The sequence below is a fragment of the Lactuca serriola genome, chromosome 4, assembly GCF_051521515.1.
Source record: "Lactuca serriola cultivar US96UC23 chromosome 4, Lser_US96UC23_V15, whole genome shotgun sequence".
NCBI classification, from domain to species: domain Eukaryota; kingdom Viridiplantae; phylum Streptophyta; class Magnoliopsida; order Asterales; family Asteraceae; genus Lactuca; species Lactuca serriola.
Window position 1 is genome coordinate 168,404,855 of NC_136411.1, and position 72,089 is coordinate 168,476,943.

A 72,089-nucleotide genomic window follows, 5' to 3' on the forward strand; every position below is an offset into this window, starting at 1 on the left:
TTCTGACAAAATAAGGATTAATGGATTTCTAGTGAGATGAAGGAGGGAAGGGCGACGGTCTTGACATAGAAGACAAAGGGAGTGGTGGTAGTTCAAGGTTGAAGATGGTTCAAAGGTTGAAAGAGGTGATTTGATACGGTGGGTCCCATCTTATGAATTAACAAGATTTTTAATAAAAAAACAACAAATAAACAATAAAAAATATTAAAAGGAAATAAAAGAGGGTAATTTAGTCATTTTATGTTTGTGACGAACCCAACACGCAACAAAAATACATATCAGGGAGTGTCTGAGTTACACAAAGAATCAGGGACTAAGCACGAAGATTACCCTAAATCACATGGACCATTCACATAATTTACTCTAATTCCTATATGTGCAATTAAGAAATTCGTTGCAAAATATTGCCAAAAAATGATTTTGTTTTTCATATGCATAAAACGTATGTCTATATGAACATACATTATGCTATATGCATATGATTTTTTCTAAATGAATCTTTTAGACACAACCTATATGTATGTTCGATGTTATTTTTTTTATTGTAAATGATCTATATGTGTGCATATATGAATATGAATATGCATATTCATTTATATATGCATACGTAGACATGTTTATATGATGTTACATGCATTTGACAAAAAATGTTTTTTTTTTTCAAATATTTTTCACCACTTCTCTTAGGCATTAGAATATGATCTTAATTGTATGTTTTTTAAACAAATATTGTGTAGAAAATATTATCATTTTAAAAAAAATTTAGTATTTTTATGGTTCTCATTATAACTCAACCATATATATATATATATATATATATATATATATATATATATATATATATAGAGAGAGAGAGAGAGAGAGAGAGAGCTAGGTTCAAATGTTTCTAACAACTATTGTGTGCATGAATGCACCAATAAGAATTTAGGAAAAAAATAAATAATTAAATAAATCATCTAAGGGTATTATAGTAACCTTTGCATAGTTGATTATGGTAGATAATCAATATTCCTGATATCACGCAAGAAGCAAATATAAATTTAGAACATTTAGCCCTAAATCCTACTCACCATTGTTTCTGATCCACCGCTTCTTCTTCTTCTTCTTCTACAGACCCAAAAACACCACCACCGATTCCCCCTGAGACCGACTGTTTAATTGAAGATGGCCGAAAACTGTTTGCTGCCGACGGAAACCACCAGTAGCGGTCACCCAGTTCTTCAGCCTGGCGAGGTCGAGTCCTCCTTACAACCCAACGTCGACTTAGTTAATGAAGAAAACCCTAATTTGCCGCTTTTTAAGTCCGGTATTCTCATTTTGACCACCACTGATTCCCCCTAACCTTGATGGAAGAGTATAGGAGAGGGGTTCTAAATCCACTGTAATGTCTCTATCTGGCCTTTGTTCTCTTGTTATGATGCGTAACTGGAGTTTTTTGTTGTTGTAATTGTTGATGACTTAATGTAGTGTTGAAAAATCCTTTAAAAGCAACCATTTTTCTTTTAGTGTAAGTTGAATCCATTTGCTAGCGGAAAACTTTGAATTCAAAGTAGGGAAAAGTCCCCCTGAATTTCCAAAGTTAGAAAAAGCAACGATAATTTTTGTTCTTACTACATGAGCATATTGTGTACGCTCATACACCGTTCGATGAAATGCCTCAATGAACTCTTCTTTTTTATTTTTTAAATAAAGAAACATATTATATCTATAAGAGTACATAACATATTGTTCACCATTCTTTAATAATTTGGTTATATTGTTCAAAAAAGAATGTGTCAATTGCATTGTTTAAGAATTATTCTAACTGTAGTGGTACATGTCATTAGTCTTTGATAAAAAGGGTTAAGCTGACATTCGGTTAGAATTTGCATGAAAAGGGTTAAGCTGGGGATTTTTTTTCATATTAGAATGCAAGCACATGAACTACTTTTTTGTTGCAATAATTTACGAAAGTTGTTGGTGCAAACAAAGGTGGGTTTTTACAACTGGTGGGATAGATACTATCTACTTGGACCTTTTTCCCCTTGGAGGGGCTTCTTCCTACTTATTGTCCCATTACTGTGTTCCATGTGGTTTGGATATTTGGTTTCTTTTTTTTTTCTTGTAACAAGATTTTTTTATATGTAAAGAGAAACTGAATAGGAATATAATGCATTTGGAATACATACAGGGAGTCTTCATCCTGGTGCTTTCATAGATCATCATTTTTCAACACAAAAAACTTGTGAGCCGAAGATGGTTTATATATTCTAATTGTTTTTTTCTTAGTCATCTTTTGTATTAACATGATCTTTTCATGCATTTATATTTCAAATGTTTTGTTCGTTGGGTATATTCTTGATAATACAAATTATTTAAGAATATCCAAAACCATTCTGCAAGAATAGTTTATTCTGTAAGAATATTATTGTTGTATTATGATAGACTAGTAGTTAATTATAAACATGTTTAATGTGCAGTTGTTACAAGTGTATCACTACAAAATATTTGGCAATGAATTTGCGATAGAAATGACTTGAAGACTTGATGGGAAAGGCTTGAATAATGAATCAAACAATGATCACACTTTCTGTTTAAGAATGTTGTTATTTTTAAGAATTACATTTGTTATTCTTTCAGAATGTTGTTATTATTCAATGAATCACAATCATACAATTTAATTATTTGGTATATTATTAGTTAAAGAATCGATTTTGTGTATTCTTTCAAAATGTATTTAGTAGTTTATGCTTGACATTCTGTCATTCTGACAAAATAAAATCAAAATTATATTTACTAGTTTATGGTTTTATTTTGTCATTTTGACAGAATAAAAGCTGAAACCGATACTAGTTTATGATTTACATTCTGTCATTCTGAAAGAATAAAATCGGATTTTTAAATTTGAATTAATTTAAAATATTCAGATTTTTAAAAATAAAGGAATTAATTATCCCTAAGCCTATATATATATATATATATATATATATATATATATATATATATATATATATATATATATATATATATATATATATATATATATATATATATATATATATGGAGATGATCAATTGAGAACGTCTAAATGGTTTAAATAAATGATTCCTAAAATCAAGGTACGATATCATCCGCTTTCCAGTAATATAGAGATCACATTTAAAAAAATTGCAATATAAATTTTATGTTTGAAATAACAAAAATACAATTACATTTTATTACACTGGGTAGAAATCAAATTGCATATTCTTGGTATTAGATTTGGATTAGCAAGTTTTTTGAGAGTGATTTCACGTTTAGGGTTTAACGATTGCAAAGAAGGAAATACAAGGATTTTGAATTGTGATTGCAACGAAAGATTAACAAGGGTTAAGGAAGGATCGTCTTATTGTGTTATGAGGGTCATAAAGGCCACAAAGGCGTCTTATTGCGTTATGAGGGTCATAAAGGCCACAAAGGCGTAGACAGCGGAAACAATTAAAACTTAAATCTTAACTCATAATTCAAAAGTCGAATCCATGTTCATACCAATTGATGCAACTCTAATAACTATAGAGAAAGAATGGAAACTTACTTTTGTAGGCTTTGATTTCTTCTTCATCGATTTGATGGCTGAGAACCCAATGTAGGATTCCTATTCAATGATCGCACCCATGAAGTAATAGAATGATCGAAGCACCTCCAGAATCACATCGAAACAAATTTCGAATATATTTGTCAATCGAGTCAGTGCAAGCATATGCTCATGGTGTGACTTTCAATAAAAACCGAGGTTTAAAGAAAGAAAATTGGAACTCGAATTTCTTAGGTTTTGCAGCTAGACTTTATCATTAGGGTCTCTCAAATTTGAAATCCTTTATTTATTGGAAAGATATAAGAGTTATTATATAGATAATGACTTATCCACCAAGTAATTATATATAAAGCAAGTGTCTATATATTGAAGATATGAAATTTCAAATATTTACAATTTGTCCGCTATAAATCTAGAGGTTTCTATTATTTACTTATTTACATAATTAATTGATAAATTAGATCCTTATATTTCTCTTTGGTCAACAATGATATTGCATACAACCTAAAATGACAATATCATTAATAGTAATATTACTAATTCGTTGTGAGTGTGGACACAATATTCCAACACATTTAATTACTGATTTGTTGTTGATACAAATACACTTTGATTTCCGGCGAAGTGTTGTGATAGATATTTTCAAAGATAATGGAATTTAATGGTGGAAGTAGCATTGATAGTGATGAATTAAACAATCAGTCAAGCGGTAGCACTGATAATTCTGACCTATTATAGTGAAGGTACTTGTTTTGTATATTTTTAAAACTTTTTCCTGTGTTTTTTTCCTGATGGGTACTAAGTAAAGAATATCAATATTTTGTTAAGCATTACATGTTATAAAACACACTTTATTAAGTGGGTTGAATGAGTTCAAAAAGATAGAGTTTCCGTATGTTGTGGGTTGGGAAAAATGAACAAAAATAATAGGAAAAAAATAATGTGGCAGTAGGTTCAGTGGGTTGGAAAGAAATGACTCCCTCCTCTCTTATGTGTTTAGTTCTCATTAAGGTATAAACTAATCGGTATTGAATAACACTACTAGTAACTTATACTTGTGTGTTTGCGTAGAGGTAATGTTTTATATTGGAATAAACAAGATGCATAAAACGATTACAACAACAAAATAAGGTTTATAGTAAATTATATTGTTAATCACATATGATTATATTTAGTTGTGTTTACATTAACGGGTAATAATTTGCTTTATCCATTAAGGAAACCAATTTGGACAAAAAAAAATCAAAAATGATTGTACTATGTAGATATTAGATTCGGAATGTGCATTCGCAATGTGCATGATATTCATAAAAGAATGTTTTTAACATTGTGAATTTGTGTTTACCTTTAAATTAGTCTGACTCATTATGTACATGCTCATCATAAATGAATGTTATATAACTAGTGCTAAACATAAGTAGTAAATGAATGTTATATAACTAGTGCTTAACAGAAGTATAAAATTCACCAAAAAGTTATCAAAAATAAACATAATCTAATAGAAACTATAATTAAATATAGCAAAATTCATTTTAACGAAGATGACCAAAGTAGTTCTTAGCAAAGTATCTAATGTATTAAAAAGGTAACCGAAAATAACAGGATAAGGAAAGTGTCCATTTCAACTTAATATATCACTAGTTGTGAAACCCGTATATTATACGGGTTGATTAAAACAAAATGTTAAATAGAAACGATTAAATGAGAAGTTTATTTGAATTCGAAATTTGAAATAAATAAAAATTATGAGAAAAAAAAACATGCAAAAAATAAGTAAATTAAAATTATTGTTTAGTTATCAGACCCATATACTAAACAAGTTAATTATAACAATATGTTAAACACAAAGGTTTAAACTGTAAATTTATTTGAAATTTAAAATTTAAAATTTGAAATTAATATCATATGGTAGGTTTAATTTATGGAAACTAATTAATAATATATTAGAAATGGAAAATGAAATAAATGACAAGTGGAAAATAAATATATCTCTAAATTATGACAAAATGACATGTGGCAAATTGAATGAGAGAAAGACATGTGGCAAAATCATTCTTATTTATTAGGGTAGATTTGGTAAATTTATAATACTCCCATTTCACAGAATTACAACAAGATGGAAGCCAAATGAGTAATAAGTGGTGACGCCGTTCCTTTTTAGATTGCAAAACTAACTCTTTTAACAACTACATCCACACATTGTAGGGTATATTTGTGTGTGTTGTTTTTATGGAAGCTTTTTGTATCCAAATTTGATACTCTTGATTGATTTTATGGTAAAAAAAATATTCATAGGTGAAACACCTGCTTTCTAGAATGGTTCGATCTAGGGCATTAAGGAGTCAAAAGCTTGGTTTTTTGGGAAAACCGAGAGTCATGACTGTTGGGTTTTGATACGAAATATAAGATTGTTTTTCACAAAACCCAGCAACGGAAGACTTTAAAAATAACAAGTTTATTTTTAGTTCCTAACAAAACCGAACCATCATGGATCCATTTATAGATGTTAGAATGAAATAAAAACAACCATATGATGTTTTAGAGATAACCTTTAAAGCCTTTGAATCCACTTGGTTTTGGGGTGTTGATGAAGATAGCAAAAGATCAAAGTGTATGATCTTCTCTACAAGTATCCACCATCAAGAGTAAGACACTTGGAATGCTAGTTCCTTATTGTATTCTTGAGTGTCTTAAGCCTTTAAGTGCTTAACTCAATTAAGAACTAAAAGGAACAACTTAACAGGTCTTCTAAACACTAAACTAACACCCCGTTCCCGAGTTATAGCAAAGAAAAGAAGAGAAGAGAACAAAAAGCTAGGAGAGAAAATAAGAGAAAAGAAAAGAAAAGAAATTTGTCTTGTGTGTTCCCAAGTTGGAGAGAAGTGGAAGAAAAGTTAAACATTTTGTTCTTTCTCTTAAAATCCTTCCAAATCGGAAGGAAAGTTAGGAGGGAAAGTGATCTTTCCATTTCCTTCCACTTCCTTCCTTTAATGAAACTCGAGAACACCAATTTCTTTTACTTTCCTTTTCACTTCCACCCATGTCCTTTCTTTTCTCTCCTTAAATTGAACTCGGGAACGGGGTGTAACTTTAAAAGAGAGAGAGAGAGAGAGAGAGAGAGAGAGAGAAGAAGAACCCAGGGTTCTAGAGAGAAAAGAGAGGAAGAAGAAGTGCTTCGCTCACGGTTCTAGAGAGAAAAGGGAGGAAGAAGAAGTGCTTCGCTCACGGTTCTAGAGAGAAAAGAGAGTGCTTCACTCTTGCAAAAATGCAAGCCTCATGCATCTCTTATATAACCTATTAAAAGTAAGGCCTAACCATTAAAATACTCTAAAGTAATGGCTAGCCTTTAGAAGCATGGGAGACAAAGCATGGAGGTTGAAAAACAACCCCCATATTTTAATATTTTAGGCCATACCTCTTGAAAAGAGGAGTCTTTATTTTTTATAAACTCCAAGTTTATAAAATATAAACTTTGTCTTTAGGTAAAAGACAAAAGAATTCAACTAGTGCAAAATATTGCGCATGACTTATTAATTCATACCATATGAAATAATAACTAGTTATACTCTCTTATAATTATTATTTGCAAAAAACAATCATTATGCCCTAATTAAAATATAAGAATTGATATTATTTATTGATAATCATATTAATAATAAATATACAAAATGTGTCAACTTGATAAAGATGTGATCCTATAAGATCATATATTATTAGCAATATCACTCCATAATGATTCTTGGGCATATAGATCCAACAACGACGTCACCATAGGGTGGTCACGACGTGAGGGAGGCTGCATCCTAAACCCATGGTCTTTTAGTGTTTTCTTCATATTTAAACCAGATTAGCTCGATTTTACTGTTCATTATCAGCCTTCAGCACCTTCAAACGTCAGCAAACCCTAACCGTAGTCTCTCTTGGTGGTTCTTGGCTCATTTTGGTGCTTTTCGTAGCTTCAAGAAGAAGATGAAGAAGAGTTCTAGAGTGTTGATCCAACAAAGAGACATCATCATCATGATCATCCTCTTGTGCAATTTCTGGACCTTTATAAGTTTCCAAGATTCAAAATTTATGCTTCTAGGTTGCTAGATCTAAGTCCCTGTCCCTTTATCTTTAAGTTTGAGCAAGTTGAAGTGATGGGATTCCATAAAGTTGGCAACTTTATGGATCCTTTAAGCCTTTTGAGTGTTATTTGTTTATATATGGGATTTGGCTGTGAATTAGGAACCTTGTATGAGTTTTGAGTCATTTTCATGGCCTTTTACGTATATTAGATAGAGGACATGCATGGAGCATACATGTCCATAAAGTTATCATTTTTATGAACCTTTGGAGCCCCTTAAGGTTTTCTGGAAAGTGGGAGTTTAAGAAATAATCAATTAAGGACTCAAACCATTAGGTTGTTGCTTCAGAATGCGGCCACGACGTGACATAGATGATGTCACAACGTGACTAAGAAGGAATCCATGAGTACATTGTTCTGTTATGCTCATGATGTGGCCGAGGAAGGTTCACGTCGTGATGCTTGCTATGTAGGTTGTCTGTGGCCGAGTTGGTTTAGTTGGAATGTGACGAGTTGGAATCAGGGCTAAGTGTGTTCTCACGACATGACCAAGGGCTGGTCACGACGTGAGGATCAATGGTTCATATTGTTGGTTGTTGACTTTGACTTTAACCGTTGACTTGTTGACCTGGGTTGACTTTTGGTCAAGATTGTTGGATTCAGGGTGTAAGCTAAGGTTGGACCTTGTATGTTTTAATAGGAGTGTAGTAGCATCTGATGTTGGGTATTGAGTTGTGGTTTAGTTAATTTCGTGAGTTAGGTGAGTCTTCTCACTATATTGTGTAGGGTGCTAGTTGTCTTTATGATACTTGCATGAAAGACTACAGGGGCAACCTGTGGCATTTGTATGAAAGTCCATAGGGGTAGCCAATGAAATTTTCATGAAAGACCATGTAGGCATCGTATGAAACTTGGATGTTAGACCAAGGGGGCAACTTATGACACTTTGGAGTATGACCATGAGGGCAACCATGACATTATAGGGGAAGACCATGGGGTAGCCTATGGCAACATATGTATGTTATGTGCTTATAGTTTGTGGTTTAACCATTTTTCAGCTACTTCCAGTTCCAAAGGGATGGGTCTGACTTCACTGCACTACATCCCCTTATGATTTCCACGCCGATGATTACTATTATTCTACTCTGATGATTGTGATATGTTATACCAGAATTGGTTTTAAAACAGTTGATGTTTTGATTTGATGGTTATAAATGAAATTTTTTTCTACTATTTTTGGGAGGCTACAAGTTGGTATCAGAACCATGGTTTGAGGGATTCGGGCACTCTCTTGGGTGTGTTTGAACTCAAACTGAGGAATTGATAATATTTTTGAAATAGAATAAAATTTCCTAAAAAGACTTTTACAAAGAAAGGAATGTGATGCATGCAATCAGCCGAGCTTAAGTAAGTGATTCTCATAATACCCATACATGTTAATATGTTATATGTTATGGGATGTTTGAATGCTAGGATAAGTCTAATGATACCTTCAGAAATTGCGTGATATAATGACATGATTTGTGATGTCTTGTATCCTAGGAGGAATTGGACATTATACAATATTTCGAATCTACATCGGTGTAATTATTTGCTAAGTGTATGTTTAAAAATTGTATACGTTTAGGATCTTATAGCCCTAGAATGACTAAATTAGCCTTATTTCCTATTCATCGTTTGGTTGTGGGCTTAGAGTAGAATCATTTATTCGACAATTTATTTGATCCCATCTTGTGTATAATTTGCATGCATAAGGCAACCACCAATGTTAGTTGAAGTTGCTAGCATCACGAAAGCAAGTGAGTTGGAGGATTTCTTTTATGTTTTCTGGCCTATAGAGTGTTACTGCCTGAATGCTACTTATTTTGAGCTTTTTGGGACCAATATTGATGTGAGCTAACCATTAAATGAATATGTTAAGTTACATGTTGAAAAGGTTAAATAATTCTATAATGATTGATTTGGCCCTATTGCGTAACTCTCGTTTGAGTCTAACTGTTGTAAGGTTGGGTCTTTTATTCAAAATATTCTTTAAGTTTTGTTGCATGTAATAGTAGTCATGAAGTAATTAGCTAAGATTAGTAGGAGTTCTTTAGTAGCTGATGACATGGTGAGGTGGGGATCCTAGGAGAGCCTAGGAAGTGCTTTAGTGGGAAAGAGGAGGTGAACTCGTGACACAACTTTGCTAGCAACATCTAAGAAGCTTGATGATGTCGTGCCAAGTATTGGAGACTATAGGGACAATGACACTTATGTTAAGGGTGAAGGAACCCACAAGCCTATGTGTTACAACTTAAAATTGATGGGTTTTGAGCATAACATCATTCCTATGGTGCACATGCAAACCCTAAAGCTTTGGATCTAGGTTTCTTTAATTGTACATGCAAATCATCCAAAGCTTGTAAACCCTAATACTAGCATATAAAATCGAAAATCATAACTAAACTAGGGTTAAGAAATTACCTTTCAATTGTAGCTTGAAGATCTTGAGCTTTGAAAACCTAGCACCTCAAATGTGATATCTCTAATGAATCACAAACACGAAAGCAAAGATGATCTTGGAGAGAAGGAAAGGGGCTCAAAGTCGGCTCTTTATCTATAGGGTTCAAGGTGTAGCCGAAAATGCAAAGCCTGGGGTCCTTTATATGGGTTAGCTCCTAGGGTTTCAGTCAAAACCCTAATTGGATTGCTTAGGCCTTAAGCAATCCACATGAACCTTCCAGAACAAGGCCTTAGACGAATCCAAAGTGGACTTCCCCCTTGATTTTGTCCATCCTATTTCTAAGGGATCCTCAGCCCAAAATCCAGTTATCTTATAATTGCATTTCCAGTCCCCTAGGTTCAATTAATATCTTTTCACCACCAAAATAATTCTTGACCATTATTAATTAACCAATATGATTTATCTTTTAATATATTATTCATATAACATATTAATAACCATAATAACGTCTTTCTCCATTAATCATCCAGCCAAGTTGCTCTGGTGAAGGCAACCCAAAAGAACCATGCTGCAACTGTGTAGTACCTGGTTCTTGGTACGTATTCTTTATAATTAACCCTTTTAAACATTTGCATTTTGGCTTTGGACTCGGAGAGTTGAAGGACCAACTCGCCGAGTAGAAGCGGGATTAGGCGCGGGACTTAAGTGATGGAATCGGTGAGTCAGGGACCGGACTCGACGAGTCCGTGCTGTTTGGACAAAAACCCTAATATGAGCGTTTGTACCATATATAAAATCATTAACTCAGCCTCCCTTGTCCCTAACACTCTCCCAGAGCTGCATAACGAAACCCTAGCCGTTTGTGTGTGTGTGTGTTAAGGCCATTTTTGTGCTTTTGTGAACTTGTGACGCTTGGAGGGAAGAAGAGAAGTGGAGTATTCGACTTGGGGCTTGTAGATCCAGAAATCTCATTCCATCTTCAGCTTAATCAAGGTAAAATGCCCCTACTTTTGTCTTTCATTGGATTGTTCATCTTTAGAATATGGATCTTGGGTGCATTTGGGGCTTTTTAAGCCATTTTCGGACTAAGGGGTGTTATGAGGACTTTGACTTCGGATCTGGACCGTAAGAGGGGTCTCATGGCATAAAGGTGCCAACTTTAGGGCCATGAGAGCCCCATGCTCATTATAGGACACTTTATATGGATTTTTGAGCTAAAAACCCCATGCATGTGCATCAAGTTTGGAACTTTACGCAAAAAGTGGACACTAGGAGGCCAGATCTATAGTTTTGGTGTGTTAAATCTCATTTAAATCGACTGCATGGATTGGTCAAGATTGGACTCGGCGAGTCCGTTCTGGGACTCGGCGAGTCTGAGGCATAAAGTCCCATATCTGTTAAGGGTCTAAAGAACTTAGCTGGGTGTTAGAAGGGCTATAGAAGGTCAGAAAGGGTGACCCATTGTTCTGGACTAAGCAATTGTTCTGGATGTTCATGGGACTCGGCGAGTGCATGAGCAGGCTCGACGAGTCCAACGCAATCTTCTTATGGATGAAGATGAACTCGGCGAGTTGTTCCTACAACTCGGCGAGTCATGGACAGGACCTTTTTATCAGTTGAAGATGGACTCGACGAGTTGTTCATACAACTCGGCGAGTCGGATGAAGATTCAGTCGATGTTCATTTAGAAGGAAAACTCGTCGAATCATCGCCTAACTCGATGAGTAGGGACATGTATAAGGACAGACGGAAGGATAGGGACTCAGCGAGTTGGCGAGCCAACTCGACGATTCAGGTCAATTAGTAGTTGACTTTGACTTGGTCAGGGGTAAAATGGTCGTTTTACCCTAAGAGTAGATACCAGTTCTAACTAAGTGTTTTGTGGGAATTATAGCCGGAGGATTTCCGGAGCAGCAGCAGCAACAGATAGAGGATCCCCGCACAGATCAGCAGCTGCTGCAAGGTGAGTTACCTTCCAGTAGCGGTGGCCCTATGGCCACAATGCTGGCCCACCAGTAGGATTTGTATGTTAGATGATGGTCCTTGTAATATCATCTAGGTTTGCTACTACCTGATAGGTTGTATACTGGCATGATGTACGATAGTCGTAGAGTTCGGTTGTTAGGACCGAAGGGTAGGTCAGGCACCCCAGATATGTCTGACAGTACGTGATTATATGTTTATATGTTGGGTAGATATGTTATATGAGATAGCGGTAGTAGGAGGGGAATAGTCCCCAAGTTCGACTGTTAGGACCGACGGGTAGGTCAGCACCCCAGAATGGCTTCACACGGGTAGGACGACACCCCAGAATGGCCGCATGGGTAGGTCGGCACCCCAGAATGGTTGTACCGGGTAGGTCGGGCACCCCAGAATTGCCTGGCAGAATGTATGTTATGTGATTGTATGGTATGTGGTACGATGGGGGAACTCACTAAGCTTCGTGCTTATAGTTTATAGTTTTGGTTGCGGGTACCTCTTCAGCGAAGGGGAAGGAGCTGGTGCGGTAGCGGGTAGCGGCACATCATACACACCTTTTGTTTTCCGCACTATGCGATTATTCTGGGATTTGTACTCTGACACTATGGTTGATTTCATGTTTTGGTTTTCAGACACGAAATATGTTTTAAGAAATGATATGATCGGATGTTGTTTATTTACTAATGTTTTTCAAAGTGTTTAATTAAAAAAAAAAAAGAAATTTTTGGACTTGATAATTGGGTCATTACAAGTTGGTATCAGAGCCCTGGTTTGAGGGATTCGGACACTCCTTCGGGGATGTCTGAACTCAAATCGAGGGATTAAAAGATTTCGAAAAAGAAAAAGTTTTCTAAAAGATTAAGTAAGGAGTTTTAATAAAGAACGAAGTGTGTGATGTGCGCGACCGGCCGAGTTCAAGTAAGTATTCCCCAAAGTACCCATACAAGTTTATGTTATGTTTAACTGTTTCAGTAGAACATCATGCTTGAATAGGACTAAGGATCTAAGAGTGATGCCTTACGTGCCTGCTTTAGATGCTTCAGCTTATGAGAATTGCATGCTAGTATTGAGTAAACAGCAGTAGGATATCCTGTTTTGGTTATGCCTGATAGTATGAGTTTAGCATTGTACGCTAGTACAGTTCTCTCTATGAGGACATATTTGTTTGAGTAATTTTTCCTGTGCTCGAATGCTGCTTTCTTTGTGCTTTGTGGGACTCTGAGCGATGGGAGCTAGCCATTAGGTGAATACATCACGTTACGTGTGATCAGGGTTGAATAATCTGAGAGTGCTGGACTTGACCCTGTTGCGCAACTCTCGTTTGAGTCTAACCATTGTACGGAAGAGTCTTTTTACTCGAAGGATTATCTGTGCCTCATCACATGTGATGGTAGTCAGGTAATGGCTAATTGGCATTGCAAGGAGGCCTTCAGCAGCTAAGGACCGGATAGGGTGGAGTTAGAGGTTTTCCCTAGGGTAAGACTAGGATGAAAGTACCAGAGATCAGCAGTGGTAAAAGGGATCTGGTGGAGTCAAGGCAGTCCTTGAAGAAGGTACGGATAGATGTGGAAGGTAGTATGGGCCCGTACTACTGAAAGCAGAGGATCCGTACCCGAACTGAGGAAGGCCGAGATAAGACCAGGGAACTTGTAGTAGATGTGGTCCCTCAAGAGGTATCAGTATCGCTAACAGATGTTAATTATGTATTGCAGAATGGTGGTACTACGCTCGAGGCCAGCAGTTGGCAGTTCAGGAGAGGGATCGGGTTCGAGATCAGGTTCCGAGCCAGTAGATGAGGGGCTACGCGAGTTCATCACGTCAGAAATCACCAGGGGAATCCTTGAATCGACTCCCATTATCTTCGGGTCGATCAAGGAAGGGATAGTTGAGTTGATGGAGAACCGTTTCAGGGCATTCAGGAGCGACATGGCATCTGGCCAGTCGGGATCTCGCACATTGTCCTTTAAGGACTTCAGGGGCAGTGGTGTGCCGGATTTTCACGGGGCGAAGGACCCCATAGCTTCCAGGCGATGGATTGCAGACATCGAGTCTGCACAGTTGACTAGCTTCTGCCCCGAGGGGTTGAAGGTGGGGTTTGCAGCAGGGTGTTTGAGAGACAGAGCTAGAGACTGGTGGGAGTCGGTTGGTGACTCATTGGGCGTCTCGACAGTTGAGGCTATGACATTGTCAGACTTCGTGACCAGGTTCCAAGCAGAGTTCGCGCCAGCTGTAGAGCTTCAGCAGCTGGCCAGGGAGTTTTTGGATATAAGGCAGACCACGGAGACTGTGGTGGAGATCACCGCCAAGTTCTGGGACTGGGCGTTGTTGGTGCCTTAATACGCAGGTGATGAGGATATGAGGAGGACCCGCTACCATGACATGCTACGAGCGGATATTCGGGAGCATGTCAGTTTTTCCTCTTGCCCTACTCTGGAGTCCATGATTTCCAGGGCAAGGGAAAGGGAGATCGACCTGGAGCACATCCGGAAGAGGAAGACAGAGGAGGGGTAGGTTACGGGAGGGGCTTCGGGGAAGAAGCCCAAGGGATCAGATGGTAGGCCGAAAGGCCAGTCGGGACCGGGGCGCTGCAGGAAATGTGGCAGGCTGCATGAGGGGGCATGCAGATTGGGATCATCGGGCTGCTACAAGTGCGACAAGATGGGGCACTTCAGCAGGGATTGTACTGCCCCTGCCCCGGTTATTCATACGTCTGAGTTGCTATGTTTCCACTGCAACCAGAGGGGCCACAAGAAGGCCAACTGCCCCCAGTTGACAGCAACATCAGCGCCAGTGAAGGCGCCAGCTCCAGCAACCCTACGGATCACTGATGGCTGGCAGGATAAGGTAGAGGCTCCGGTGGTGAGGAGCCGGGCATTTAAGCTGACTACCTAAGAGGCACGCGCCGCACCCGATGTGGTGACGCGTATGATTCTTTCCCTCTATTTTATTTATTTGTTGTTATGATATTGATATGAGCTCTGTGTATATGCGTTTAGGATCGTTCCATGTGAACAGTATCCCAGTTCAGATGTTTTTTGATTCGGGTGCCACCCGGTCGTTTGTTTCTCTTGCGCTTAGCAAGAAGTTTATTGAGTCTTCGGGCATGTTGGATTCCCTTTTAGAGGTGGAGATTGTCGATGATCGATCGGTGCGAGCATCAATAGTGTTCAAGGATTGCATTCTGAGGTTATTTGAGGAGTGTTACTTGGTAGACTTGGTTCCCATTCCGTTGCATGGGAACAAGGTGATCATAGTTGGGGCGGTGATAGATTGCGCACATTAGCTGGTATGGATCAGGACCCCAAGTGGGGGAGAGTTGGTGATCCACGGTGAGAGTCCACAGAGTGGACCCACAGTATGTTCAGCAGCGAGAGCTAGGTGCTACCTTTAGCAGGGTTGCGTGGGATATGTCGCGTATGTTATGGATTCCCGGGAGGCGGGTAAGGCGACGGTGAGTGAGGTTCCGGTGGTGCGAGACTACGTTGATGTGTTCCCAGATGAGCTTCCTGGGATACCTCCGGAGTGACAGGTGGAGTTCAAGATCGACCTAGTACCTAGTGCGGCTCCAATAGCCAAGGCACCGTATCGGTTGGCTCCTCCTGAGATGCAGGAGTTGTTTACACAGCTGCAGGAGCTGTTAGACAAGGGATTCATTAGACTGAGCAGTTCACCCTGGGGAGCCCCGATTCTGTTTGTGAAGAAGAAGGACGGGTCGCATCGGATGTCTATAGATTATCGGGAGCTGAACAAGGTAACGGTAAAGAACCGTTTTTGACCAGTTACAGGGAGCATCTTGGTTCTCCAAGATCGATTCGCGTTCGGGTTATCACCAGATGAGGGACAGAGAGAAGGATGTGTAGAAGACCGCGTTTCGGACGCGCTATGGCCACTACGAGTTTGTGGTGATGCCCTTCGGGCTCACCAATGCTCTTACCGCGTTCATGAACCTCATGAACCGCGTGTGTAGACCGATGTTAGACCGGTCGGTGATAGTGTTTATTGATGATATCATGGTCTACTCCAAGACGCAGGAGGAGCACGAGGAACATCTGAGAGAAGTTTTGGAGACTTTGAGGAGGGAGAACTTGTATGCTAAGTTCTCCAAGTGTGAGTTCTGGTTGTGAGAGGTGCAGTTCCTCGGACATCTCGTCAACCAGAACGGCATCTCAATGGACCCGACAAAGGTAGAGGCCTTGATGAGATGGGAAGTTCCAAAGTCTCCATCTGAGATTCGGAGTTTCTTGGGATTAGCGGGCTATTATCGGAGATTCATTCAAGATTTCTCCAAGGTAGTCGCACCCCTGACGCGGTTGACGAAGAAAGTCGTGGTCTTTCGGTGGGGACCTGAGCAGCAGGCAACATTTGAAATTCTGAGACAGAGACTGTGGGAGGCGCCAATCTTAGCCCTACCAGAGGGTGTAGAGGATTTTGTGGTATACTGTGACGCGTCTATTTCAGGGTTGGGCGTGGTACGGACGCAGAGAGGGCATGTCATTGCCTACGCTTTGAGGCAGCTAAAGCCTCACGAGGCGAACTACCCGATGCACGATTTAGAGTTGGGGGCGGTGGTCTTCGCTCTCAAGATTTGTCGACATTACCTCTATGGAGTTCGGTGTACCATTTACACGGACCACAGGAGTTTGAGGTACCTCATGGATCAGCCGAATCTGAACATGAGACAACGTCGGTGGTTGGACGTGGTCAAGGATTATGATTGTGAGATCCTTTATCACCCAAGGAAGGCCAATGTGGTAGCCGATGCGCTTAGTCTCAAGGTAGCACCGATCAGAGGAGTGTGCATGAGGATTATGGTGGTGACTCCCCTATTAGAGCAAATTCGGGAGGCTCAGCAGGAGGCTATGAAGGAGGAACATTGGAAGAGCGAGCGGGTAGTGGGTCAAGTTTCCTCCTTCGATTATGATAGCCGAGGATTATTGACATTACACCATAGGGTGTGGGTACCGTATCACGGAGGCGTGCGCCAAGTTCTGATGGAGGAGGCGCACAAATCCCGATTCTCCATTCATCCCGGGGCGACGAAGATGTATAGGGATCTTCGTCTAGACTATTGGTGGCCCTGCATGAAGCGAGATGTAGCTTGGTACGTTGAGCGGTGCTTGACCTGCAGGAAGGTCAAGGCCGAGCATCAAAGATCACATGGAAAGATGCAGCCATTAGATATTCCGCTGTGGAAATGGGAAGACATCATGATGGATTTTATCACCAAGCTTCCCAGGACCGCACGGGGAGTAGATTCTATATGGGTCATCGTGGATCAATTGACCAAGAGTGCCCACATCATACCGATCCAGGAGAGTATCTCGGTTGAGAAGTTGGCCGATATCTACATCCGAGAGGTGGTGGCGCGGCACGGAGTGCCCGTTTTCGTGATTTCAGACAGAGATGTACGGTTTACTTCCAGGTTTTGGAAGAAGTTCCATGACGAGTTGGGCACTTGTCTGCATTTTAGCATCGCCTTTCACCCGCAGACAGATGGTCAGAGTGAGCGGACCATCTAGACTCTTGAGGATATGTTGCGGGCGTGCGTGCTAGACTTCTGTGGTAGCTGGGATACCTATCTTCCTCTAGCTTAGTTCTCATACAATAACAGCTACCACGCGAGTATTGATCATCTTCCCTTCGAGATGTTGTACGGAAGGAGGTGCCGGACCCCGATATGTTGGGGTGAGGTTGGCCAGAGGGTCATGGGGAACACCGAAGTGGTGCTCAAAACGACCGAGAGGATTCAGCAGGTTCGGAGCAGGCTTCAGACTGCATAGAGTCGGCAGAAAACTTATGTCGACAAGCGCCGTTCAGACCTGGAGTTCCAGGTCGGGGATATGGTTCTTCTGAAGGTGTCGCCATGGAAAGGCGTCATCCGATTCAAGAAGCGGCGCAAGTTGGGCCAAGGTTCATCGGACCATTCAGGGTTGTAGCTCGGGTGGGCAAGGTAGCGTACAGGCTGGATCTGCCAACCGAACTCAGTCAGATCCACAACACTTTCCATGTCTCCCAGCTGCGGAAGTGCCTGGTGGACGACTCAGCGGTGGTACCCCTAGAGAATATTCAGGTGGATGACAGCTTGAACTACATTGGGAGGCCAGTGGCAATCCTCGACTGGAAGTCAAAGGATTTGAGGAACAAGTGGGTGGAACTCGTGAAGGTGCAGTGGCAGCACCGGAAGGGGTCGGAGTGGACTTGGGAGTCGGTGGAAAAGATGATGGAACGCTACCCCGAGCTGTTTCAGGATCGAGCAGCAGACTTCGAGGACAAAGTCTAAAATGAGTGGGGGAGATTTGTAGCACCTGGTTCTTGGTACATATTCTTTGTAATTAACCCTTCTAAACAATTGCATTTTGGATTTGGACTCGGCGAGTTGAATGTAACGCCCGTGTTTCTGGGCTTGCCATTTTTAGCAATGTAATAGTCTAGGTTAACCTTTGTAACCCAATTTGAAATAATAATAATGTATTATTTGTGAATTATGTGAATTATGTGATTTATGTGTTTATTTTCTTAATTATTATAATTTAATGAATTAAGAATAAAATAAGCGTCAAATTTAAAGTATTAGATATGCCTGATATCTTTGCATAAAGTTTTAGTGGCCGAAACGAGGTTTCCGAATATATATATAGAACGCCCAAATCTGACTTCATATGAGGAAATTATGATTTTCTGAAGTTTCGACTGGGCAGTATGCAGCCCGAATACTCGATTTGACATCGAGCGGTTTTTAGCCGAAACAATCTAAACGAGAATCGAAGATCTCGTTGTTAGTAGCGAAACGATGAAAAGATACACGAGAACGAACGTCAGACGAAGAAGTTATGATTTTATAACGAAGTTTTTCTATCCCGGCCTCCTATAAATAATTAATAAAAATAAATTCAAAATTAGCCGACGAAGTCTAAACGAAAGTTGTAGAGCGTAGTCTCACCCTCGTGTGGATATAAAGAATGTCGAAAACGGAGTTCGTATGAAGGAGATATGATTTTTTGAAGTTTATTAAATATTTAATATTTATTTTTAATTAAACCTCCGATATTATCCGAAGACGAGTCATCGGACTCATCCAAAGTACGCCCCGTGTATTAGTGTACGCCCCGCGTACACCAAGGCATGACGACATTCGCACTTGAGTACTTCCGATACGTAAGCCATGACGATCCGAGGTGTATGCCCCGCGTAACCCCGAGGTCCAGCCTCTATAAATAGGATCCGAGGCAGCCTTAGTTCTTTTGCAAATTTCTTCCTTCTCTCTCTAGCCTTTGCCTCGTTTTGCGTGACATTTGTACCCCGAAGCCCCGGTAATATTCTCGAGCCCCGAAGCAAGTCCCGAGATCCCGAAGATCCCGAGAAGTGCGATTCCCGAGTCGAAGCTCTGCCCGTGAGAAGTTCGATTTTTGTAGAGATCTTCCAGATCTGCTGAGGATTACTACTTCTGCAAGCCGTAGTGCTGCCCGATCGTCTTCCGATCAAGTGAGTGTATAGTCCCTTTTCAATACGCGATATTAAACAAGTAATCGTTAAACGTATTTAAGAATACGGGATGTGAGTGTGTAGTCATTTTCATTCCATCGCAATATTATGAAGTATCCTATATAAAATACGTGCTATGTGTAATATTTTGCTGTTATATGTGTGAATGTATGTTCACTCTCTTCTATCTCATAGATCTGATATATTCTCTATGAAATATGTGTTATGTGTGTATGCCTCATCTGTTATGTGGAATATGTATTGATTAAAGCATACTATACAGGTTTTTAAACAATGTATAAAAATGTATATTTTTATCTACTAATATGTTGGGTAGAACATGGGTAGATAATTGGTGTGAAATAAACAGATGACAGGCCTCAGTGTTATTGGTGTTATTCTAGTCATTCAGCAGAGTATGGATGACGACCACGGACTATTCTAGACTGTCCTGTGGAACACTAGCAGGCTCATTACCTGTAGGTTTTGTGAACGACGTGTTCACCGTTGTACTCTATCCCCCACATGGTTGCCTTTAGGGCACTTATTGTTGAGGAAGCCCCTCTGCAGTAATGTCCGTCCCGATGAAAATCCTGAATTAGGTTCCTTATAATAGATGTTATTTTAGGGACGTAAAGTGAGGATAACGAGAATGGGTAATCGGGTTTATTGTGAATTGTTGAAATTAAATATAATTATTGTGGGTTGAAAACCTATATGCTCACCAGGCTCCCGAGCCTGACCCACTCAGTTTATTTGTATTACAGGAAGTGGCGCAAGAGCTTAAGATGGGCGAATCATCAAGCTGTTTTGTTTACAAGTCTGTATATGTATATATTTGTTGAATGACTTGTAATGTTATCGTTTATGCTTTATGATCTGTACCGGAACATGACATCCCGACTTTTGATTATGAAATGAAATCATATTTCTATATGAAATGTTTTGATAAATATCTATTTTATCATGTTTTGTTTTTGGGAACAAATTCCGTATCTCTTTTAAAATTAAAAGGATTTACTCTGAAAATGTTTTAAGAAACATATATGATATCGGTCTTTTCTAGCCGAGATTTTGGGGATGTCACAATTGGTATCAAAGCATTAGTTTAAGCGAACTAGGAATTTGTAGGATTTCTAGACTTAAACTTAGTATGCTAAGTGGAGATTGTGAGATGTGTGTCTGATAAATTTTAGACACGAGCACTAGTTTATTTTAGGAAAGTTGCCTAAAATGCTTTTATGTGCTAAATGTTATATGTTGCCATATATGATATTATTTGTTCGGATCTACGATTTGTTGCCAACCGGATCTGAAGGTTTATGTGTTTAGGATTCTAAGCGTATGTAAACGGTATTAGAACTAGCATGTAATCATTTGGAGTAATAAGGATAATTTGAAAATCTTATCGTGAAAGAAGATCTAATTTCACCTTATTCGGTGTATAGATCAAAAATGGTGAGAACAAGAAGCAGAGTTGGAAATGCTGATGAAAACAGGAATCAACCTCCTGTAACTCAACAAATACCTGTTGTAGCTGCTGCAACTGAGCCGATAACAATGGCTGGTGTACAAATGATGATTCAAACGATGTTGGATCGTCAGATGGAAGAAACAAGACGTCTGCTTAGGCAGAATCGTGAGGAACCGTCAATTCAAGTGGAAGAGCCTGAGGAGAATGGAGGGCAGTCTGAAGGAGAAAACTTTAGTGGGATCATTGGTCAAGACAACCCACCCGTGTTTAGGCGCAATAACCAGGATGGAGGAAATGATTGGCGTGGGTGTAAGTATAAGGATTTCATGGCGTCCAAACCACCATGTCTATCTGGAAGCCCGACGCTGGTGCAAGTTATGGACTGGGTCTCCGAAATGGAGACTATGTTTGAAAGTTACGAATACAGCAACAGGCAGAAGACTGCTCTTGCGATCCCTCTGCTAAAATCTGGCATGTTGAGTTGGTGGAAGCTGTTAGCTGACTCTATGCCCAAGGTAGAAGCAAGCAAAATGTCTTGGGAAGACTTTGTGGAACAACTAAAACTTCAATACTGCTCCGAGCAGGACCTTCTGGAAATCAGTAATGAGTTTCAAAATTTGAAGAAAGGGAAATTGAGTGTTACTGAATACGCTGCAAGTTTCACAGAAAAGATGAAGTTTATCCCATATTTGGTGCCTACAGAACTCTCTAAGGTCAATAAGTTTACCCTTGGACTACCAGCGGACTATGGTCCAATGGTTAAGCAAGCAACCACATTGAAAGCCGCCATCTGGGCTGCTAGAAATGTTGAGACCCAGATCAAGGAAAAAGGTCTGGAAAGGTCAGAGGTTGGCGAGAAAAGGAAAATCGATGGATTTTCAGGGTCCAGCAAGAAAAGTAAATTCTTGAAGTCTAGTTCGAAGGGAAGTGGAGGAAAGGTAGAGGCGAAATGGTGCGACATGTGCAAGAAGAAGCATCATGGGAAGTGTGGTGGGGAAACCACATGCTTCAAATATGGAAAGCCAGGGCATTATGCCAATGACTGCACCTTTACCAAGAATGTTTGTTATGGTTGTGGTGAGGAGGGGCACATCTCAAGGGATTGTCCGAAAAAGAAGGAAGCAGCAAGACCCAACATTCCGCCAAAGCCAAAGGCGAGAGCATTCCAGATGACAATGGAAGCTGCTAAAGATGAAGCTGATGTCGCTTCAGGTACCTTTCTCGTTAACAAATTGCCTGCCCAAATTTTATTTGATTTTGGAGCCAACTACTCCTTTATATCGCATGAATTTGGTAGAAAACTAGCTTTGTCTGTTGATAGACTAGATAATGCCTTATTAGTCGAAGTTGCTAGTGGCAAGTTTGTACCTGTTAGCCATCGTATGAAAAACATCTTAATTGATCTGAATGGGAATAAGTTCCACGAGGAATTATTGCCTATCGAACTTAACGGTTTCAACATTGTTTTGGGAATGGATTGGCTTAGCGCCAATGATGCCGAAATTTTATGCAAGAAGAAAATAGTGAAAGTGAATCCGCCTGGGAAGGAATTGTTTATGGTGTACGGAGATAAACGCAGAGTAAATTCTGGAATCATTTCTCTAATGAAAGCCAGAAAATGTTTGACCAAGGGGTGTACATCATACTTAGCATTCGTGATCGATGCTAAGAAGGAAAAGAAGGTGATGTAGAATATTCTTGTTGTGTGTGATTATCCGGAAGTATTTCCAGAAGATCTTCCTGGATTACCACCCGATCGGCAAGTAGAATTTCGTATCGACTTGTTTCCCCGAACAACGCCAATTGCAAAAGCACCTTATCGATTAGCACCGACGGAGATGAAGGAACTAATGATGCAACTTCAGGAGTTATTGGACAAAGGTTTCATAAGACATAGTTCATCACCCTGGGGAGCTCCGGTGTTATTCGTAAAGAAGAAAGATGGAAGCATGAGGATGTGCATTGATTACTGAGAGCTGAATAAGGAAACAATAAAGAATAGATATCCGTTTCCAAGGATTGATGACCTATTCGATCAACTACAAGGTTCGAGTTATTTTTCAAAGATCGACTTGAGGTCAGGATATCATCAGCTGAAAGTAAGAGAGCAGGATATAGAGAAGACTGCATTCAGAACGCGATATGGACACTACGTGTTTTTGGTTATGTCGTTTGGACTAACCAATGCTCCAGCAACATTCATGGATTTAATGAACAGAGTTTGTAATCCGTTCCTTGATAAATTTGTGATAGTGTTCATAGATGACATTCTGATTTATTCAAAAAGCCAAGAAGAGCATGGCAGACACTTGCAAGAAGTGTTGGAAGTCTTGAAGAAGGAGAAGATGTATGCGAAGTTCTCCAAATGTGATTTTTGGATTCGTGAAGTCCAATTCTTGGGTCACGTGGTCAACCAAGAAGGTATAATGGTTGATCCAGCAAAGATCGAAGCGGTGATGAAGTGCGAACAACCGAAGAATCCCACGGAGATCCGAAGCTTTTTGGGATTAGACGGATATTACCGAAGGTTTATCCAAGGCTTTTCTTCAATCGCTAGTCCATTAACAACTTTGACCCACAAAGGAGCTACTTATGCCTGGAGTGATAAGCATAAAGAAGCATTCGAGAGACTAAAGAAGAAACTATGCGAGGCACCGATACTTTCTCTACCCGATAGGGTTGAAGACTTCGCTATTTATAGCGATGCGTTTGGGGTTGGATTGGGTTGTGTTTTGACCCAAAGGGATAAGGTGATCGCATATGCGTCTCGACAGCTGAAAGAGCACGAAAAGAACTACCCGACTCATGATTTGGAGTTGGCAGCGGTAGTTTTCGCACTGAAAATATGGAGGCATTACCTCTATGGAACGAAGTGAAAACTTTTTACTGATCATAAGAGTCTCCAATATCTCTTTGGTCAGAAAGAATTGAATATGAGACAACGACGCTGGCTGGAATTACTTAAAGACTATGACTGTGAGATACTTTACCACCCCGGTAAAGCCAATATTGTTGCTGATGCTCTCAGTCGGAAAGTCAATCTTGAAAGGAGAAGGCCAAGAGAGTTGAGAATTGAAGTTGTCTCAACTATTTTGGAAAGTATAAAGAAAGCTCAAAGCAAATCTTCTGAGAAGAATGACCGAAAGGAGGAACGTTTGGGAAAAACGTTGGTGTTCGGTGTAAACAGTCACGGACTGAAGGTGTTCCAAGATCGGATTTGGATACCTAAGACAGGAGGAGTCAGAGATCTTCTGATGGAAGAAGCTCACAAAACCATGTACTCGATTCATCCCGGTAGCACAAAAATGTATAGGGACCTGAAACTCTATTATTGGTGGCCGACGATGAAGCTCGACATTGCGAAGTATGTGGCCGAGTGTGTGACTTGTGCAAGAGTCAAGGCACAACATCAGAAACCATACGGGAGTTTAGAACCATTACCTATGCCTATGGGTAAGTGGGAAGACATTGCTATGGATTTTATCACTAAACTACCCCGAACAAAGAGTGGTCACGAGATGATTTGGGTGGTCGTTGATCGATTCACTAAGAGTGCGCATTTCATAGCAGCCAACGAGAAATGGTCTATGGAAAAGCTTGTGAATTCTTACGTGAAGGAAATTGTGAGGCTTCACGGTGTTCCGTTAACAATTGTGTCGGATCGTGATAGCCGTTTCACCTCACGATTTTGGAAAAGTCTACAAGAGGAATTGGGTACTAAGTTGTGTTTAAGTACAGCTTACCATCCGCAGACTGATGGTCAGAGCGAGCGGACGATACAAACACTTGAAGATATGCTGAGAGCGTGTACCTTGGAATTCCTAGGTAATTGGGATGAACATTTACCTTTGGTAGAATTTTCCTATAATAAGAGTTTTCACTCGAGCATTAAGATGGCACCTTATCAAGCTTTGTATGGACAGAAGTGTCGTATGTCGTCTTGTTGGCTTGAGGCTGGGGAAAAGCAGTTTATGGGACCGGAGATAGTCCATCAAACTGCTGAAAAGTTGAAAATAATTAGGGAAAGAATGTTAGCAGCTCAGGACCGTTAAAAGAGCTATGCTGACAAAAAGCGAAGACCGATGACTTTCGAAGTTGGAGATTCGGTTTTGCTTAAAGTCTCGTCGTGGAAGGGACTTATAAGATTTGGTAAAAGGGGAAAATTGAGTCCAAGGTTTATTGGACCGTTTAAAGTTCTTCAAAGAATTGGGAACCAAGCTTACAAGCTCGAACTACCTTAAGAACTGAATGGAATTCATAACACTTTTCATGTGTGTTACTTGAGGAAGTTCACAGGAGAAGTTCCCGACATAATTCCACTTTCGGAGTTGACGATCGATGAGAACAAAAGGTTGAGTGAAGAACCAGAGGCAATCGTTGACCGAAAGACTAAGAAATTGCGACGTAAGATGGTTGAGTTAGTGCTTGTCCGTTGGAAACACATGAATGGGCCGAATCTCACCTAGGAAACGGAGAGTGACATGATGAGTCGCTACCCGTAGTTGTTTGTTGATGTGTGATTCCGGGGACGGAATCATTCTAAGGTGGAGAGAATTGTAACGCCCGTGTTTCTGGGCTTGCCATTTTTAGCAATGTAATAGTCTAGGTTAACCTTTGTAACCCAATTTGAAATAATAAAAATGTATTATTTGTGAATTATGTGATTTATGTGTTTATTTTCTTAATTATTATAATTTAATGAATTAAGAATAAAATAAGCGTCAAAATTAAAGTATTAGATATGCACGATATCTTTGAATAAAGTTGTAGTGGTCGAAACGAGGTTTCCGAATATATATAGAACGCCCAAATCTGACTTCGTATGAGAAAGTTATAATTTTATGAAGTTTCGACTGGGCAGTATGCAGCCCGAATACTCGATTTGAGATCGAGCGGTTTTTAGCCGAAACAATATAAACGAGAATCGAAGATCTCATTGTTAGTAGCGAAACGATGAAAAGATAGGCGATAACGGATATCAGACGAAGAAGTTATGATTTTATAACGAAGTTTTTCTGTCCCGGCCTCCTATAAATAATTAATAAAAATAAATTTAAAATTAGCCGACGAAGTCTAAACGAAAGTTGTAGAGCGTAGTCTCACCTTCGCGTGGATATAAAGAACGTCGAAAACGGATTTCTTTTGAAGGAGATATGAATTTTTGAAGTTTATTAAATATTTAATATTTATTTTTAATTAAACCTCTGATATTATCCGAAGACGAGTCATCGGACTCATCTGAAGTACGCCCCGCGTACTAGTGTACGCCCCGCGTACACCGAGGCATGACGACATTCACACTCGAGTACTTCCGATACGTAAGCCATGACAATCCGAGGCGTATGCCCCGCGTACCCTCGTACGCCCCGCGTAACCCCGAGGTCCAACCTCTATAAATAGGATCCGAGGCAGCCTTAGTTCTTTTGCAAATTTCTTCCTTCTCTCTCTAGCCTTTGCCTCGTTTTGCGTGACGTTTGTACCCCGAAGCCCCGGTAATATTCTCGAGCCCCGAAGCAAGTCCCGAGATCCCAAAGATCCCGAGAAGTGTGATTCCCGAGTCGAAGCTCTGCCCGCGAGAAGTTCGATTTTTGTAGAGATCTTCCAGATCTGCTGAGGATTACTACTTCTGCAAGCTGTAGTGCTGCCCGATCGTCTTCCGATCAAGTGAGTGTATAGTCCCTTTTCCATATGCGATATTAAACAAGTAATCGTTAAACATATTTAAGAATATGGGATGTGAGTGTGTAGTCATTTTCATTCCAACACAATATTATGAAGTATCCTATATAAAATATGTGCTATGTGTATATATTTTGCTGTTATATGTGTGAATGTATGTTCACTCTCTTCTATCTCATAGATCTGATATATTCTCTATGAAATATGTGTTATGTGTGTATGCCTCATCTGTTATGTGGAATATGTATTGATTAAAGCATACTATACAGGTTTTTAAACAATGTATAAAAATGTATATTTTTATCTACTAATATGTTGGGTAGAACATGGGTAGATAATTGGTGTGAAATAAACAGATGACAGGCCTCAGTGTTATTGGTGTTATTCTAGTCATTTAGCAGAGTATGGATGACGACCACGGACTATTCTAGACTGTCCTGTGGAACACTAGTAGGCTCATTACCTGTAGGTTTTGTGAACGACGTGTTCACCGTTGTACTCTATCCCCCACATGGTTGCCTTTAGGGCACTTATTGTTGAGGAAGCCCCTCTGCAGTAATGTCCGTCCCGATGAAAATCCTGAATTAGGTTCCTTATAATAGATGTTATTTTAGGGACGTAAAGTGAGGATAACGGGAATGGGTAATCGGGTTTATTGTGAATTGTTGAAATTAAATATAATTATTGTGGTTTGAAAACCTATATGCTCACCAGGCTCCCAAGCTTGACCCACTCAGTTTATTTGTATTACAGGAAGTGGCGCAAGAGCTTAAGATGGGCGAATCATCACGTTGTTTTGTTTACAAGTCTGTATATGTATATATTTGTTGAATGACTTGTAATGTTATCGTTTATGCTTTATGATATGTATCGGAACATGACATCCCGACTTTTGATTATGAAATGAAATCATATTTCTATATGAAATGTTTTGATAAGTATCTATTTTATCATGTTTTGTTTTTGGGAACAAATTCCCCATCTCTTTTAAAATAAAAAGGATTTACTCTGAAAATGTTTTAAAAAGCATAAATGAAATCGGTCTTTTCTGGCCGAGATTTTGGGGATGTCACATTGAAGGACCAACTCGCCAAGTAGAAGTGGGATTAGGCGTGGGACTAAAGTGATGGACTCGGCGAGTCAGGGACCGGACTCGACGAGTTCGTGTTGTCTGGACAAAAACCCTAATATGAGGGATTGCACCCTATATAAACTCATTAACTTGGCCTCCCTTGTCCTTAACACTCTCCCAGAGCTGCATAACAAAACCCTAGCCATTTGTGTGTGTGTGTTAAGGCCATTTTGGTGCTTTTGTGAACTTGTGAAGCTTAGAGGGAAGAAGAGAAGTGGAGTATTCGACTTGGGGCTTGTAGATCCAGAAATCTCATTCCATCTTCAGCTTAATCAAGGTAAAAATGCCCCTGCTTTGGTCTTTCATTGGATTGTTCATCTTTAGAATATGGATCTTGGGTGCATTTGGGGCTTTTCAAGCCATTTTCGGACTAAGGGGTGTTATGAGGACTTTGACTTCGGATCAGGACCAGAAGAGGGGTCTCATGGCATAAAGGTGCCAACTTTAGGGCCATGAGAGCCCCATGCTCATTGTAGGACACTTTATATGGATTTTTGAGCTAAAAACCCCATGCATGTGCATCAAGTTTGGAACTTTATGCATAAAGTGGACACTAGGAGGCCAAATCTATAGTTTTTGTGTGGTAAATCTCATTTAAATTGACTGCATGGATTGGTCAAGATTGGACTTGGCGAGTCCGAGGCATAAAGTCCCATTTTTGTTAAGGGTCTAAAGAACTTAGTTGGGTGTTAGAAGGGCTATAGAAGGTCAGAAAGGGTGACCCAATGTTCTGGACTAAGCCATTGTTTGGGATGTTCATGGGACTCGGCGAGTGCATGAGCAGACTCGGCGTGTCCAAGGCAATCTTCTTATGGATGAAGATGAACTCGGCGAGTTGTTAATACAACTCGGCGAGTCATGGAAAGGACCTGTTTATCAGTTGAAGATGGACTCAACGAGTTGTTCATACAACTCGACGAGTCAGATGAAGATTCAGTCGATGTTCATTTAGAAGGAAAACTCGTCGAGTCATCGCCTAACTCGACGAGTAGGGACGAGTATAAGGATAGATGGAAGGATAGGGACTTGGCGAGTTGGCGAGCCAACTCGGCGAGTCAGGTCAACTAGTAGTTGACTTTGACTTTGACTTTGACTTGGTCTGGGGTAAAATGGTCTTTTTACCCTAAGAGTAGATACCAGTTCTAATTAAGTGTTTTGTGGGAATTATAGTCGGAGGATTTCCGGAGCAGCAGCGGCAACAGATAGAGGATCCCCGCACATATCTGCAGCTGTTACGAGGTGAGTTACCTTCCAGTAGCGGTGGGCCTACGACCACAATGCCGGCCCACCAGTAGGAGTTGTATGTTAGATGATGGTCTTTGTGATATCATCTAGGTTTGATACTACCTGATAGGTTGTATAGTGGTATGATATACGATAGTGGTAGAGTTCGGTTGTTAGGTCCGAAGGGTAGGCCAGGCACCCCAGATATGTCTGACAGTACGTGATTATATGTTTATATACTGGCTTGATATGTTATATGAGATAGCGGTAGTAGGAGGGGAATAGTCCCCAAGTTCGGTTGTTAGGACCGACAGGTAGGTCAGCACCCAGAATGGCTTGACACGGGTAGGACGACACCCCAGAATGGCTGCATGGGTAGGTCGGCACCCCGTAATGGCCGTACCGGGTAGGTCGGGCACCCCAGAATTGCCTGACAGAATGTATGTTATGTGATTGTATGGTATGTGGTACGATGGGGGAACTCACTAAGCTTCGTGCTTATAGTTTATATTTTTGGTTTCAGGTACCTCTTCAGCAAATGGGAAGGAGCTGGCGCGGTAGCGGCACATCATACATACCTTTTGTTTTCCGCACTATGAGATTATTCTGGGATTTGTACTCTGACACTATGGTTGATTTCATGTTTTGGTTTTCAGACACGAAATATGTTTTAAGAAATGATATGATCGGATGTCGTTTATTTACTAATGTTTTGCAAAGTGTTTAATTAAAAAAATGAAATTTTTGGACTTGAAAATTGGGTCCTTACAAACCGGGTCAAGTACATACCAAATATAGTTATGGGCTTAGACACCTAATCCAACAGTCTCCTACTTGGATAAGTTTAATAACTATAGATGCAAGTACAACTTCAAAATCCAATTAGCAGTCGTAGATCTCAAAATCCGCTATCGAAATCCGACATATCCTTTAGATAAGGGATTGTATAATCCTCTGTTCTCAAGATATCGTGTGGAAAATCACATGGAACATAGTCATACTTATTGTCTAGTGGTTTGTTTCTTGATCTCTGATTCGTCTGACATAGAACTTAATTGAACACAAAAATTCAGTCCTGACCGGGCCCGATACATAAGTCAAACCAAATCATTGACGGGCCCAAGATATCGCTTTTACCCTCGTAGGATAAAAGGAATAGACAAACTTCGACTTATATGCTTTTACTATTTACTCGTCAAATCATACACAACAATGCATTTTATAACATCAAGTTACTGATGCGTTTACACATTATCAATGCACAACAAACTTGAAAACAATAAACCATATATCTAGGTTTAAAGACTATATGATATTATTGTCTCAAAATCACTCGTGATTAATTCCATGATGTGATTCAAGTGAGCGCGGGTTTAAACCAATACTCAAATCTTACTTCAAGAGCACTGATGAACATTGCAGCAAACCTTTGCTATGTATAAAAACTTAGACAATGTACAATCCAATTCATGATAGTCTTCTTTCATACCTACTTGCAAAGTATGATCGACTGTGGATAATTTAAATAATCTTATTATTTAGGAAATCAAAACATGCAAAGTGAAACAATAGTAAATAATTGACATAAGACAGTAACATTACTTATAAATAATACTCCTTTATTTAATCATCAAAATGTCAATTACAATTTATCTATTACAAGTTTCTATGGCTATCTAATCACTAAAACTAATATCGTCCTTCAGCCCAATGCTCCTGGCGTGCTGCAAGTGCTTAACCCTACTCAGTCCCTTCGTAAGGGGATCTGTTGGGTTATCCTATGACGATAACCTCTTCACTACGAGGAGTCCTTCTTCTACCCGATGTCTAATGAAATGATATTTCCTATCGATATTCCTTGATCTTCCATGATCCCTCCGTTCCTTGGTTATCGCAACCGCACCTTCGTTATCTCAGAAAATCTCCATAGGCTCCTTTATGGCTGGCACAACTCCAAGGTCTTCGATGAAGTTCTTCAACCATATTGCCTCCTTTGACGCTTCTCTCGCTGCTATGTACTCTAATTCGCACGTTGAATCATCTAGGTCTCCTGCTTGGAACTTTTCCAAGTCACTGCTCCTCCATTCAGGGTAAAGACCCAGCCCGACTGAGAGCGGAAATTATCCCAGTCAGTCTGAAAACTAGCTTCACTATACCCTCACACTCTCAAGTCATCACTCCGACTGAGGATAAGAAACCATTCCTTAGTCCTCTAAAGGTACTTTGGAATATTCTTTACTGCGGTCCAATGTGCTCTATCGGGGTTCCCTTGATATCTGCTGACCATGCTCAAAATTTAGGCCACATCAGGGCGAGTACAAGTCATAACATACATGATTGATCCAACTACGGAAGCGTAAGGTGCTCGACTCATCTCTGCTATCTCGGCTTCGGTACTCGGGCTTAGAGTCTTACTCAACTTGGTATTGCTTTGGATTGGTAACTTCCCTTTCTTGGAATTTTCGATACTAAAATGCTTCAGTACCTTATCCAAGTAAGTACTTTGACTAAGTCCTATTAGTCTTTTACCCCTGTTTCTTACTATCCTTATCCTAAGAATATAAGCAGCTTCTCTGAGGTCCTTCATAGCAAAGCATTTCCCAAGCCAGGACTTAACTTCCTGCAGGGTTGGGACGTCGTTTCCTATGAGCATAATGTCATCGACATACAAAACGAGAAAGCTAACTATACTCCCACTGGCTTTGACATATATACAGGACTCATCCTCGCTTCGCAAGAAGCTAAGCTATTTGACTTTCTCATCGAAACAAAGATTCTATCCGCGAGACGCTTGTTTCAATCCATATATGGATTTCTCAAGCTTACACACTCTATTAGGGTGTTTTGCATTGACAAAACTCTTTGGTTGACTCATGTAAACGTCTTTAGCCAACTTCCATTAAGGAAAGCGGTTTTGACATCCATCTGCCGTATTTCTGTTGGATTAGGTGTCTAAGCCCATAACTACAATTGATATGTACTTGACCTGAGAGTAGCATGGTCCATTTGGGTTGCATATCACCAGGACAATTTGATAGGATGGACTTTTGAGAAGAGGTTATTTATGATTTGTTAATATATTATAAGTTCTAATATATTAATATGAAATCATATTATTTAATTAGTATTGATCAAGAATTAATTTGGAATTAATTATGTGATCAAAAGAGACTAATTAAATATATGGGGATTGATTGTGTAAATCATTCACACTTATAAAGTGGGTTGATGATCCATAGTTCTTTATGTAGGGCTAAACCCATGTGATAACCCATGGATGATCCATGGAGGTTTAAACTCATGCAGCCTAAGTAATATGGAAGGTCATGCACATTAGGGTTTACATGGTGTAACCCTAATCTTGCCACACTATATAAGAGGCCCCTTAGCATCCAAAATAGGCTACTAGATATACTAGAGACATAAGTGTTCTTGGAGAACATTGAGCCAATTTTGGTGGAAAAAACACTCTCTCAAAGGTCTCCTTTGTTCTAGGTGCATTTTGATTCCATTTGAGGTGCAAAACATGGGGCACTAAGTTCTTAAAGGCGAAACTCAAGAAGGTATACAAGCTACAATAAAGAGGTAACTCCATAACTCAATCTTATATTGATTATGTAATTACCATGCTAGTTGTAGGCTTAATGCTTTGGAAACAATATTGCATGTATAATTAGAGAAAACATAGATCCAAAGCATTTAGGGTTGTACGTGCACCATCGAAAGGGAATTGGAGAAGTAATGTATACGAAAATTTGCAGATCTCGGGTTTTAAGTTGAGTATCAGATTGGATATGAGTGGTTCTAATTCTGCTGTTGAACCAGACTGTCGAGTTCAAGTTTGGCTCTTTTTGAGCATTGGGTAGGCAAGATGAGATTCCAGATTTTCATATGGATCTCATTATGGATGGTAATGGTTTCCGTATGATGTTTTTAGACCCAAGTGGGTCGGTTTGTTGGTTGGGAAGGACCACGAGACATGTGGAACTAGTAAGTGGTAGACAACAGAGGCCGGAGGTGAGGCGAAATCTGATGGGTTGAAGTATTCTCTTGAGGTAAAGCGAACTTCGTGACTTTGTGTGTCATATGATGGGCTGAGATAACTATTGTGAAAAGGAGGGTTGTAAATTCATTCATTTGGGTGTGCAAGGGGTAGCCCTTGGAGGTTCAACCATTGGGTCGGGAGCTGACCTACTACTCAGAGTTGGAAGTGTTTTACCCGAGTCTGTTATTCGATGAGCGATTATCAGGGTGATATTCTGCATGGGCGGTCTGTCGGGGAGACAGACCACTATAGTTTCCAGTTCTGGAGATTTAGAGCAGGTACTTCCACGGAAAAGGGGTCTGTCCTTCTACGGCTTGGGAATTTCAATTTGATTTTGGATGTCTTGAGAGAGGGATCGTTGAATGTCAAGAATTTTCCGATTGTGCTTCTCGGTTATTGTTTCGATCTATGCAAAGATAAAGAATGATTTCGAGGGAAAAATCTAATTTAAGTGGGGGAGAATTGTAACATCCTGTTCTAGATTGTTTTGTGATTTAAGGCCCGTGGGCCTTAATCCGAGTATGAGAAGGTTTTGAGGCTTTGAAGGATAAAGGTTTAGGCCTTTTTGGGACGTGGTTAAGGTAGGTTGTGTGATAAAAGAGTTCGGTTTGTGCTTTAGAGCCCACGGGCTTCAAGAGGAATAAAGTTGATAGAAGTGTGGGGCTTCTCTCTAGCTTTTCGTGGATATAAGGATCGTCGGAAACAAATTTATAACGAAGAAGTTATGGCCTTCGGAAGTTTCGTGGTTTCAGGGTTAGCCAAGTACGCTGGGCGTACATAAAGCGTACGCGGGGCATACTAGTGAAGAAGACAGTACGCTCGACATACTGAATAGGATGGTCTCGAATGTTCTTCGGAGTACGATGGGCATACTGTATGTACGCAAGGCATACGCCAATTAGACCTGAACCCTATTTTAGGGTCTTGGACCCTATTTACGCTCCTTATCTCATAACCTTACCATAATATTTTCAGCCTCCATCCCTCTAAACCCTTGAAATCGACCCTAAGCCTCCATTGGAGTGATTCTTGAGATTTTTGGTGATTTAGTGAAGTTTTTGGTGCTTATTGTGGAAGAAGGAGTTCCTTGAGGAAGCATTGCTTGGCTTGGAGCTTGTGGACCCATGCCCTAATCATAATGATCTAGCTCCAGGAAGCGTAAAGTTTGAATCTTGGTGGCTTTCTTATGTGGATCTAGTGGGGTGATGACTTGTTATGTTTGTCCTTTGAAGAAGAAGGAGCCTTGAAAGAGAATAGCTTGAGTATCTAGCTTTTGGATCTGAGTTGTACACTTATTGGTGCATCTTCTAGAGGTATCAAGTTCGAAACTTGCTCATTGTTGTGCTAGTTCTTGTTTTGAGTCCATTTTTGGTGTTTTATTTCCCAACCTTGGAAATTTATGAGTTTGATGAACTCCGGATTATAATATTTGTCCTTATAGATGCTTTTATTCGTTTGGAGTCATAAAAAATGAGATCTTGGTTGTCAAGATCTCTCCATGCATCAGATATGAGCATTTTTGGGAGTAAAGAGTGAGTGTATTTGGGTTTGGGACTTTATCATCCATGTAAATGCTTAAAGTCACTGACTTTATGGAGTAAGAGCCATTAGGGACTCCAGATCTGGGATTTAAGTTAATGTCTTAGTTGATTAAGACCAAATGAATAGAAAGAGTGAATATGGGGAGTACGCTGAGCGTAATTCATGTATGCCCCACGTAGTGCCCCAGTGTCCCCGATGAGCAATCTGGATTCGTGAGTATGCTGAGCGTACCAAGGGAGGTACACCTCGTGTAACCTCACTGTGGAGTTTGGGATTTTTGCAATACAGTTTTGGACTAGAGGAATATATATAACTGCTTTGCGCCCTTGAGTTGGGCTTGCCATTTAGATTTGAGAGTTGGGCCTCAGGAGAGCCCATTTATTATTGGGCCTTGGTGGGCCCAATGGGTTTTAGGTTATTGATCAGCTGGTTAGTGGACTACCTTTAGACCTGATGAGTGAGAGTTTGGACTTAGTTCCTAATTGGGTTAATTGTGGGTTTGGCACAGAGTTAGTGGACGGTGCGTAGCAGGAACATTTATAAGGGATGTTCATCATCTGAGGTGACTCTTCTCACTATACTTACCTAGTGTGGTAACCTTTGTGTGACCGAAGTGTCTTATGTGCTTATATTGAGTATTGTGATATCCTACATTATGTCTTTGTGATTTATGTTGTGTATTATTCTGAGCTTACTGAGTTTTGGGACCGGAGGCTCCCACTGAGACACATTGACCGGAGGGGCTTATTTGTGTTTAGCCATGAGAGGCTAATGATATATGTGTGGTATTTTGGGGAACTCACTACTAAGCTTCGTGCTTACCGTGTTATGTAATATGTGTTTCAGGTTCTTCTCAGTATTGCGGGAAGGTGTCGGTTCGATTGTACACATAAGAGAAAAAGTTATGTTTTTACGATCCTGCATTATCAATCGAACAATTATGGAGTTGTGTTTTGTAAATTAAATAAATGGGATTTTTGTGAGATATGCTATGAGAATTATGTGGTTTTAAAATGAAAATTTTGGTTTGAAAATCAACACACTTGATTAATTTGTAATTAAACTTATAATAATAAAAATAGTATCTGATTCTATTTTCTTTTTCAGGTCAAGATTTGTCACCAGTAGACTTGATTAATGTGCAGATGTTTGCACAACGTGTGATGAACCTTGATGAATAAAAGAAAAAGCTTTATGACTATCTTGTTTCTAAAATGAGTGACATAGCACCAAATTTGGCTGGATTAATTGGTGAAGTTGTTGGAGCTCGTTTGATATCTCATGTTGGAAGCCTCACAAATCTTTCAAATTGCCTTTCTTCTACCCTTCAAACCCTTGGAGCTGAAAAAGACCTTTTCAGGTGTAATATCAATTTATTAACATATATGAACTTTTGAGGTCCTGAAAAAGCCCCATAGTACGTACTACTTGATTCCATCTTTCCAGACCCTTAATCAACTCTAGGCATGATTGAAAAACTAAACATGTTTGAATGCAAAACACTCACCTATGTGTTATTTGGAAACTTAATTTATGGTTGTGATTGCATGGAATTATGGCTTTGACCTGTCTAGTTTGAGTCTAACTATAAGTTATGACTGTAAGTGACAATACAACTATAAGTTATTTAAATCCTACGTTCTTATTGGTTACACTAATTCATCTCTATGATTTATAGGTATCTCATATGTACAGTAGGGCCTGTTCACATAAAATCAAAAGAAGCTCCTGCTAAATATATTCTTAAAGACCTTGTTTAAATTTCTCATGGGTTCCAGCACCCCATACGTGGACTCTTCCTTAGGAGTTACCTTGCACAAATCAGTAGAGATAAGCTCCCAAACGTTGGCTCTGAATATGAAGGGTACTACTAATACTAGTTGAAGTAATTTGTTTTATTCAACCAGTTGACATTAGAGATGGTGATATTGTGAAGGATGATGTTGAATTTGTGCTACAAAACTTTTTAGAAATGAATAAGAGCTTTGGGTTCGTATGGAACTTCAGGTTTGTTGGTCTGTATCCTTATTTTTTTTTTTTTTTACTTTTATGTTGTGAATTGTGACATGTGACATGCATTGATTTTTTTTTACTTTTATGTTGTGAATATTGTAATGAATCATGACTTAGTCCAGTGTTATATGTGAATGGTGTTTTTGGCCTTGCAGGGGGATTGCAGACTCTTCTTTGATATTTAAAGGATAAGGATCCAAATAGAGTATCAATAGCTCTTGCATCTTCATTGGATTCTATTGCCCAGATTGAGCTCCTACAGGTGCATTTCATTTAATACAAATTATTATAACTTATAAACAGTCTATGTATAAAAATTGCATTATTTTGTTTTTGACAGGCTCCTGGGCTTTCTTTCTTGTTGCCTGCACAATATTTGAATTATCATAGGTGAAGCTTTTTCCTAAATATTTTATTTTCACAATCTCTAAACATATAGCTGTAAACACTGTTTTGAAAACCAGACCGGACCGGCCGGTTCAACCACATATTGATTACCAGTTTTTTCGACTCCAAAAACCGTAGGTATATCAAACCGTAAAAAACCGACTTTTTTTTGTAAACCGAGGTTAAACCGGCCTGGTTCAACGACCTATACAACCGGTTTATTGAAAACCATTACTTCAAAAAGAAGCACATGGGTTCCCTCTTTATAAGGGACATCAAGCTTTATGTTTCTTATGTACCATTGATGTGGGATAAAGTTACTGAACCCCCACATTTTTATTAAGCTACAATCTTCCTATTTTCATCAATCTCACTGATACAGGATCAAAATACAAGTGAAAAAAGCCATCCCAATCTTATATAATTATAACACATGAATATTTTTTTTTTTGGTTTCGATTAATTTGTTTATAAGTACTATAATTTTTCCATATTCCATTACTACTTCCTTTTTTTTTTACAATAACCATACATATTTACATTATTTATTTTTACACTGCACATACATATTACATATATTTAATTATTTAGACTATATTATTCAGAATATATTACACAACTACATAATGTAAAATACACACACTATGTATATTTAATATATATATACACACAAGACAACACAAACACACACACACACACACACACATATATATATATATATATATATATATATATATATATATATATATATATATATATATATATATTCGGTTTTCTCTGGTTTTAAGGACCGTCCAACCGGTCGAACCAGTTGAACCATCGTACCAGTAGGATAAACATTTCGATGTCCAGTCCGGTTTTCAAATCGTTGGTTGTAAAAGAACTAACATTAATGCTTCCAAGAAACACAAGTCATTTTCCTTTTGGTAGCAATATAGCACCAAGATGGAGATGATTCTTTTGTCAGTGCCCTTGTGTAACATCGTAAAAATTTGAACAAATTTTCACTTTGAAAAACCATAAAAATCATTGACAATCATTTAAAAAACATTGTATCAACATTGTATCAGTATAAAACCCCAAGATCATAATATATATAAACTCCAATGTGTGTGTGTGTACGAATCATGTCGGCGCCTTCCCGCGCTCATCACTGGTACCTGAAACACATAACACAACAACTGTAAGCACAAATGCTTAGTGAGTTCCCCAAAATACCGCATACGACACATACGTCACTCGAGGCTATAATACGACCTTCCGGTTGATGTGTCTCAGCGGGACCCTCCAGTCCCGTAGCTCGTTGGACCCTCTGGACCGGTCATAGCTCGTTGGGCCCTCCGGCCCGGTCTGTATCGTTGGACCCTTCGGTCCGGTCTATAACATCATACAACATACATATAACACATAGCACATAATCTCATACATAACACATAAGACCCTCTGGTCGACACAATATACCACTCTAGGTAACGTATAGTGAGAAGACTCACCTCGGTGTCTCGGTAAGTATCTGACTCAGTAGAAATGTGATCTAGCCTCCGCCTAATCACATAAAGTAAATACTCTCATAAATACAACTATACTCAACCCTAAAAGTCAATAAAGTCAATGGTCAAACTTTGACCCGACTCGTCGAGTGCACTAGGGCAACTCGGCGAGTCTACACGTGTCCACTGACTTTCTTAGTCCCTCTCTTGGCATGTCGAGTACTTCCCCTGACTCGACGAGTTCCACCTGGAATGAATCGTGGGGCCAACCCGACTCAACTCGTCGAGTCTCAAGAACAACTCAGCGAGTTCCGCCTTGAACTCTAGTCCCCCCGACTCACCCTGACTCACCGAGTTATTCCCCAACTCGGCAAGTCCACTCACTGAGTGATTTACGGGAAACCCTCATCCTACTCGCCGAGTCTGTTCTTCGGACTCGGCGAGTTCATGCCATGATAATCACCCAAATTGCATCGACACCCCTCGCGGTCCTTGGCAATTTGGTGATGAAATCCATGGTAATCTGTTCCTATTTCCACTCAGGAATCTCTAATGGCTGCAGCTTACCATGTGGACACTGGTGCTCGGCCTTCACCCTACGACAGGTCAAGCATCTCTCTATAAACCATGTGACATCCCACTTCATACAGGGCCACCAATATTCCTTTTTCAGGTCCAAATACATCTTAGTGGCCCCGGGATGGATCGAGAATTTCGATCGATGAGCCTCTTCCATCAAAATGGTACGCGTTCTGCCCACGGACGGTACCCATATCCGACCCTGAAATGTCATAAGCCCCCGACTATCGGTAACGAATTCCGATACCAGCCCGACAACTCGCTCTCTCTTCTGGCTTTGTCGCCTCACAGCCTCAGCCTGGGCCCCACGAATAGCATCCAACATCGGGGTCATCACTGTCAATCTCAAACAAACATCTCGTATTGGGGCACCCCCCGCCCTACGGATTAGTGCATCGGCTACAACATTAGCCTTGCCCGGGTGGTACAGGATCTCACAATCATAATCCTTGATCACGTCCAACCACCTCTTCTGGCTCATATTCAGGTTGGCCGGATCGACCAATATCCCATTCTGGTTAACGAGATGCCCCAAAAACTGAACCTCTCGTAGCCAGAACTCACATTTGGAGAACTTGGCATAAAGACTCTCCGATCTCAGAACTCTGAGGATCTCCCTCAAATGCTCCTCATGTTGCTCTCTGGATCTCGAATACACCAATATGTCGTCGATGAACACGATCACTGAGCGATCCAACATCGGTCTGCACACCCTGTTCATGAGATCCATGAACACCTCTGGTGCGTTGGTGAGTCCGAAAGGCATCACCACGAACTCGTAATGCCCATAACGAGTCTGAAATGCTGTCTTCTGGACGTCCTCCTCCCGCACCCTCACCTGATGATACCCAGACCTAAAATCGATATTGGAGAACCAAGATGCTCCCTGCAACTGATCAAACAAATCATCGATCCTCGGCAATGGGTAACGGTTCTTGACCGTTAGCTTGTTCAACTCACGATAATCAATGCACATCCGGTGCGAACCATCCTTCTTCTTGACAAAAAGAATAGGCGCTCCCCATGGCGAACTGCTCGCCCTGATAAACTCCTTCCCCAGCAGCTCTTGGAGCTGCGAGGATAACTCCTGCATCTCCGGAGGCGCAAGGGGATAAGGTGCCTTGGCGATAGGCGCAGCTCCCGGAACCAATTCAATACTGAACTTTACCTGCCCCTCCGGAGGCACACCCGACAACTCCTCTGGAAACATATCCGGAAACTCACGCACTATCGGGACCTCATCAACTGACTTCGGTCTCTCTGAGTCAACCTTCATATCCTTCACATATGCCACAAATCCCTTACAGCCCTGCTGTAGACTCTATCTCGCTCAGGCGGCCGAGCAAAATGCTGACTTCGTACGTGTACCCTCGCCGTACACCGTAAGAACTCCCCCACTAGGGTCTCAAATCGTCACCAATTAACGCTCGCAGTCTATCACAGCTCCATATCGGCTCAACCAATCCATACCCACTATCGGGACCTCATCAACTGACTTCGGTCTCTCTAAATCAACCCTCGCATCCATCACATATGCCACAAATCCCTTACAGCCCTGCTGTAGACTCTGTCTTGGTCGGGCGGCCAAGCAAAATGCTGACCCCGTACGTATACCCTCGTCGTACACCGTAAGAACTCCCCCACTAGGGTCTCGAATCGTCACCAATTGACGCTCGCAGTCTATCACAACTCCATATCGGCTCAACCAATCCATACCCACTATAACACACACGTCCCCCATCGCGATCGAAACCAGATCTATCGGGAACTCCACACCGAGATCTCAAGGACACATCCTTGAATCACATCTGAAGCATACACTGCTCGCTCATCAGCTATAGAAACTCGCAGAGGTCGATCCAATGCCTCTCGACGGATACTAATGTGCTGACTAAAAGCTACGGAAACGAACGACCGACTCGCACCCGAGTCAAATACAAGTAGAGCAGGCACATAACTCACAAGAAAAGTACCTACGCATATCATCATATAAGTATAAAAACTCAACTCAAATAAAAGATGAAAAAAGAATACATACCAGCCACAACATCGGGCGCCGTGCGGACCTCCTCCGCAGTCAACTGAAATGCTCTCCCACGAGCCTTTGGGGGCTCGGCCTTCACCGGCCGAACCTCGGTAGCCCTAGCAGCAGGGGCAGATCCCTGCGCTGACCCCTGAAGCAGCTGAGGGCACTCGGCCTTCCGATGGCCGGTCTGGTTGCAATGAAAGCAAACCGAAAATCCCTTGGGGCAATCCCATGTGATATGCCCCTCCTTCCCACACTTGTAGCATACTCCAGCCCTACACGACCCCTCGTGACTCTTACCGCATTTCCCAAAAGTGCGGCCCTTCGCGCCCCCAGATCTCGAATCAGCGGGTCTAGCCTGCTTGGCTGCCGGCTGAGACTGAGCCGGTTGCCGATCCGCCCTTTGTGACTCGACCTCCTCCCTGGCCTGATTCTCCAACTCAATCTCCCTCTTTCAGGCATTTTCCTGGAGCTCAGCAAATGTCCGGTAAGTCGAGTTCACCACGAACTCCTGAATATCTCTCCTTAGAACACTCAGATAATGGCTCATACGAGCCTGCTCAGAAGACACCTGCTTAGGGCAAAACTTCGCCCTCTCATGAAACTTCCTGGTTATCACTGCCACAGAATCAGTACCCTGCTTGAGGGTCAAGAACTCCTGAATCAACTGCTCCCTCTCCACCAGGGGAACATACTCCTCTCTGAACATAGCGGTGAACCTCTCCCAGGTCAACTCGGAGATCTCAGCCAAATTGAAGTTCGCCGTCACGAACTTCCACCAATCCTTCGCTCCCTGGCGGAGCTAGTTCAGGGCGAACCGAACCCTCAAGTGCTATGGACAAGAACATGTATAGAAACATACCTCGATTTCGGAGATCCATCTCATAGCGGCAATCGGGTCCTGCGTCCCGCCGAACTCTGGTGGCTTCGTGTTGCTGAACTCCCGGAACAACAACGAGTCACCTCCCTGAGGTATGGCAGCAGCAGTAGCTGCAGCTGCAGCAGCCTCAGTCAACACTGCATACCGCTCATCAAAAGTCTCAATCAAAGTGGTCTTGATGTCCCCAAACATCTCAGGAATCTCAGCCCGGATAGCAGCAATCACCTCCTCGTGAATCAATCGACGGATCTCCTCGTCGCTGACACCACTGCTCTCAGGTGTGTGTTGAGTCCCAACCATGATGTCTCTGAAATACAACAAAAATTATCAGAGACTCAATCGAGCATACTCATACTCGATGACGCAACCCTACTTATCCTCTGTTGTCCAAAAGATTCTTACTTGGAATGCCCACTGATCCGATGTCTTCAGCAGTACGGGCCCAATACTACTGACCCCACTGCATCAACATTCACTCCAATTCCTCCTCCTTGGATCTTGATTACTAGTACTCTATTCTCATGAGCTCCTAACTGCTATCTACTCGTTCTCAAAGCATCTCAGCAGCAGAAATCTCCTAGGCTAAGGCGTCACAAATCAGGCCACTCTAGTCCTAATATGTATACCTAGCCTAGTCTAGCATGCATAATGTAACATAACATATCTCATAACACATAATGTAAGGGTACTTTTGGGGATTCACCGTTCGGGCGCTGGCTGATCGTACACACGGCTCTGCTCTGTTTTTCTCAAAACTCTTTTTACTCTTTTCAAAAATTTTACTTCATTATCAAAAATTTCCTCAAATCCTCAGTTTGAGTTCAGATACGCCCGGAGATGCATCTGAATCCCTCAAACCAAGGCTCTGATACCAACTTGTAACACCGTAAAAATTTGAACAATTTTTCACTTTGAAAAACCATAAAAATCATTCACAATCATTTAAAAAACATTGTATCAGTACAAAACCCCAAGATCATAATATATATATAAACTCCAATGTGTGTGTGTGTGTACGAATCATGTCTGCGCCTTCCCGTGCTCATCACTGGTACCTGAAACACATAACACAACAATTGTAAGCACAAATGCTTAGTGAGTTCCCCAAAATACCGCATACAACACATACGCCAATCGAGGCTATAATATGACCTTCCGGTCGATGTGTCTCAGCGGGACCCTCCAGTCCCGTAGCTCATTGGACCCTCTGGTCCGGTCATAGCTCGTTGGGCCCTCCGGCCCGGTCTGTATCGTTGGACCCTTCGGTCCGGTCTATAACATCATACAACATACATATAACACATAGCACATAATCTTATACATAACACATAAGACCCTCTGGTCCACACAATATACACTCTAGGTAACGTATAGTGAGAAGACTCACGTCAGTATCTCGGTAAGTATCTGACTCGGTAGAAATGTGATCTTGCCTCCGCCTAATCACATAAAGTAAATACTCTCATAAATGCAACTATACTCAAAACTAAAAATCAACAAAGTCAACAGTCAAACTTTGACCTGACTCGTTGAGTGCACTAGGGCGACTCGGCGAGTTTACACGTGTCTACTGACTCTCTTAGTCCCTCTCTTGGCACGTCGAATACTTCCCATGACTCGACGAGTTCCACCTGGCATGAATCGCGGGGCCACCTCGACTCAACTCGCCGAGTCTCAAGAACAAGTCGGCGAGTTCCGCCTTGAACTCTAGTCCCCCCGACTCACCCTGACTCACCGAGTTATTCCCCCAACTCGGCAAGTCCACTCACTGAGTGATTTACGGGAAACCCTCATCCTACTCGCCGAGTCTGTTCTTCGGACTCGACGAGTTCATGTCGTGCACAAAATCCACAGGCATCCTGAGGTCAGATCTGTTCCATACATTCATAGATATGGACTTCCCAAGCATGATAATCACGCAAAGTTCAGACCTTGACACTCATACAACATCAAAATGGTCCAACTTGGTGATTTAGCCCCCAAAAATGACATCCCAAGCTCATGGCTCCCAAAATGACTCATAAAGCTCCAAGGATTAAGGTCTCTGGACCTCTTTGGGTCCAGATCCAAGACATAAACTCGAGAAGGGACCAAATGCTCCACCTAATCAACCTCTAAAAGGGTTAGAAAACCCTAACACTAAGAATCAACACCAAAACTGAAGAAGGTCCGAGAAAAATACCTCAATACAATTTCTATGAACTCAAAAATCACCAAAATTGCACCTCCTTCAGCCTCCTCTTGTCTTGGTCACTTCCTTCTTGCAAAAACACCCACAAAAGGATCAAGAATGGCCTCTCCTTCTTCATAAATGCTCTAGATCTCTTAGGGTTTCTCTCTGGGGGTTGGAGGCCGCAAATGACGGCCCTAAGGGCCTTTAAATAGGTCTCAAACCCTGGAAATTAGGGTTTCATTAAACAACGTGGACTCGCCGAGTCCACTCATGAACTAGCCGAGTCCAGCTGTGAAATCGCATACGAATTCGCGACCATACTCGGCGAGTTTAGACACCAACTCGCCGAGTCTCCTCACAACTTTCAAAAATAAGAGAATAAAATATAATACCTGGGAATCCGGATGTTACATATTGTAAGTAAATCATATCAATTATCAAACAAACCTTACACCTCAGTCATTAACACTTAAAAAAAATATATTTATATGTTTTACTTATTTTGAAGTTTATATTTCGGGTGTCAGGTCCCACTGAACAATATGCTTGGATACTCAATAAATCTTCATTCTGTGACACTATTTGTTTATATCAATGCTACTTCAGAAAGCTTGTATATAACATTCAGAACGTATCCCTAAAAGGCCAGGCTATAATTGGAATGATGCACCTGGTAATTTATTCTTTGTGTATTTTGGCTTTAATGTTTCTAAGCAGTACATGTGTTTATCTTAAGCCAAAATAGGAAGTGGAGTCTAATTCTTGAATTGTTTTAACATCAATGTTGGATGTTTGTGTATGAAGAGAACATTTACATTAGATAATGTGGACCACCAACCCACCTCTTGCACTCGACATAGTTTGTATGGATTTAACCAAAAGACTCAAATGCCCTTGTTAACAAATAACCATACTTTTTAAGTCTACAAGTAGTTAAAAGAGTTAAAAGAGTTTTGTTCAGTTAAAAGACTCAAATGCCATTATCAACTATGTTTTTATATTTATTTTGGGTGTATTTACATTTACAGTGGATTAGAGGTGTCTAAAAAGCTGAAAAATCTTACATGCTTCTTGTTTTAATATTTTATACATGCATGGGATGTATTGAAGCTTGGATTCTTGGAAAAAGTATTTTACTACATGTGTATTAAATTTTAGTATTTTATAACATAGATTGATGATTCTTGAAGCCTTTCTGAATACTAATGTGTTGATGATGAAAACAGGTATCATGTGGAAACATAAGCATAACAATAAGAAGTAGAACAAGAAGGACTTTCTTAATAGCAATGTAGTATTAGGTTATATAGTTAGGGAAAACCTCTTAATAACAATGTACAATCAGATCCCCTTAATACCAATGCATTACAATTTTTTGACATGATGTTATTGGATGAAATTGATTGTTTTGGTATATATATATATATATATATATATATATATATATATATATATATATATATATATATATATATATATATATATATATATATATATATTTGTTTCCATATTTTTGTATGATGCGTAAATGAGTATCGTGAAGACACGTCGTAAATGTATATTGTAAATGGTTGCTATAGTTTATGACACATAAATGTGTGTCATCTTCATTTATGACAGGGGCTTTAATGATACACAATACGTGTCCTAAACGTGCATCATAAGGTTACGACACACAAAAGTGTGTCGTCTTCTTTTATGAAAGGGTCTTCCTTGATATGCATTGCACATCGTAAATGAGTGTCGTAAATGCGTGTCATAAATGTGTGTCGTCTATAGACGACGCGCAAAAGCGTGTCGTCTCTCGTTATGACAGGGCCTTTCTTGACGCGCATTTGCACGTCGTCGGAGCGTTTTACGACACATATTGCACGTCATAAAAGGATGTTTTTCTAGTAGCGAGGACATTTAAATTCTCATTAAAAGTATAATGAAATACTAAGTATCTAAAAACTTATAAATTCCCAATCTTAGTTACTTAGGAAAATGTGAATTTGGTGCTAACCCATGAAATTGCACTTTGCACCTTGTTAAGTCGTTAGTGGAGCGTGTGTGGTTAACCGACACACTGATCTGGGATGAACAGTACATGTCAAAGGGTAGCTTGATGTTAATCATAGGTCAATGGAGCGTGTGTGGTTAACCAGCACATTAATTAGGTGGTTGGAACATTGGGTGTACCAAGATAATTTGCATGGTTATTCACACCTTGTTTGTGATCCTCGGCATCCAAGTCACCAACTTGAAGGGCACAATGGAGATTTAAACATGCCATTGAATTGTTCAATGAATCTCAAAGGATCTATGAGTTTCAATCCATTCAAAACCTAATGATAAATTTCGTTTTTCATGGTGGAAATTGGTAAATCGTCATTTACCTACCTTCAAATATATTGCAATTTGGATTACTGTATCCCTCTTCCGAATTGTAAAATATTGTGTTGGGTCCTAGCCTTCATATTTCATGTTGGGTGTTATATTAAGGACTAAAATCAACTAAACTTAAATTTTTGCCATTGTAGATGTCTGGTTCAGACATCTATCGTCTTCCCATATCTTTTGGAAAAAGATTTCTTTATAAAGATGATTTTCCACAAGGCAATCAAGGTGAAAGATTAATCCCTTATTCATGTTGTAGTGAAACTTCACTTCCCCCACCTCCTCCAATAATTCTCCCTAACCCACAAGTTCTAGGTCACTCAAAGCCTTATTGGCAGGAAGGAAAGTTTGTATGTGCTCACGTCCTTGAGATGAAATTACATATTGACAAGCTGGGAGAGTTGGGTGTCGAAGTCTCGAGGAAGTTGGCTGTTGACTGGGTTCTTCAATCAATTCCGAAGTCATAAAGCGGGTTCCCTTAAGGACTACTATATAGGAGATCATGACATCACCCTTGTTGATCTAACATATTTGCTTGTTGCTTCTGAATCAACAATGATTTGGCGCACTGGTAAAGAACATTTGATTGGAAGATCTACTTCCCAAACTTCCATGGACGTTGACAATGGGAACATTGGAAGTCCAGAAAAGCTTTCTCTTCCCAGTGGAAAGGGATCGGCCATGGTCAAGTCATTTGACCAAATGGTAAAGAGAAAGGCTAAGTCTAAGATAGTCCTGTGTACCATTCCTAAAGAGTCCATATGTTTCTATTGCCAAGTGAAGGGGAACAGGTTGCGAAGCTTCCATATTTACCTAAAGGATCGCAAGGATGGTAAAGTCAAAATTTTTGACTCTACTTTCGGAAAATCCACTGTCTAACTCTATTAAGTTCATATTTGGAGATTCTTAATACATGATGTAAGGCAATTACATCTTGATGTTTTGTAGAATCGAAGAAAAGAGAGGAAGCTTAAGAGTAAGAGCATGTTGAATCTGATCGCGAAGAAATGGCTTTCGATTGCATGGTTCAATGATCAGATTCTTGAGCTGCTGCTTAAGAGTTACGATAGATTGCTTAGAAATGTTTAGAAACATAGTTTTCACGTGTAATTACATTGTAAGGAAAAGTTTTCCGCGTTTTATAAATAAATAATTTTTTTTTATTTTATTATATCTCCTTGCAACGGCATTTGTGAAAATTGATGTTTGTATGTTTCTATTGTTAGCAATATGGATTTGATTCGTTCGTTTGTGGTAGTGTCGAGAATTTGCCAAATAAGGAAAGATTCTAATCACCCAAGTTTTAGTTGGACATAAACTTGGAATCATGCAACTTGTATTGTGTGATGAATGAGAACCTTCATATTTGGGAAATTAACACTAATTCGTTGTTCATATGTATATGTGAGGCAAATGAAGGACTACTGGATTGGGTACACTGGGTGTGTGCTGGTCAGGTCCACCACAAAGAGCGATAAGACTAATCATCATGATTTACTAAAGTTTAGTAAATATGGTTATGCTTAAAAGTTTAAGTATAATTCTAAACATTTCAAAAGTTTCAATGTACGGAAAAACGAATAAGAAGAATCAAATTAGGCAGAAAGATAAAAGTTTCTCCAATCTAAAGGGATGGGAGTGTACTTTAGTATCATGTTTTATGATCATCTTAATGATTATGGAAAACCATATCACAATTGATCCTCTAAGGATATCTTAGTGAATTTGTATGGCTAAGAAGAGGAATTGTAAATTGTTGAAATGGTTAAATCAAGAAGATGAGTCATACTTCCTTCCAAGAACAAGTCTTAGAGTCATACTCGAAGATTGTAACTTGAGTGAAATAATCTTAACAAAAGTCTATAACACTTGTCAAATGTAGAGTAGAATGTTTCTTACTCTTGTACATTTGAAATTGGTAAGTTGTGATGTTTTGGATAAAACAAAGACCAAATAAGGCCAATGGTGTGAAGTGTTAGTCTTGATTAGAATCTGCACTAACTCTTGAATATCGTTTGTCAAGTAATGTTCCTTGACAAAGTGAATCTTATATGTCAAGAGGTCAGTGGGAGTCTTAAAGATCTTGACAAGTTTCAAGAACTAATCAAGAATAAACCTATTGTTAAACACTAGCACACGACTTGAGATTTGTAACCTATCGTGTTGAAATATTCTTGTTTCTATGCCATTCTAGTTGGTTGACTATCCATGTGAGTTCTATGAGTTCTCAATTGTTTGCATAACAACCTGGAAGCAATGGTAGGCCATTGAGCTGCCAGGTGGCAAGAAATTAAGATTAAACAAGTTCAGTCCATATGGGTTTAGATTTGTCACTAACCTTGTTCTATGATTATAGTTTGACAAATTCACATGGATAGGAACACATACACCATAAAATCTAAGTGTCATAAGGTTTCTCTCCAATTCATGAAAATGATTGTGATGAAACACTTTCACTAAGTAGATTTTAAGGAGATAGAATTATGCTATTTGCATTCTCCAATTCGATTATGATTACGGCATCCCTCTTCATTGTTCGAATTATGAGAAATGGCAAAGGTCAAAAAATTTGAGACTTATTGCTGTAAGTTCTTAAATTGTTTAGATACACGTGTGAGCTATCTAAGGAAAGGTGTATAAGTTTGAGAAGCAAAGATAAAGTCTTATCAAAGCATCTCATATCGGAAATCTGAACTTTGGTAAGAAAGTCAATAACTATTGATTTCTAGAAGTCTAGCTGATTTATGGGTACATGTCAAAGCTAGTGGGAGCATAAGTGTTATGCTAGTAAGATAATAATTATTATGCTAGTAGGAGCATACTTATTATAGAAAATTTTGCAAGTTAGCAATGTTAATTATAGAAAACAAAAGTTTCAATTTGCAACGATGCAGGGTTTGAAAAGTTGTTTTGCTATAATTAAGGGAGAGGAATTCATACTTCATTTAGTAAAGTATATATGAATGTTATGTTGGAATGGTTCAACATAAGGAAATTCTATATATGGAAATGATAATTGCGTTCCCAAAATTTGATTATGATTACGACATCCCTCTTCATAATTTGAATTATGAGAAGATGACAAATAGAAATATTATAGCAAAAGACTGATCAAGTATCATGTCTTAATGTTAGACATTATGAATCGTGTCCCATATGCTTCGGGTATAGGATCGATTACATATGCTATAATATGGTCGTGTTCTAATTTTCCAAATGCCTAGGTCATTAAGAGGGAAAAAAGGAATAGAACTGGATATAACTAAAGTGGTTAAACAACTGTTAAGGACAATCTAAGGTTCGCCAAAGGTTGGTCGCTTAAGGATAGTTAGAAGTATATGGATGGACCATATAGACATTATTATGAATAGACAAGAGTCTATTAATAATGAGTTTTCGTGTGGCAAATATGGAATGTTTCCATATTGGGAGTTGAATAATAGATGAGAAAGTTAGAAACTTTTATGCAAGAAGGATGTTCGAAGGAAAGTACCTTGAATTTGAGACTTCATTTCCATGGAATTGTCTTGTAACAATCTCCAAAGGAATATTTTGTAATATCGTTGGTCAAGTCTCAGTGACTTTTGGTACCTAGACATTACAAAAGAATCATTGCATGATAGTTTAGAATCTAACACTCTCTAGCAGTGAAAAGAATTTGGAATTGTTAGACTTGCAATAAAGATATGTAAGTGTGAAATGAGCATCATTGGAATTATGTTCAATTGATCTATTTCACAAAGTAAGGAACATAGACAAACATAGTGTGCATCCTTGGAGCATGGGAAAAGTATTGTTTTAATTCAAGTATTGAGTTGGTAAATCGAAACATTATACAATGAATAATGTGTAATCAATATGGTGATTAAATAAAAGGTGTTTTATTTATATTCATAAGTTCTAAGACCATATTGGATTCGATTATACTTGTGTTTCACTTTGCATATTTTGACTTCCCAAATAACTACGTTATTCAAACCATCCATAGTCGATCATACTTTGGAAGTAGGTATTGAGGCAAGACTATCATGAATGGGTCTGTAGAGGTGTTTTAATCATAACATAGGTTTGCTACAATGTTCATGAGTACTCTTAGAATAAGATTGGAGTATTGCATTCAACCCATGCTCATTTGAATCACTTCATGGATTTTATCACCAGTGATTGTGAGACGATAATATCTTATATTCTTGAAACCAAGACGTGTGAGTTGTAGTTGCATGTCGGTTTCACATTGACATATGTAAACGCACCAGTAACTTGGTGTTATAAAACATATTGTTGTGTGTAATTTGATGAGTAAGTACAAGAGAACATTTGGGTCGAAGTTTATCCTTTCCTTTTACCCCATGTGGATAAAAGCGATATCTGTGGGCCCCTTGATGATTTAGTGATGACACCCATAAGTGCTTGGCCAAGCCTGGATTGATTTCATTTGTTCAATTAGTTGGTCGTCATAAATCGGAAATCAGGAAACAACAGATGGACAAAGAGAATGATTATAATCCATGTCTCAGTCCATATGATATCTAGAATGGAGGAATATATGATCCCTTATCTAATGGACGCATCATTGACTAGGTCAGAGTTCGACAACGACTTTTAAGAGCTACGATTGCTAGTCGGGTTTTAAGTCGTACTTGCAATAATAGTTATTAGAATTATCTAAGTGGGAGACTGTTGGATTAGGTGTCTAAGCCCATAACTATAATTGGTATGTACTTGACCCGAGAGTAGCATGGTCCATTTGGGTTGCGTATCACCAGGACAATTTGATAGGATGGACTTTTGAGAATAGGTTATTTATGATTTGTTAATATATTATAAGTTCTAATATATTAATATGAAATCATATTATTTAATTAGTATCGATCAAGAATTAATTTTATGATCAAAAGAGACTAATTAATATATGGGGATTGATTGTGTAAATCATTCATACGAAGCCCCTTAGCTTCCAAAATTGGCTACTAGATGTACTAGAGTGATTCCAAAAGTCTTCTTTTTTCTAGGTGCGTTGTGATTCCATTTGAGGTGCAACACTTGGGGCACTAAGTTCTTAAAGGCCAAACTCAAGAAGTTCTACAAGCTACAACAAAGAGGTAACTCCATAACTCAATCTTATGTTGATTATGTCATTTCCATCCTAATTTGGAAACAATATTGCAGGTATAATTAGAGAAAACATAGATCCAAAGCATTTAGGGTTGTATGTGCACCATAGGATGTTGTATTATACCAAAACCCAACAATTTCATAATCATGAAACGCAGCTATGGCTAGCATAACCCTTATAGACTTTATCTTCGCTACTGGTGAGAAGGTCTCATCATAGTCAACTCCAGGAGTTTGAGTAAAGCCCTTCACAACCAATCACTCCTTATAAGTGTGTACTTTCCCATCCATTTCAGCCTTCTTATTGAAGATCCATTTGCACTTGACCGTCTTACAACCCGGTACATCGTAAACCAAGTTCCAAACTTGATTGTCATACATGGACTGAATCTCGTTGTCCATAGCCTTTTTCTACTTTGCAAACTCCGGGCCTGCCATGGCTTCCTTGTAGCTGTTAGGTTCATCCAAATTTACTAGTGCACTATCACTAATAAACATATCACCCTCACTTGTTATATGAAAACCATATAACACAGGTGGAACACTAACTCTACTGGAGCGTGTAAGAGGTAAGGATTCGTCAATCGGTTGTCCTCCTCGGGTTGAATGCCATCATTAGAGGTTCCTTCATCACTTGATTCTTGAAGCTCTTCAAGATCAATTTGCTTCTCACTGTCCTCTTGGCTTATGAGTTCTTGTTCTCGTAAAACCCCTCTCCTCGCAACGAAGGCAACATTGTCACTCGGTCTATAGAAGAGATATCCAAAGGACTTCTGTGGGTAGCCGATGAAAATACACCTCTCACTTCGAGGTTCGAGCTTGTCGTGAGTCTCTCATCTTACGAAAGTCTCGCAACCCCAAACCTTGATATGTGCTAATGAGGGAGCTTTCCGTGTCCAAATCTTGTGAGGTGTTTTGGCAACCTTTTTAGTAGGGACTAGATTAAGGATATGGGCGGAAGTCTCTAAGGCATACCCCCAAATTGAGATTGGAAACGAAGCACGACTCATCATGGAACAAACCATATCCAACAAGGTTCGATTGCGCCTCTCAGCCACACCATTCAACTACGGTGTCCTAGGTGGTGTCAATTGCGAAATAATTCTGCATTTCTTGAGGTAGTCGTGGAATTCAAGACTAAGGTACTCACCACCTCGATCAGATTGGAGCATATGAATTTTCCTGCCCAACTGATTCTCCACTTCTTTCTTAAACTCTTTGAACTTTTCAAAGGTTTCTGAGTTGTGCTTCAATAAGTAGATATATCCATATCTGCTATAATCGTCGGTGAAAGTCATATAGAAGCGGATTGCATCCCTTGTGATGGATCTAAAAGGCCCATATACATCGGTATGTATGAGATCCAATAAACCCTCACCCCTTTCACAAGTACCAGTGAAGGGTGACTTGGCCATCTTTCCAAGCAAACAAGACTCGCACACGTCATTCTCCATAAGGTTGAATGACTCCAACACTCCATCCTTTTGGAGTTGGGCTATGTGCTTCTTGTTGACATGTCCAAGATGACAATGCCACAAGCATGATTTGTCCAAACTATTGGAATAATTGATATGCAACACATCATTTCCTAAGTTGTCTACAAACATCACAATTTCATATATACCATTACAAGGAAATGCTTCAAAATAGAAAGAACCATTAAAGAAAGCATTAATAGAACCTTTTTCATTATCAAACAAAAATCTAAAACCTTGTTTATACAAACTATGAAAAGAAATAATGTTTCGTGTCATTTCTAACGAGCAACAACAATTATTTAAATCTAAACCTAACCCACTACGAAGCACTAAAGAGTAAACTCCAATCTTGGTGACAGATGACACTTTCCTATTCGTCATGATCAAGTTTATATTCCCATGCTCCACATCCCTACTTCTTTTTAGACCCTGCAAATCAGAACAAATGGGAAAACCACATCCTCTATCGAGGACCCAAGACATAACATGTGACGAGTTATTAGATTGAATAGTATAAATACCTGCGATGGATGGCTTTATCTTCCCATCCTTTGTATCTTGCAAGTACATCGGGCAACTTTGTTTCCTATGCCCTTTCTCGTGGCAGTAGTAACACTCTGCATCCTTCGGGTTGGAGGAGGATGCAGCAGGACCAGCCTTGGTTCCACTTGAAAAGGTACCATCGTGGGACTTTCCATTGTGGCTCTTAGAAGGAGTCTTCCTCTTCTTACCCTTCCTTTGCCCAATTTCCAAGACGAGGGCGGTAGCAGGAGTTGATGCAACAAATTTGTTTTTCAAACTACTCTCAGTAGTCTTTAGCAGGCCTTGAAGCTTTCTTAGAGTGACCTCCTCCTTGTTCATGTGGTATGTCATACGAAACTGTTTGTAACCAGGAGGTAAGGAGTGTAGAATGATATCTATGGCCAACTCCTCATTGAAGTTAACATTTAACTTCAGCAAACAGTCCACATATCTCTACATTTTCTGCAGGTGGGCTGTGATGGACTCTCCATCCTTCATCTTGGTAGTGATCACCACAACGATGATCTCGTACCTTTCCATCCTCGCACTTTGATGGTACCTATCCATTAAATCTTGATGCATCTCATAGGGTTAGTAGTCCTTGCAGGAATTTATGAGTTTCGCGGTCATTGTCGCGAGCATGATGCAATGAACTTTCGTAGCGTCTCGCTCGTGAGCCTCGTAGGCAGCGATTTATTCAGGAGTTGCAGTGTTGACATTGACTTTTTTTCAGCTCCTTGTCGAGAACATACTCCTTGTCCTCGTAACAGGTGACCATTTGGATATTGCAGATCCACTCATTGAAGTTGGACCCATCAAAAATCTCCCTCCCACACAAATTTATGAGTGAGAATGAGCCGGAAGAGGTCGATCCAGAAGTGTTGTTGTTTGAAGTAGACATTTGAAATAAAAAAGAGACAAAGTTTGATTAGATAAGAATCCTCAATTAAACACCCAAACTGCAATTTAGAAGAGGGATGTTGTAATCCAAACTACAAATAGTTTGAAGGTAAGTGAATGACGATTCACTAATTTCCACCATCAAAAATGAAAAAAGGTTTTAAGTTTTAAATGAATTGAAAATCCTAGATCTTTTGAGATTCATTGAACTTTTCAATGGCATATTTAAATCTCGATATGCCCTTCAAGTTTGTGACTGGGATACCAAGGATCACAAACAAGGTGTGAATAACCATGCAAATGTACTTGGTACTCTCGATGTTATAAATCACCTAATCGATGTTCAGGTTAGCCACACACGCTCCATTGATTTATGACAAAGATCAAGCCACCCTTTGCCACCATTGCTAGTCCATATTAGTGTGTCGGTTATCCACGCACGCTCCACTAACAACTTGGCAGGGTGCAAAGTGTAATTTCATGGAATAGAATCATTTCACATTTTTCCTAAAGTAACTAAGAGTGGAAATTATATAACAAAAATTTAGTTACATTATTAAACATTATACTTTTAATGAGGAATTAGTTTCTCTATCTTACCCGTTCAGCTAACGACCCTCCACCGATCAAGGAAGTTGTGGATGAGAGTGGACACCCATTAAACTACCTTTTTATAGGCAGCATCCTTTACCCCCTTATAGATCGACTTCATGAATGAGGTCTACTAACAGTAAGACTAGCTTAATCTTATACATACACACATACATACATACATACATACATACATATATATATATATATATATATATATATATATATATATATTGCTAATCTTATAATACTTTAATAGTATAGGGGTTAAATTTTAAACTTGTAAAATTCTAGGTTTTAGAATTTAAATATTTCAAAATTAAACTTTTAATCAAAATTTTAAATTCCAAAACTTGATGGCAAGTTTTGAAACATTTTTAAACTTTCTAGATCAAACTACAAATAATTTAATTAAACAACTAATTAGTGATTATCTAAATTTGATCTAATTCAATTTAATGGCAAGATAATTCAATCAAATAATTCAAACAATTAAGATTATCATATAAGGCAATAGTTAAATAATTAATTCAAAATTATCTTCTATTTTGATAAGGATAATCATATCAATTTAATAAAAATAAGATTTTATTAATAAAAAACGTTTTTGGTAATTATCTCAATAAAAAAATAGGCCAAAATCCCGAAAGATTTGCTCTCTGACTCTCCGAATCGTCGAGTCACTGACTGTACTTGTCGTGTTCATCAGGTGACTCGACGAGTCACTACTAGAAAAACAGCCTTTTACGACGCTCATTGCGCGTCGTAAAAGGCACAGACGACGCGCAAATGCGCGTCAAGGAAGGCCCTGTAATAAAGAGTGACGACGCGCATTTACGACAATCGTTTACGACGCACAATTACGACGCGCGTTTACGACACGCAATGCGTATCAAGGAAGACCCTGTCATAAAGGAAGACGACACGCATTCGCGTGTCGTAACCTTACGATGCGCGTGTTAATGACACGCAATGCGTATCAAGAAAGCCCCTGTCAAGAAAGGACATGTCATAAATGAAGATGACACACATTTTTGCGTATCATAATTTTAAATGTTTAAAAAAAATATTTTTTTTATAGATTTACTTATTTTCAAATTAAATTTGTATTTAATGTTTCATAATAAAAAATAAAATATCATATACAAAAAATAGAATCCATTGCATAAATTTAATGTCATACAAATAATTGTTCCATGGAAAGATGAAACAAATCAATAGAAGTTGTAACAAAAATTTACAAACAAATTAGATACAAAAAATACAATCCATTGCCCCTTTGCTTTTTCAAGATCAACCTGCAAGTAGCTAACTAATCTGTACAAATTCACCCTGGTTTCTAATCATTTTCTTAAATACTTTACAAACATAATTCATCCATAGTACCTGAACTATAGTTGCAGCCTTGTTTCTTCTTCTTCTGAACTCATCTCTTGCAACCATTTCTCTAAGCCGGGTCTGAATAGATACAACAGCTTGATAAAAAAACATACTTTATTTGCTCATTGGTTCCACAAGAATAAGAAAAAATAAACAAGGCCTAAGCAACAACAGATCAGGGTTAAAAAAATAAACCATTTCACTCACTCAGCAAGCTAGCCTCACAATCTGGCTACAAAAAGTAAAAAAAAAAAAGGTATTGGAAGTTATACATATACTAGTTAGTTACATCTAAAATCAAACAAAGGAATACAATACCATTATTCATCTCATCTGTGGTTGTTGAGAGAATTGAGATCAACCAGTCAGCATCCTCTGCTCGACTGCCCAATTTCACTATGTCTTCAACAAGAATATTCCCCTCTATCATACACATACACATACCAAAACAAGTCAAGTTGCTGGGTATAAAGACAAAGTTATTAGGGTGTGGTGTGGATTTTGAAGGAATTGGAATTTGAGCTTTGTTTGGTTGCCAAATGGATGGAACTTTATCTTTGGGAATCAAGTGCATTCTGTTGTGGAGTAAATTTTTACAAGTTGTAAAGTAACGAGGGTGACCTTTATCTTTCGAAAGGTTGGTGATAAGCTCCTGAACCCCTTCCTTGCCTAAAGTATCTTTCAAGTATATTGATGCAGATGCCATTTCCTCATGAGTAACTTTTCCATCATAATCTCTAAGTAATAAACCAATAATGTTACAAGTCCACCCTAAATTAAATGTAAACAGCATGCATACCTGTCAAGCTACAAGTTGTTCATCAGTACTTGAATCTTCACTTTCCATGCGTGCAGCTCTATATGCCTCCATCGCCTCTTTTCCACTATCAATTCCCTCTTTCTCCATCATACTATGATAAAAATTTATCTGCATGTCCATTTTTGGTGGCTCCCACTATTCTTCTGATGATGCTTTGGTGAACTACAGGGTGAAGAAACTTGCTTATGCCTGTATTTAGGCTACACATCATAATAGGTTTGCCTCATGTGTTATTTCTCGTCTTTTACAAGGTGGTACATCTACTCGCTCTCAGTCTCTCGTCTGTGCAAAAGACGTGAATGCCCTCCTCATGCTCAACACCCAAAATAGCCCTAGAAGGTTGTTTTTTTATTTGAATCTTTGCCAAAGACCAGTTGTATGTTGTTTTGAAACAGACATCAGTTAAAGGATCAATTGTTATCAACATATTTGGACTCAAATACACCAAAAAGTATCTTGTTGAAAGCAGTTGCATTGTTGATTGATCCCAAGCTTCCTTGGTCTTGTAAGATAGCCAGTTATCTTTTGCAACAAAACATATATAAGATTTTCCGGGAGATTGTTATTACAGGAAGGGTACATTAATTGTTAATATGTTTTAGTTTTTTAAAATCTGCATCCTGTTTTAGTCTTACCTTATCTTTTACTTGTTACCTATTTAAATTTTTGTAGGAACGTTTAAACTCTGAAAGCCGAATTGGAAGTGTATCTTTAATGGAGCGTGTTCTTGCCCTAGTTGTTACTCATACTGGTCAAGGGCATTGTGTTTGTCCAGATATTGACCTTCAATGGAGTTTTGCCTCCCAAATTCTAACAATTCCTTTTCTATGGCATATTTTTCCTCACCTAAAGGAGGTAATTCAGTTGTAAAAACATTTCATCAATTCATCTGTCTATTTTATTTGGCTTCCACATATTGAAATCTGTCATTGTTTCTATGTCTAGACTTATGTTTCACAGGGGCTATGTCAGTATTATCTTCATAAAATGGCAACATGTAGTCAAAATTATGAAAAAATATTACCTGTTGACATATCAGCTGCGCTCCCTGGTTATGCATGTCTTCTTGGAAATTTACTGGAATTAGTTGGAGTTGCTTTGAGTCGCCCTTCATGTTCTTACAATATAGTACCAATATTTATGTTGCTTAATTTAATTACATGTTCTTAAAAATTATTCCATCAACTCTTTCAAGGAAAAATCCTCTCTAGTACTAGTAAGAAACCTCATCAACATGTCCATTGTATTATTATATTCAGACATAGATATAGATATAGACGGCCTTGCAGATAATGAGCGTTTGTATTAACTGTTAGGATAAATCAAAAAAATAAGATACAGGGGTATTTTCGGAATTTTTTTATTTAGTAGTTTTTCTTCTAGTTTTTGTGTATGAGAATCTTGAATTTCTATACTTCATAAAAATACCTGCAAATGATACAGAAAGAAAAGGTAATCTTTAACCTTGTTATAAGTAAAAGAATCAAGAAATTGAAGAGAAACCAACCTTTACCAAACTGTCGCTTGGCAGGCTTCCTCACATCTGGGATTGGGTCATCATCACCCACCAATGATCTAATAAGTTGTTGTCAGTTTTGTTTAGAGCTTCACGTGCTCTCAGTTCCTTTTCATGTTCCTCAAGCTACAATTTGCTCTGTTCATGCTCAATGGAAATATTTTTAAACAGCTTATTTGCATTCTCTTGCATCACCTCACATGCTAATCAAGAACAAAGTTAGGAATGAAGAAAAAGATTCATCATAGCTTTTTTATACAAACACTATAAATATGAATACCTTATGATTGCCTTTTTCTTTCAAACTAGCACTTGTTGATTCTGGAGCCTTGATTTTAGTATCAAAATCCCTCTCTAGAAACTCCACCAGTCCCATATGCTTGGCTTTGTCTTTGAAACCAGTGCTTCTTGATTCTCTTGCAACCCAAGATGCATGCCTACAGAGGTCCTTCTTGAAGGTTCCGGACCCTGTTAAGTAAGAACTGCAAGGCTGACAAAGCCTACAAAAGAACAAAAGCAATGTACATGTGGAAAAGTGAACTTAACAACATTTGTAGGTTGATTAGTAGAAGCCAAAAGTCTAGCCCACATCCTATCTGTCAACTTAATAGCATTTGTAGCCTTGGTAACACGCTACAATTATAATTATAAATAATAAATATTAATTGGCAATAATAATAATATAATTAATGTAAATATGAGAGAGTAAGAGTGCTTAATTACCTGTATTGGAATATACGCATGTCTGTTATTGACAAGTCCAACTGTCAAACCAGAAAACCCTGCCATGGCCCCATGAATTGCACTTTGAGCAAGAAGTGTATAGTAGATGTTATCATATGCATTGCTTGGAACGGCCCGTATGATGTATGTTGGATCTACAGGGGTACAATCGTCATTTCATCTTATTCACCTACTTTACCCATTCATTCAGTCATTTATATATTTAAGTGTACCAATATATTTCATGTTTATGGCCATTCTCTTGACTGTTGCAAAATGGTTTTTAATTTTCTGGATCAACCATTGACCAATATCAATAAGCAATTTATTTCCAGATGCATCTCTCTCTTCAACTGCATTCACACTTTCAGAAACATATTCTTGGTCTGCTCCTTCAGCCAACACAATCACCACATGCCCATTCTCTTTAAGTCTATGTTGAATGAACTCAAAAATACCACCTTGCCCTTTTAGATAGAATGGAGACTCTGGAATCAAGCAGCAATCCTGTTTTACAATTACAATAACACCTCTTAATTATTATTAACATATCTATTTTTATCTTGATTTACAGATTAATAAAACTAATAATATTACAAATTTGTTATTTAGTTACCACATCTCGCCTTGCCAACATGGCAAACATGGCAATGACTCCTCAAAAAGGTCAAACAAGTTTGGAAGAATAAATGAGAGAAAAAAAATTAACTTTTTAACAATTTATTATTTCATGAGGAGATTGAAGATGGATACTTGCCACTATATCGACCCATAAGTTTGACTATTCCAACTCCATTTTCAACACTTTCCACTTCCACATGTGCAACATTTATTGCTCTTTGAGCTTCCTCTACAACTGTGACATCCCCAAAATCTCGGCCAGAAAAGACCGATTTTCTTTTATGCTTTTCAATATTTTCAGAGTAAATCCTTTTGATTTGAAAGAGTTGTGGAATTTGTTCCCAAAAACAAAACATGATAAAACAATGTTTACCGAAGCATTTCATAAAAGAAATGTATTTTCATTATAATCAAAACTCGGGGTGTCATGTTCCGATACAGACCAATAAGCATAAACGAATACATTACAAGTCATATAACAAATATAAACATATGCAGACTTGTAAACAAAACAACTTGATGGTTCATCCATCTCATGCCCTTCCGCCACTTCCTGTAATACAATTTAAAACTGAGTGGGTCAGGCTTGGGAGCCTGGTGAGCATATAGGGTTTTCAACCCACAATAAATATCATATTTAATTTTCACCAACCAACAATAACTCAATTACCCATTCCCGTTATTCTCACTTTAATGTCCCTAAAACAACTAACATAAGGGACCTAGTCTAAGAATATTTCATCGGGGCGACAACACATGCTTCGGGGGTACCTCAGCAATATAAGTCAAATAAGGCAACCATGAGGGGGATGGAGTACAGCGAATGAACACCCAAGTTCATTAACACCTACAGGTGGCGAACCTGCTAATGTTTCCACAAGACTATCTAGAAAAGTATGTGGTCATCATCTAAACTCCGCTAGATGACTTAATCAAACAACAACGAGGCCTCTCATCTGTTTATTACACACCAACTATCTACCCATGCTCTACCCAACATATTAGTAGATAAAAATATACATTTGTATACATAGTTTAAAAACCTGTATAGCATGCTTTAATCGACACATATATCACATAACAGATGAGGCACACACACACATAACACATATCTCATAGAGAAATAATCAGATCTATAAGATAGAAGAGAGTGAATACACATTCACACATAACACAACCAAATATATACACATAGCACGTATTTTATTTAAAATACTTCATATTATTGTATTTGGAAGAAAATAACTACACACTCACTTGATCAGAAGATGATCGGACAGCACTACGACTTGCAAAAGTAGTAATCCTCAGCAAATCTGGAAGATCTCTACAAAAATCGAACTTCTCGCGGGCAGAGCTTCGGCTCGGGAACCGCACTTCTCGGGATCTTCGGGATCTCGGGACTTGCTTCGGGACTTGGGAATATTACCGGGGCTTCGGGGTACTTCTGGCACGCAAATCGATGCAAAACGGGAGAGAGAAGAGAGAAAATAGCAACCCTAAACGGCTGGCCCTTAAAATCTATTTATAGGGCAAATTTGGCCCTTGCCACGTCGTGGCAACCTTGTTCCACGTCGTGGGCTTGGTCGTCACTGCATGCGTCATCCCAAGTTGCATCTGGGGGCCTTCCGGAGGTGACAGGACACTTGCCACGTCGTGGTAACCTTGTTCCACGTCGTGGGCTCTGACAGTTTTGGGGTTTCGCGCCCCGAACTTCAGATATTCATAACTTTCGCATACGAACTCCGTTTTTGACGTTCTTTATATCGCCGCGAAGGTGAGATTATTCTCTACAACTCTTGTTTAGAATCCATTGGTTAATTTTGACTTTATTTTTAATATATTATAAGTATATTACTTATATATTATATTTAGTAGGCCGGGACAGGAAAACTCCGTTCGAAATTCATAACTCCTTCATCTGAACTCCGATTCCGTCTGTCTTTCCGCCCTTGCACTACTATCAATGAGATCTTCAATTATCATTTAGATCACTAAGGATAGATATCTATCTACCTTAAATTCACTATTTACGTCGCGCTAGGTCGCGCTAGGTCGTGCCGGTTCTGTCGCAAAACTTCGACAGGTCATAACTTCTTCGTTATAACTCGGATTTCGGCATTCCTTATATCTCCGGAATCCTTGTTTCGACCACTACAACTTTATGAAAAGATATCGGGCTTATCTCACACTTTAATTTTGACGCTTATTTTTATTCTTAATTAATCAAACCACATAATTAAGCAATTAAGCACAAAACACATAATACTCAAATAATATAATCTTATTATTTCAAAACGGGTTACAAAGGTTAACCTAGACTATTACATTGCTAAAAATGGAAAGCCCGGAAACACAGGCGTTACAACAACAGTATCAAACCCAAAATATTTTTCGATTAACAAATGAAGTAACTTCTTCCATTAGTACAATTGCATTAACAAATGTTAGCAAGAGGAATGCTTACCTTTTCACTTTCAGCAGATACTTCCTCTGAAGCCAACTCCTTCCACTCTGAGAAAGCTTCATTGGCAATCGAACTTTTGAGGGTAGATACGTCCATTTCAGTGACATCTTTAATGTCAAAAGCACGAGGTCTGAATATGTACTGTTTTGAATCAAGCTCTTCTTTGGTTTTAACTTGAATCTTCATTTTCATCCGGAGATTTGCAAATTCATCAAACATCCTATCCATGAGCTGATGTTGAGAAACATAAAATAGTAAGTACACAAGAATTGTTGCATATCTCCTAATGTAATAGTTCTTTAAAAAATTAACCTGGATAGCAGCAGTTAAAGCATGACCAATATGTATAATGGGGCTCTATTGACGGCGGTGGTGAACCAGAGAGAAGACGAAGGGTGGTGGGTGCCTGGGTGGTTGTCGAGTAGTAAAGAGAGAGAGACTTGTAGTTGGTCGTGTATTACCTGCATCAAATTGAAATTGAGGGAATGTTGATTTCATAAGATGACTTTGAAACTGCAATATGTATATGGATGTCCATAAATTTGTTGCTAAAACCTAGCACAATTGTTTCAGCCAACTTCGACTTCCTCGCAGTCGCCACCGTCGACACTTTCAGGAACTGACACATCTTGAACCTCGAAACCATTAGATTCACGCTTCCTAGGTTAAGTGAAACATCGAATTGAAGGAAATCTATGAGTAAGTCGATGAATGTTGTTGAGAAGTGTCGAACCTAAGAAATCAAACAAGAATGAGAATAAGGGAGATGGAACAAAGAATACCTGAGATGCATAGAGAGTAGAAGTGGGGATCGTGGAATGAAAAGGAGATTGCGGTCTCCTCCACAGGGATGTGAACGAACCCTAACAAATCAACTCCGAAAATATAGGCATCTTTCACTTCGATCGATTGAAGATAATGAAATCGAATGGAGACATTGAAGCGAACGATTGAAGATAGTTGAAGAGATAAGAGTATAAAAATATCAAGAAATATTACCTAAAACTTTGAATCAACAATGCCATGAAGTCGAACCGGAGGGTGAAGAAGGTGCGACTTTATCCAAGTTCTCATCGTCTGAATCAATTAGGGATTTGAATCTGGGTTTTTCTTTTCTATTGGGCGTTTTAGGGATGATGTGCTAGGGTTTTTCCAGGATGATGATTTAGGTAGGGTTCAAAATTGAATTGAAATATCGGGGCTTTTTATGAATGAATGAAATATGAAACAACGATTTGATTTTCATGTTGAATATTTTGTGAATGAATAAGAAGATGATTATGGTGAAAGAGAAGGGTGGAGAGAAAGGTAGGAGAAAAGTAGCAAGTGTGGATCGATTTCATGAGGGTTGACCCACTCATCATTGTTATCTTCCATCCCTAAAGTCACCGACGTGGCGTCTTTTTTCTTTGGAGCCACCGTCGCTGCCATATTCTTTCCCTCAAACCACCATCGCTGTGAAGATCAGTAAGATGAGACAACATTTGTTACAGCCATGGGAGAGGAGGCGGGGTTTTAATTTTTGAGATTTCATTTCCCGCTTGAAACGCGTGTTTCATTAAAAAAAATATAAAGCGACACACTTACATGACGCACATCTTATGAAAGGCATCCTCTGTATTTCTATTTTTTTCTTTTCTGACACTAATTTTCGGGCGCGCACAAAACGCGCGCCCTCTATCCTTCAAATTTTAGAAGAGATGACATTATTTTTGGGGCACACACTTTTGCGTATCGTAAATCACAGCGTGTCATTGTTTGCGCGTCATTAAAGGGCTTTTTTCTAGTAGTGAGTTCAGCTGTCAGAGGGCAGAAATTTCGATTTTTGAAGCAATAAATGATCCAACAAGGCATCAAATACAATAGAAAACAGCCTAGGCTCTGATACCACTGATGGGTTTTGAGCATAACATCAATCCTTTGGTGCACATGCAATCCCTAAAGCTTTGGATCCATGTTTCTCTAATTGTACATGCAAATCATCCAAAGCTTGTAAACCCTAATACAAGCATACAAAATCGAAAAAGATAACAAAACTAGGGTTAAGAAATTACCTTTCAATTGTAGCTTGAAGATCTTGAGCTTTGAGAACCTAGCACCTCAAATGTGATGCCTCTAATGAATCACAAACACCAAAGCAAGTTGGATGATCTTGGAGAGAGGGGAAGTGGGCTCAAAGTTGGCTCTTGATCTCTAGGGTTCAAGGTGTAGCCGAAAATGCAAAGCCTAGGGTCCTTCATATAGGTGAGTGTCACAACTGAAAATTTTGAGCTATGTAATCTATACATTCAAGTTAATGTGAATCAAAAACTTCAATCAAACACAACATGCTAGTACTACAAATAGTCATCAAACAATTGGAGACCCTAGAAGTTCTTGTTAAGTCTATTTTAGACTAGAACTTCCTTATTGGATCCAAATGGACCAATAAGCTTCCAATTAGACTATCATAGGCTTAAAACCCTAATTGGGCTCTAATTGGACCCACACTTATTTATTTTAACATTTTGGGCCATATTGGGCCTAGAATTAAATGAATTAAAAGCCTTGATACATGAATAACCTAAACTAGTCCAATAAAAATATAAAAATCCTACTACATTCTTTTAGACTAAAAACATACCCAAGGCTAACTCAAATATTGGGCTTAGGAACAAAAGGCCCAAATTTCTTTTTTTCCTCCATGTTTTCGGCCCAATACCCAAGCCCAAGAGGATTTGAAGATAGTTGACTTTCAAGTGACACATCATTATTACCCATAGGATATCCATGCAACATCTCATGCCTCCATGCAAGCATCACTTCAAAAATCACTTCTTTCTCTTCCTCTCTCTCACTCTCGGCCATACACACCTACACACCCCAAAAATCTCTCAAACACTCTCTAGATCAGTCAAGAACAACTCTCCCTCTCCACTCAAAAATCTCGAGTTCTAGGAAGCATTCAAGAGGAAATCTCCACAAAATTCTTCATCTAAGGTAAGATTATGCATAGATCTATGGTTTAAATTCTTTTGTTATCAAAATCCTTCCCTAATCTATACAAAAATCATGATCTTGCACCCTAGAACCATCTCAAAACTCGAGATCTTCATCAAAGGGAGCCAAGGCCAAAAACACTTCATTTTTCCTTCCATTTTTCCTTGCAAAACCGAATCAACACCCCAAGGTGAGCTTCATACCCCCTATTTTCTGTTTTTTATGAGTTTTGTGGGGGGGGGGGGAATACAAGTGAAAGTGTAGATCTATATGTGTTTGTATGCCTTGTATGATTTCCATGCTTATATGTATGCTTTTATGTGTTTTAATGTTGGATCTAGCCTTAAAACCCATCAAAACCGAGAAATATCTTGTGTTAAATGATTTTAGCTTTAAATATATTTCTAAACACAAAGTGTTTCAAGAAAAATGGCTAAGTGGTTTAGTAATAATTTCCTTTGGGTTAAAAACACAAATTTTGGGCCTAAAATGTGAAAAATACAAAAATAAGGGCCCAAATTGTCATTTCACAGATTCTGATGGATGAAGTGTGCCAAAACAGTTTCCATAAAACTATTTCTGGAATTACACTTAATTAGAGGGCTAAAAACATGAATTTCAAGCTTAATGGGCTAAAAATGAAAATTTCGGCCCAATGAGGCCCATTATGCGAATTTTTCTGTTTTGGAGGGCCAAAACTGTAACTTTCTGTAAAACAGTGGACTATAAGTGTTCCAATTCCTTTTCAAAGGTTTAAAATGCTTTTTAAATTTAAAAAGGACCAAAGTTGCAAAATTTTTCCCATTTGGGCCAAAATTGTCAAATTTGCGAAAAAGGGGGATTGAAACCGAGAAAACTGCATTTTCAGGGTCTTAAACTGTTTTCTATGAAAAAAATGCTGGAAAATGGTTATTTCAATAATTTTTGGTGTTAAAATGTCAAGAAAATTGATTTAAATACCAAACCGGAAAACATTTTAAATAAAGGGTTGAAAAGGTAAATTTTACAAACGAGGAGGGGCTGAAAACAGAAAATTTCCAAGACTAATTCTATACATGCAATATGATCAAATAATGGTACTACTACTATCGACAAAATACAATACACTACAATACCAAAAGTCGTTGTCAAACGAATTGGTTCGGTCTCGAACCAATAAAAATCCGAAACCACAAATACAACGATACTATGATACTACAATACTATGATTCATACAAATAACGATTCGGAATACATTATACATGTGCACAGACGTCTACGCACTATCTTTGGGCCCCACAAGTGTAAAATCTTGTTCGTTGAGCCTAGCTAGCCCGACGACCTGATCTTAAGGCCCAAAGACTTCATCTTACGAAGTGTTGGGTTTTACCATCCCGACACAACGTAACCGGACTTTCAATGGCTGTAGACTACTGGTCCCCAAGGGTCCTTTAGTGTCGCTAGTAAAGTCTGCCTTTTTTTGCGAGGCGGGTCTGGGACCCCTCGTACCTTTTATCCCCAACCGACTAATGGAGTCGTCGAGGCCTTCGTGTCCTCCTTCTCTTCGGATGTGGGACAACAGGACGGTTGGATAGCGTGACTAGTACGGACGACGCCTTTGGGATCGTTGGTATTGCTATAGACTAGTCGTTTGTGTAACGCGTGTCTGTGGCGGATAGTCATGCTCATCAATGATCCAATGTCGTCTGGAATAACAACTTCATGCGTTGCAATGGTTTCAAGTAATTTCATGGAATTCAAAGAATTAGGAAGACATCGGGTTTTCCTAGGGTTTCAATACATACAAATTCAGAATACATACGATTTCAATAAACAATATTTCACAAGTATAGAAAACAAACAGGCATACTTATGGATCCTCACACCTTTTTGACTATACTATTTTCAGAAAATATCGGATTTTCTGGTGGTTTTCAAACGATACGAAGCATTGTTTTCAAATACAACTTATGAACTCACCAACATTTCATATGTTGACGTTTTTCAAAATACTTGTATTCTCAGGGAACCAGTGAATCAAGAGAAATCATATCCAGTGACGATTGCAGTTTATTTTTTTTTGTATGAATTGAACAAATTAATTTTTGGGGGAATGTAATGTTTAAACAATGTATGATATGTAAACACTACTGGTTGTACTATGTTGATGAATGGTGACGAATGTTGTTATGTTTCATATATATTCAATGTTATGGTATTCAATTGAGTCACGAAAGCCCCCGGACGTTTCCGTCGTCTGGTTCGGGGGTGTGACAGTGAGCCGCTAGGGTTTCAGTCAAAACCTTAATTGGATTGCTTAGGCCTTATGCAGTCCACAGGAACCTTCTAGAAAAAGGCCTTGGATGAATCCAAAGTGGGATTCCCCTTTGATTTCGTCCATCCCATTTCTAAGAGATCCCAACCCAAAATCTAGTTATCTTATAATTGCATTTCCAGTCCCCCTAGGTTCAATTAATATCTTTTGACCACAAAATTAATTTCTTAATTAATTCTTTACCAGTATTAATTGACCGATATGATTTCTATTTTAATATATTATTTATATAACATATTAATAAACCATAATAACCTCTTTCTCCATTAATCACCCAATCAAGTTGCTCTGGTTAAGGCAACCCAAAAGGACCATGCTACAACCGGGTCAAGTACATACCAAATATAGTTATGGGCTTAGACACCTAATCCAACAAAAATGTGGCAGGTGTGGATAGAAGGGTGATGTTCGCCATGATTGCACCGTAGAGGTAGAATTATGTCTTGGTTGTCATCAACCTGGTCATATTAGGGCAAATTGCCCACGTTTAACGATTGGGGTGGCTCAGACCCCATCATCCAAGGTTTTTCAGGAGGCGCATTCAGGACCTCAAGACCCCACGAGTATGTATCATATTCATTTCCTTCATCCTCTTATTATTTATGCTCATGATCATGGGATTGTGTGTGTGAGATTCTTTATCATCCAGGAAAGCCTAACGTCGTAGCTGACGCCTTGATCCGAAAAGAATGAGTTAAACCTCATATAGTCAAAGGACTTACAATGACTATTCAGTCTAACCTAATGCAGATTAGAAGTGTTCAACTTAAGGCTTTAATGGAAGAAAACGTTAAAGAAGAAGGCCTCAGATGAATGGAAAGACAACTAGAGATTAAGGATGATGGAACGAGATATTTCATGAAACGAATATGGGTTCCGAAATTTGGAAAAGTCAAAGAAGTTGTTCTAAAAAAGCCCATAATACTAGATATTTCATCCATCCTGGAGCAAACAAGATGTATATGGGCCTAAAAGCTCTATATTGGTGGCCAAACATGATGGATGAGATTGCGACCTACATAAGAAAATGCCTAACATGTTCCAAGGTCAAGGAAGAATATCAACAACCCTCGGGATTGTTGCAGCAACCAGAGATTACCGAGTGGAAGTGGGATCAAATCTCAATGGACTTTGTTACCAAATTGCCAAAGACTACTGCTTGTTATGGCACTATGTGGGTAGTTCTCGATAAATTAACCAACTTTGCTCACTTCATACCTATAAAATAGATGGATAGGATGGAGAAGCTCACCAGGACGTACCTTAAAGAGATCTTCATATTGCATGGGGGTACCCTCATCTATGATATCTGACAGAGATAGCAAATTTACCTCCCACTTTTGGCAGAGTTTGCAAAAGCCCCTTGGTACTCGCTTGGATATGAGTACAACCTACCATCCTCAAATTGATGGCCAAAGTGAAAGGGACCATCCAAACACTGGAAGACATGCTCATAGCATGTGTGATAGATTTCAGAAGCGCATGGGATACTCACATTCCTTTGGTTGAGTTCTCATACAATAATAACGATCACACGAAGATTAAAGTACCACCATTCGAAGCACTATACGGACGAAAATTCCGATCTCCTTTTTGTTGGACAGAAGTTGGCAATACCTAAATGGCTAATAAATTCACAGGGGATACCCTACGAATAGGTCCAGAGATGATCCATGAGACGACTGAAAAGATAGGGTAGATACGAGAGCGCATGAAGGCATCATGTGACTGTCAAAAGAGCTATGCTAATGTAAGGTGCAAACCCCTAGAGTTCCAAGTCATAGATAGGGTGATGCTCAAAGTATATCCTTGGACAGGGGTTTTAAGGTTCGGAAAGTGGGGTAAACTGAATCTGAGGTACATCGGATCATTTAAAATCCTTGACATGATAGGTCTAGTTTCCTATCGACTTAAGTTATCCCAAGAGCTTAATAGCGTGCATGATGTCTTCCATGTGTCTAATCTTAAAAAGTGCCTTTCCGACGATACGCTTGTCATTCCTCTTGATGAAATTGAGATTAAACCCAAACCGAACTTCATTGAAGAGCTAGTTGAAATCGTGGACAGAGAGGTCAAATGACTCAAACAGAGTCGGATTCCCATTGTTAAGGTACGATGGAACTCTAAGCAAGGACCAGAGTACACATGAGAATGAGAGGACCAAATGAAGGGCAAGTACCCTCACATGTTAGAAGGAAGTACGACAATACGATAAAAAATTGGGACAAAATTTGCTAAACAGGGGGAGAATGTGACAACCGAGAGGATTCCATCACTGATCACCTTTAGGACAGAGTGGGAAAAATAGATGTAATAGCTTAGTATTGTAATATTTGATTTTGAGAAAATAAAAATCAAATATGCGATAACATTTACCATTAAAACGACTGTTAGGATCGAAAATAAGCGTCCAAAAAGTTGTACCATCTTCTAAGTTGGTTAACATATTTGGAAAGTACTTATTAACTTGATCTCAAGGATATAAGACTCGTAAAAATCTGACTCCAAAGGAAAGAGTTATGGATTTTATAAAAATAAAAATCAACCGCATAATTAAAATTAATTATGTTAAAACGGTACTTAGTGATTGGTTGAGTTTTGACTAAAAGTTAAAAAAGGAAATTCGTAGTGCGCCTTAAGATTAAAAATTTAGGATAAATAATTCTGAAATCGGGATCCGTATGAGAGAGATATCATTTTTGTAAAATCATTTATTTCTACCCACGATAAGCACAAAAATGAAAGTCAAAACTATCTACAGCAACCTAAAGGAGAGTTGTAGTACTCCTTGATATCATCATATAGATATAAATAGGGCTTAGGTCGGAGCTCACACGATGAAGTTATGATTTTTAAAAAATCATTTCGTGCGCGTGAGGTGCGCGCCTATGCTCGTTACGTACCTAACACCAAATTCGAGTAGATTGCAAGTGTTGTGGCCAATTGGGATAGTGACACGTGGCCTTCTCTGGATGGAGCCATGATGATCACGAGTGACAAGCACAAATATTTGTGTCGCGCGCACCCCAATTCCATGCCTATGAATAGAATTTTGGGAAGAACCATTATGCACATGATCCATTCCCTCATTCTCCCTGCATCTATCGAAGTGCTAGCTGTCCTAAGCAATCCCCAGAGTCCCGAGACCAATTCAACCCTATGCCAATGGTTTCTTGCGACTAGGGTGAGTTCACAACACCATTTTACTATTTTAAAAGTTTTTCCGGGGGGGGGGGGGGGGGGTGTTATTGGATTAGGTGTTTAAACCCATAACTATAATTGGTATGTGCTTGATTTGATTGTAGCATGGTCCTTTTGGGTCACCTTCATCATAGCAATTGGACAGGATGATTTTTGGACAAAGAGGTTAACAAATATTTTATTAATATATTATAAGAATAATATATTAATTAGTAATAATATTATTTAATTAGTATTTAATCATAAATTAATTTGGAAATAATTTAGTAATTAAAGGAACTGATTAAAAGAATGGGGACTGATTATGTAAATCAGTGATAGTTGCAGTCTTGGGATGATGGAATCTATTGAAAAGGATTGGACGGAAATCTATGGAAAACCCCATAGAATTTTTGTCCAAGGCCTATCATATGGGGGTCCAAGGACTGCTTAGGGCCTAGGCAAGGAAATTAGGGTTTCTAGTTGAAAACCCTAGCAGCTTCAACTATAAAAGGAACCCCAGCCTCTAGAAATCGGCCTACCTGGTTCCCAAGAGAAACACTAGCCGATTTCTACCTCCTTCTATCTCATTCTTTGCTTTTGGTGTTTGTGAATCCATTAGAGGTGCAACGCTTGGGGCACTAGGCTTTATAAGGTCAAGGAATTGAAGAAGGATTACTTGTTATTACAAGATAACAAGAAAGGTAAGATCTAAACCTTATTATTTCGATTTTATATCTTAGAATTTGGATTATTGCTTTGGAAATCGTGTTCGCATGTATAACTTGAGAAAAACCTAGATCCAAAGCAATTAGGGTTGCATGTGCACATAGGAATGTTGTAATGCTCAAAACCCGTCAGACACATACTTATCAAACTTCTTTATATATATATATATATATATATATATATATATATATATATATATATATCAAT